Below are 72,089 nucleotides of genomic sequence, written 5' to 3'. Positions count from 1 at the left end.
ATTATTTTTATTTTTTTATTGTAATGGCATGTAATGTAATATTTGTAAATTCTAATACATTTTACTTTATTAATTTGTTTGACTTTTCAACTAGTACCTAATCTAAAATGCTATTTAATTTTGGTACCTAAACTAAAAAATTATTAAAATTTAATAGTTAAAATCAATGGACCTAAACTTTAATTGTTGCCTTATATGGGCAAATTCCTTGCTTATTAAAAAATGCAACATTTGTATAGCGTTGCCTCTCTTACCCGGCAACAACCAATTTTCGTTATAGCGGGAAGCATGCCGCCCAAAATTTCATTTTCTCATCCTAAAAAAAACAAATTAAAATTATTAAACAATGACCATCAAAAATTATATCTCACTCAAATTTTCTGATATATTAATATGGTTATATACTTATATTATTTATATACTCAAAAAAAAATTCAAAAAATAAAAATAAAAATTTCAAAGAAAAAAATCATCGAAAACTAAAAACAAAAATTAAATTATGAGTAATGCTATTTGAACCAGATTAAATGACCAAATGAGAGGGACTAAGTGATGTGTCACTTAAAGATATGTGGAGATGAGGGACCACATGGAAATGAGGACCACCTCCCTAAGTGACATTTCACTTGGTCCCTCCTATTTAGTCATTTAATTTGGTCCAAATAACATTACTCTTAAATTATAGAGCAAAAGATGAATTTTACTTGTGGATTTCAGTGATTTTGACTTGAAGGGTTCCTTGGAAGGGGTACGGGAGAGCCGTATGTTTTGGGTGGAGGTGGCAGTGGCAGAGGTATGTTATACCACACAAACGAATGCTATCAAAACATTCTTTCGTGAGGTTATTAGGTTATGATGAAAAAAATATAAATACATGAGTATTCTTTTTACTAAATAATTGAGTAAAAAAGACACTTTCAGTATTATGTTCATTTAATCATTATACACAATCACAACACTTTAAAATTGAAATTTACGAAACACTCATACATTGGTTTTATTAAAAAATTTATAAATATATATTGCATAGATATTAAGAACTTTATAGAGAATATGTATATATATGTGATCATATATATATATATATAATGCTCTAAAACTAATTGGTTTGTAAGTTAATACAAAGCTAACTACCCTGTTGGGTCCACTGTACAATGTAATCTCAAAATCCGAACCATTTATTTTTTAGGCCTTACTTCAAAGATTATTCCTATAAAAAATCTTCAAAATCGGAAGTCATTAGTCATTTGATTATGATAATAACTATTTTTATGCTTTTATCGAAAATATTGATCGTCTATTTATTTGATTTCAATTAGATGACTACATAATTTTTTATTTTGTTGATTTTTTGAAATGATGATCTTTGAAGTAGGGCCTAAATAATTGATGGTTCGGATTATGAGATTAGTTATGTAGTGGGCCCAAAAACATAGTTAGCTTCGTATTAACTTGCTAACTGGTTAGCTTTAGAGCACTCCTTATATATATATATATATATATATATTAGTAAGGAACTTAGATTGGTGGGGTAAATAGGGGTGGTCATGGATCATGATGGTCATAACGTGGCTCTACCGGCCACTAGTGGCGGAGCCAGCATGGGCTCATAAAGGTTAGCTGACGCTTCTCACCAATTGAAAAACTCTTGTTTCTATTTTGACTGACCTTAATTTTTAGAACATTTGAAAACATGTAGTTTATATATATATATATATATATATATATATACATAGAGCAGTTTTGTTCACCTCCTTTAACTAGGGTGTATACTCATCTCCCCTCTTAAATCATGACATCTGTTTAAAAAATTAATCATGAGTTAACATGTCGTATATTTAATTTTTTTTACACAAAACTCTCTCTCTCACACACATTCTCTCTTTCTCCTCTCTCTCTCTCCCCAACTCACCTCTGTCCTCTCGCCTCTCGCCTCTCATCTCTCTCGATCTTTCCTGCCGCCGCCACCCCCCAAAACCCAGCCCCTCTCACCTCTCTCCTCTCTCATCTCTCGCATCTCTCTTGGTGGTCCACCGTAATGGCCTTCAGATGCCTATTATGGTGGAACGGTGAGTGAAATGGTGTTGCAATACTTGGAGTACAAGATAAAACCAGAGGAGAGTTCACTCATTGATGACTATGGTCTAGATAACCCGGTCATTACTAATCCTATGTCTATATTCGCAAAGGGCTATTGGGCTGTCAGGGCTGTGTATGTTGATGGGCAGAATCTGAAGGTTAACTTGGTAAGGTTCAGGGAAAAGCTTGTTGAAGCCATGAAACTTCTTGGACGCTCCACTCCTTTAAATTGAAGAACCCTTGTAGTACTTGCTAGAATTCTGTTCTTTCCATCTCAATGTCAATAACCATTTATTATAAGTAGCTGCCTGCAACACTAAAGGGAATTAGATAGCACATAATCAACTAGTTGAATGTTGGTTCTTATTCAATGGCCATTTGGATTCCAATTTTGGGTAAAGACAGACACAAAGAAAAGAAGAAATGAGACTAATTGGATACAAGAATCTTTTTTTTTTTTTTTATACAAGAATCAAAGACAAACTTATACAAATATGCAATTATTATTCCAAACAATCATATTCAAATCCTAAGCACCCGTGTGCACGAAGCACAACAACTTCCTAGCTATAATCCATGGTTGTTCTTGCAAGACTATTATTCTGTTACATCTCATGTTACAAGGAGCTTCATCTTTCTTTCTTTATTTCCTCACAAGCTAGGTTACGATGAGCAACCTTCCCTTACAAAGTTACAACTTACTAGGAGCTATCTTACCCCCACTGGTTCCAGTTGCTTAAAGTACTCTCTCACTCTCAAAACTGAAAGGGCAGAGTCTGAAAGTTCCAAACTCATCAAACCCGTAAAAAAATTTTCTGGATTATGGGAAATTGTTGTGTTTCGTACCTATGGGTGTCTCGTATATTATTAGATTCTTGCAAAGCTCGGATCATGAAGGAAGCTACAGAATTCTCTGCCTCTTTTACTCTGGACTTTTCATCTCGTACAACTCACGTGACAAGTTTTTAACGGAAAATTTGATTGAGTTGACGGAATATCCTTGATTGAAACACTTAAAAAATAATAGTCCTTGATTGAAGTAAAGTGAAAACAAGATCCTCAACTGAAAATCGGGGTATAGTTATAGTCATTTTGCTATGATTTTTCCAATATTTAAATGGCCACAATCACTTGCAAACTAACCATGCCAATTTTTAGTGTTTTTGCATCCATTCTTCTTATGTAGACCCAAACCCCCCCCCCCCCGATCTCTTCTTCTTCTTCTTTTATTCTTCTATGCTCTAGTTCAATTTCAATATGAAACCGCAGTACCACATAGAGAAAACTAAAAACTCAATACAAAGAGAAAATCCAATTTCAATTTCTCTTTCTACAAAGTTGAAGTTGGGGTTGGGGTTGGGGCTGGGGCTGGGGCTGGGGCTGGGAAGAAGAAGAGGTGGTGGAAGGTGAGCCTGCACAGGGAAGAAGAAGAAGAGAAAAAAGGTTGGGGTGGTGAGGGGAGGATTTTTGGGTGGGCGATGTGCAAATGGTGGCAGGTAGGTCTAGTGTGGTGAGGAAGAAGAAGAAGAAGGGGATAGGTGGGTCTATATGGTAAATAAGGTTTTTATTTAATTTTATTTATAAAAATAATATTATTTTATTCCATATCATAATTGGATGTCATGTCATTTAATAAGTACACACTAGTTTTATTTTAGACCATTAGATATTCTAAAATGGGTTAAATACAAAAATGGTCCACAAACTTTACAGTGAATCTCAATTTGGTTCACTAACTATAAAAGTATCAATTTGGTCCACAAACTTTTCAAGTTGTACCAAAGCAGTACAAAATGTTAACTTTCATTGAAAAATTTAACGAAAACTGGTCATGTGCACAGCAAGTGACCACATTTTCAAAAACATTTTAGTATGTTCATCACATTTTCATGTGACCAATTCCGTTAATTTTTTGATGAAAATTAACATTTGTACTGGTTTGATACAACTTGGAAAGTTCGTGAACCAAATTAATACTTTTTATAATTAGTGGACTAAATTGAGATTCACTATAAAGTTCGTGGATCATTTTTGTATTTAATCCTTCTAAAATTCAATGACTTAAAAGCATTGTTAAAGTATTGGCATAAATTCAATTTAGACACATAACTATATATGCTATTTCAACGGGGTCCACAAACTTTCAAATATTTCAAATATATACCTGATTTATTATGTAAATTGAAAAATGAAATTTCGTCCATCAATTTATTGAGAGATCAGTTAAATGTTAGCTTGGCTTTTGCTAACGGGGATTAATTGGCGACGTGACACCAACTCATCATACATTTCCCGTCAAATGAGCAACACATATCCACTTGACACGGGCCCACACACCAATCACCTCTTTCCCGCTCGTCGAACGCTTTCCTGACCATTTACTCTCTCAAAAACATCATGTTTTTCCCCAAATTCGAATATAAATCTCTCACTTGTGTTCAACGAGCGAGAAATAGATGATGAGTTTGTGGACCCGTGTCAGGGGTTAGGTGGACTCGTGTCGCTCATTTCCCGCGGGTCCATCTAACCCCTGACACGGGCCCACAAACTCTCTCTCTCTCTATTATTATTAAATTGTGGGCTAGTGTCGCTCATTTGACGGGAAATGTTTGCTGAGATAGCGTCACATCGCCAAGTAATCTCGGTTAGCAAAAGCCAAGCTGTCATTTAACTGATCTCTCAACAAATCAATGTATAGAGATTCATTTTTCAATTTAGATAATAGATCGGGTATATATTTGAAATATTTTAAAGTTCATGGACCCTGTTGAAATAGTTTATATAGTTATATGTCTAAATTGAATTTATGCCCAAAGTATTTATTATCAAACTATTTGTCTCGTGATCCTATCCCATTATTAAAATACCTTATATTTGATAGCCTCCATTCTATTTCATATCACACAACATACAAATCAATATAATAAGAAAAAGTTAAATCTATATGTAATGTGTGCATGAACACATGCAGAAGATGCGCACAAAAATCTGTTTTCTTGTGATTTTCAAAGATCTCGTTTTGCTGAATCATATAATCGAGAATGTGAAGATCATATTATATATAATTTTATATCTATGTAGCGAGCCTTTGTTTCCAACTTGGCAACTCGTAGTTGGGACTCAATTTGTCTGCCAGTGGCGCGTGACCACGTGCCCTTCACTGATTTTTTGCAGATTCAATGGTCCTTGCAAATAATTAACAGTAGTGCTACATATACCACATTTTTATACCATAATTTTATACCACCTTATGCGGCAACTTACATGGCATTCATACATTGGATATTAAAAAATAAAAAGAAAAACTCAAAAAGGAAAAGAAAAACTTTGTCCAATAAAGTAATGACACGTCAGATGGTATAAAAATGTGGTATAAGAATGTGGTAAGTATAGCATTATTCAATAATTAAATAAGCTCTTGGTAATTGGGAGTTTGGGACAGTGAGTCACTTGGTAGGGCCCACCCACAAATTACAAAAATATCCTCCACCCAATGTAAAACAGACGAAGGAAAGATTCAAAGTGGTTCCACATGATTCCATCTTTGTCCTTTTTAGCTGAATATTCATTTCCTTCGTGTATAAGCAAATTCTTAGGGCCCGTTTGTTGTGCAGGATATGGGCTTGGAATAGGATAAGTTATTTGTTTACCATATTTGCTAAAAGTATGACTTTGGATTGGAAAAGGCCTAATCCTACCTAGTTCAGCCTAAGTTATATACTGTAGGATAACTTATCCAATTAAAATGTGAAGGATTAATATTCCAATCGTGCCTGAACCTCTCGCCTCTCTTGCTCTCGTCGATTCGATTTCCAACTACGGTGGTCATCTCCGGCCTCTCATCGCCGGCAAAAGTCATCTCCGGCAAGTCATCTCCGCCAAATGTCATCTTTAGGTCTCACTCCTCTCTTTCTCACTCTCTCTATCTCTATCTCTGTCTCTGTCTCTTGGTCACACTCTCTCAATCTTGTTTAATTCTCTCTAATACCAGCTATTATTCCATTGCTGCTATGTGATCCATCTTCTCACTCTCAGATTTGGGGCTTTGGTTGTGAGCTACGAAAAGGTTGAGGTTTTTCCTTTTTCTGAGCATTTTTCCCCTCTCTCTCTCTCTCACTATCTATCTATGTCTCTGTCTCTCGCTCACTCTCTCTCAATCTGTTACTTAATTTGGTTCTGGGTTTTTAATTTATGGGTTTGTTTGAAATTTTTTTTTGTTGCAGGTTACTAGGATTCTGCATTTTCTCTTGAGATAAACCTGATTTGCTTGAGATTTGTATTTTTTTTATGCAAGTTTTCATGTATATAGGCTTGTTTATTTGAGATTAGTCTGATTTTTTGTTGATTTGGACAAAACTATCATGGTTTTCATCATTTGGGTTTTGATTAATTTTTGAATGTGTATGGGCTAGCAGCTTTGAATGCATATTTGAATGTGTATGGGCAATACGTGTCTAGCTAACTATAGTTTAATTGGGATGAAATTTTGATGGCCAGTGTGGTTCTGGCAACATATGTTAACCATGAAATAGTTTGGTAATGATGACTAGTGATAGGGATAGCAACACAATAGTTTGTTACATACATGAAAGTGCTACATATATATGTAGCTTGGTGTCTTTTCAGTTCTTGTGATAAAGATGAAGATCAGATTAGTAATTAGAGCAGTTTGGTAAACTTTGTAACACTTGGAACCTTCCATCTTTCACTTTGGTGTTGTTTTTCTTCTTAATCCTTGTTGAGCTTTTGTGGTTGCTTTGGCTGTTATTAGCACTTTTTTTTTTTATAATATAAAAAAATGCATATCATTATTTTACTTATTCTCATTGAATATAATCTGACCCATATTTTCTCACAAACAAACATACATTTATTGATATGTTGGATGTCAAGTGTTTCAAACTTTTTGGTTACAACTGAAGTTTAAGATCTACGTTGTAAAAATGTACCTTTAGAAGTTCTTTGGTAAATGTAATACTATATGGTGTGTGTCTACTCTGTTTTTACATTTGTGAATGTGTAATATCTGCCTGGAACATCAATGTTTGATATGCATTTGGGAAATTTCCAGTATATGTGGGCCTGAAGTTGGAAGCTGCACTTGATGTTGTTCATGCTATACCTCTTTGTAGAAGATGTAATAATATCTTTTTATTTATGTGTTTGACTGAATGCATAGTGTGTTGTGGTTTTGTCTCGTCGGAAATTTCTGGAGGAAGCTACAGTTCTGGCCAAGAGCAGTAGGGAGACTGGGCAGTGGGGTAGTTTGTTGTTTTCCTAGTGGGGTACGATTTTGGAAGACAAATAGGACTTGCACAAGACTTTCCTAGTGTGGGAAGGAGTTCTAAAGGGTTTTCCTTGTGTACAAGGGAATAGAATTAGCTAATAGGTAGATTACCTAATTCTATTAGGATTAGGAATCCATATTGTAAGTGGTAAGTCTATGCTCTATAAATAGGCTGCTACAAGTCTCATAAAAAAAAGATATATAGCTAGAGACTTCTAGGGAAGAAACTCAAAGGGAGACTCGGGTTAGAGACTCAAGGGTGAGTGACTTCAAGGGAAGGGTTTTTCAAGAGGGAAAAACACAAGAGAGCTATTTGTGCAAGAGAGAAGAGAGCGGCTGCGAGTTGGGTAGTCTAGGGTTTCAATAAGTTCTTGTACTCTTATTCTATACATAGTGCAGCTGTGATTCTCTAAGGATCACACGGGGACGTAGGCAAAGTTAGCCGAACCTCGATAACAAATCTTGGTGTTCTTTGTGTTTACTTTTGCTGCCATATTGTGTGTTGTTTGCTATATCTGTTTTAACTCTAGAATACATCAAGGACAAGATCACAGGGGTGTTAATTCACTACAATTGGTATCAGAGCAAGGTTGGCTAATAGGTGTCCGCGATGTCTAGAGGAGGTCGAAGCATGGACTTAGGAGATTTAAGGCATGCTTTGAAGCCATATGATGGCAAGGATGATTTCACAGATTGGCAACGGATGATGAAGAACGTGCTGGTGCAGCAGGATCTGGATGATGCACTTCTTGGTGAGAAGCCGACAACCACGTCAGAAGGAACATGGAACAAGGTTCTCAAGAAGGCCAAGAGTTCAATAGAGATCCACCTCACAAGATCCGTGAGGTCTCACATCACAGAGGCGATGACAGCAAAAGAAGCATGAGACAAGTTAGAGAGTGTTTATATGGGCAAGACAGTGTCCAATAAACTCTTCTTGAAGGATGAACTCTTCGGACTTCGACTAGAAGAAGGTGGAGATGTAGCGGATCATGTATGCAAATTTCAGCATTGCATAGCTAATCTCGACAAGGTCGAAGAAGTTTACAAGGATGATGATAAGGCTATCATCTTGCTGAGATCCCTGCCATCTTCTTTCAAGCACTTCCGAACAACTTTGATGTTCGGAAAGGAGACTCTAAAGCTTGATGACGTGGTGCAAGCGCTCCAGTCATATGCAAAGTTAGATGATTTAACTGAAGGCACTCAGTCATCACAAGGCCTTTACGCTAAGGGCAAAGAGAAGAGTCGATGGAAGGAAAGGAGGGGCAGATCTAGCAAAAAGGGGAAGTCCAATGATTCCGATGAAGAAGGTGGTTGCTTCGAGTGCGGTTCACTAGACCACTGGAAAAGGGATTGCCAGATATGGCTGGAGAAGAAGAAGAAAAGGGCTGAAAACTCAAGTAACGTCGTGGTCGACGATGGGGAGCTTTTGGTGGTATCTTCAGGTAATTCTACTCCACATGCTTGGTATTTGGACTCCGGATGTAGTTTTCATATGTGTGCAAACAAGGAGTGGTTTCATACATATGAGGAATCTAGTGAGGGCAAAGTTTTGTTGGGAGATAACTCTGTGTGCAAGGTTCATGGCATTGGCACAGTCAAGGTGAAGATGCAAGATGGAATTGTTAGGTTGCTTGGGAATGTGCGATATATTCCTACATTGAAGAGAAATCTTATCTCTCTTGGAACTCTAGGGAAGAATGGGTATGCATTCAAGTCTAGAGCAGGGAAGCTCCAAGTCTTAAAAGGATCAAGTGTGATCCTAAAGGGAGTTGTGCAATCTAATAATCTCTACAAGCTTTCCGGGGTTACAGTGATAGGTGGAGCAGCTGCGTCTACCAAAGAGAGCTTGGATGTTGAGCTCATGGAGCATTGTAACAAGGGAGAGCAAGGACATCATCTCACAAAGGAAGAGTCTCATCAAATAAGTGTTATGGCTAAGGAAGAAGAAGCAACAAATCATGATTGTTGCTTGGTTAGTTATTCATCAAAGATTTACTTCAAGGATGCAGCAAGGGAAGTCAATAAAGATGAGGAAGGTTTGATTGTTGTTAAGGAAGATGCAACCATAAAGGCAATCAAGGTGGTTATGAAGGTAAATCCAGTTCAAGAGAAGGCCAACTCTGAGCTGGTGGAGCATAACACAAGGGTTGAAGAGTTTGGGCAGCAACAACAATCAACAAAGGTTCAAGAACAGGTGGAGAAAAAGAGCACAAGGCAGTCCAAGCCCAAAAGTACCATCAAGCTAACTCATAAGTTTTGGTGGGAAAATGACAGAGGTTACTATGGTGTTAGTAAGGGAAATCCGGCTACATTCAAGGGGGCTTGTGAGAGCAAGGAATGGGAACGTCGGAGGTGTGCTAGGTTGTCTCTACAAAGGAACTTCAGTTGGAAGTTAGTTCCTAAATCCAAGGAGAACGTTGGCTATGAATGGGTTTATGGAACAAAAGGCGAAGAGAATCTTGAGGCTGCAATTAAGATTCGAAGGTACAAGCTCGGGTTGAGCTTGCTCAATCTTCAAAGTTAGTTGATTAAGGTGGAGCACCTTCTCACTTAAGGTGCATTGAGGCAATAGGTTTTTTTTGCCAATGTGAAGGGGTTCTTGGAGGTTTGTTCGAGGTTACTTCAAGACTAGAGAATATCTCGAAGGTACAACATTCATGGCTTTGGTTCCGACTCGCCAAGGTGGAGATTGTTGTGGTTTTGTCTCGTCGGAAATTTCTGGAGGAAGCTACAGTTCTGGCCAAGAGCAGTAGGGAGACTGGGCAGTGGGGTAGTTTGTTGTTTTCCTAGTGGGGTACGATTTTGGAAGACAAATAGGACTTGCACAAGACTTTCCTAGTGTGGGAAGGAGTTCTAAAGGGTTTTCCTTGTGTACAAGGGAATAGAATTAGCTAATAGGTAGATTACCTAATTCTATTAGGATTAGGAATCCATATTGTAAGTGGTAAGTCTATGCTCTATAAATAGGCTGCTGCAAGTCTCATAAAAAAAAGATATATAGCTAGAGACTTCTAGGGAAGAAACTCAAAGGGAGACTCGGGTTAGAGACTCAAGGGTGAGTGACTTCAAGGGAAGGGTTTTTCAAGAGGGAAAAACACAAGAGAGCTATTTGTGCAAGAGAGAAGAGAGCGGCTGCGAGTTGGGTAGTCTAGGGTTTCAATAAGTTCTTGTACTCTTATTCTATACATAGTGCAGCTGTGATTCTCTAAGGATCACACGGGGACGTAGGCAAAGTTAGCCGAACCTCGATAACAAATCTTGGTGTTCTTTGTGTTTACTTTTGCTGCCATATTGTGTGTTGTTTGCTATATCTGTTTTAACTCTAGAATACATCAAGGACAAGATCACAGGGGTGTTAATTCACTACATAGTGTTCAATTTGATGTCCTCCTTATATAATATATTGTACTTGGAAGGCATCAACTGATATGTATTATATAAGTTGGTAGTTTGGTTTGATGTAATGTCTATTGGGTTTTAGTTAAACTCTAGGAGCTTAATTTTAGTGTACAAATATCAGCATTTTTACTAATATAGCAATTATATATATATAAACTAATATGACAACTCTTATTTCCTTTACTTCTGTTTCAACATGCACAAGTATTGCTCAAACTACTGCCATATGTTGAGTCAACAACAACCAATTTTTAAATTTCTTCTTAGCTCATATTATATGCTGTACAGTTGTTGCATATGTTTTTTAAGTATTAATGAATAGAATCATTAATTCAGTTTAGTGTCTATCTTATTTTAGGAATGGATACTAGTAATACTAGTCAAGTTAGTGGGGCTACTAGTAAAAAAGGGAGTCGACGTGTATGGTCAAGAAATGAGGATGGTCAAGAAATGAGGATGCACTTGTAGACATTCTTGAAGATCTAGTTGCAAAAGGCCAGTCTCGTGATAATGGTCAATTCAAACCTGGTACCAATTCTTTAATAGAAAATGCTTTACTTCAAAAGTTTCCAAGATCATGACTGAAAGCTAATCCACATGTTGACTCAAGAATCAAAGCTTTAAAAAAGCAGTACAGTCTAGTATATGATATGCTCCAGAAGAGTGGGTTTGCATGGAATGATGTAAAGAAATGTGTGGAAGTTGATAGTGATTAGGCATGGAATACCTATGTTCAGGTATGGTACTTATTTAGAAGCAACTAGCAACTAGAACTGAGGGGTTGGTCGTATCTATTATGGTCATGCATTTTTTATTTTTTTTTGGAATTGTAGCATGCAGATTGGTTTCTTGACTTAAATTTAATGTTGCAGTTGATGTTGATCTATTATCTTGCCATTCATGTCTTGCTTATTTGATTGGTTGTTCCCCATATTTCATTTGTTGATGATTCTGTTTGTTTGACATGTAGCATAACAAGGAAGCAGAAACCTATAGAGGCAAACCTTGTCCATATTATGAGAGACTCGTACATATATTTGGAACAGACCGTGCAACTGGAAGCTCTCTTGCACCAGCTGACATTCTTGAGGAGGTCAACCATAATCAAACTAATATAGAGGCTGGTGAAGTATCGGCTACTAAATCTCATTCCACACAAAGGAAAAAGAAAAGACAAGATGAGGTTTTATCTGCTGGGTTAGACAAGTTTGCTGAATCATTCAAGGAAGTTATGCAGACATCAAATGAGCAAATACGCCTCCTAATCCAATCAATGCAATTCAAAGATGACAAAAAGGATAAATAGGAGGAGACTCGGGCTAAAAAAGATGAGGTGCAAGCTGAGCTACTAAGGTTGGGGCTTTCTACTACAAATCGAATTAAAGCTTTAAAAGTGCTTGTGGCTGATTCTGATGCATCTACAGTTGATCTTTTTCTTGCTTTCGATACTGTAGAAGATAAAATGGAGTACGTATTGCAACTCATCTCATAAAGAATGAGTTGTATATTTGAGTAGTATTTGAATGACTAGATTGGTGAATACTAATTTTGGTACTATTATTTTGGTATGGTGGCTAAACTCATTGCATGACTAATGAGTTGAATATTTGAGTAGTTTTTGATTTACTATATTTGATAGATATTAATTTTGGTACATTATTATTTTACTTGTATTGAAAAAAATCATTTCCTTTGAAGTTGAAAAAAAAAAGTTGTTATTTTATTTCATATATTATTATTTTGTTAAATTTTATTATTCAAAATGTGAAAAAAAAAAAAATGGTTACCTTTTTTAAAAACAAGACTAAAATAGCATTATTTAGCAAATCTTGCCTTTTAGTTTTGTTTTGTGCACAACCAAACATGACATTGGATTAGATTTATCTTTTCCAGTCCAATGCTTTCCAATGCAATACAAGGATGACTATCCTTTCCAATCCAATCACGCGCACCAAACGTGTCCTTATAGTCTTATGCCATTGTCGGGCTGGATGAGTATGAAAAATACCGACAAAAGTAGATATTATTCTAATGTTAAAATATTGATTGATGTTATAATCTCATTTAATTATTTATATACAGACTCTTTAAATTAAGTATTTTATTAAATTCTTTAAATTAACTTTGTTTACTTATTGGAGTAACCGTAACGAAGTCATCACATGATATTCTTATGTTTTGCTGACCTTTAAATGTTAGTAGTTTTTTTTTTTTTTTTTTTTTTTTCTTCGAGTACAAATTTTTAGAATTGGATATATTGTATGTCGTACAAAATAAGCACCGACTTATTTGTAACAAAATAAGAAGCTATCATGTCATAATATATGTAACATTCATTTTGTTTTTTTACCATGAAAATATGTAACATTCATTAATAATTTAAAAATTAATCATTAATGTGACATATGATATGTTAATTTTTTATTTCACATGAATAAAGTATAGAGTGAACTCTTACATAAACTATAAAAATACTACCACTAACTAGAATTTTAAAAGAGCGAGAAAATTTTATAGATTTTATGGATTCTTATTAATTTTTATAGAATCCATTAAAATCTAAGGAGAAATGGTTGAAATTCTTATGGCTTTTGTTATGTGAACAAAATTCACCATCCAAATCCACCAAAATTTACTACTTAATAAAATCTATAAGTTCTTAAAGACACTTAAATTTCTAAAGAATTTATAAAAATCTCAGTTGGGTATATCTAGATTTTTATGAATTGCATTAAAATTCTAATTGAGAGCACTTAAATTTTATTGAACTTTTAAAATTCATTAAAATTTGAGTTAAGAACACTTCTAAATAAACAAACCAACTAATTATTGATACTATTAAAACAAATTAATTATTGATTCGGTGATATTTTAATAATATGAATTTTGTTAATCAAATTGTGGAGAATAAGCCTAAATCTGAATAAGGAAAATGTTTAAGACAATATGACATTTTTTGGACAAATTTTATGAATGCAGTAGTGGTCCACAGATGAAATATTATCAAATTAGTAGCAATATAAAAAATTGAGATAATAATTAGCATTACCTGTTGTTATTTTGAATCTTTGACTCATTATTAGATTAGGTGGCAAAATTTGCTTCGATTTATGAAAGGAATCTAAAACTCAATAATATATTAATATTTAAGAGAAAATGAGCTTATAAGTTATAAATAAAAGATTCTAAATAAAAACAAGGCTCACCCAAGGAATAAAATTTCGGGTTTCGAGAAAATTTTGATGGAAATTTTGATGGAAATTTCGACGGAAATTTCGAAGATTTTTAAATTTCGATAAAAATTTGACGGAAATGATGGAAATTGATATCAAAATACAGAAATTTTGAATGAAACTTTACCGTATGCTTATTTATCATATTATCTACTAAATTGATAAAAAATATTGAAGAAACCAAATTATATAATAGGTTTCATGTAATATAAGATAAATATAATACACGCTGGAGACAAATACTGTTAAATAAAATTAGTATAAAATAAAATTAGTATATTATCTATACTCTATAATATATACACTAAACCCTATATATTTTATAATCTATATTCTATATTGTTTAGAATATGATATATGATACTAGAGTTTAAGCCCTTTAGGGTACTTTAAATTATTTTTTATATAAAAATATATTATAGTTTATTAGCTTAGGGTTTAAAAACAACTAAACGAAACTCCAAACTATTTTTTTTCTTCACAATTAACCCAAAGGCCTCAAACCCAATCAACCCTAAACCTTTTAATTTTTTTCTCTTTTTAATTTTATTTTCCTTTTTTTTTTTTTTTTTTTTTTTTTTTCTTCCTTTTTTTTTTTTTTTTTTTTCTTTTTTTTTTTCTTCTTTTTCTTTCCTTCTTTTCCCTTTCCTTTCTTTTCCCCCGAGGCTCCACTGCTCCAGCAACACACCCCTCTGTTTTCTTCATTTCTTCTTCATCCTCTCTCTCTCTCTCTCTCTCTCTCTCTCTCTCTCTCTCTCTCTCTCTCTCTGCATCTCGCCCCGTCGCCCCTCTGCCGTCGCCCCGTCGCCCCGTCGCCCTCTGTCGTCGCCTCTCTCCCTCGATCTCCCCTTCCGTCGCCTCTCTCTCCCTCGATCTCCCCCTGCCGCCGCCCTACCGCCGCCCCTCTTTCTCCCTCGATTCGAAATTTAACACCCTGGGCTCACCTCCCATTTCTTGCCCTTTCCAACTTTCTTTCTCTTCTTTCCCTCTCTGTGAAGTTTCAAGGTTGGATTTTTTGTTTTGGTTTACAACTTGAAACTTGCAAATTTCATGGAGCACGGGAATGGGTTTGTTGGGATGGTCGACATGTTGTCGGAGGATTTCGATCCGACAGCCGTGGTTGCAGAGCCTCTGCCTCCGGTCGTAACCAGCTTCAACGGCGATCTGATGGGGAAGTTATCCGCAAACAAGGGTCAATCGCGAGAGATCGTGCTTGGCCGGAACGTGCACACCACGTGCCTGGCCGTGACTGAGCCTGAAGCCAATGATGAGTTCACCGGCGACAAAGACGCGTACATGGGAAGCGTCCTCGCTCGCTACCGCAAAACCCTCATCGAGAGGACCAAACACCATTTGGGTAGGTATTGGGAACTGGGTCGCTCGATTTTGTGCGAGTTGTGATGAGTTTGCTTCTGGGTCGTCATTGGATTTTGTGATTTTGATTGAAATGAATTGAAATTTGAGCTAGAACATATGAATCTGAATCTTGGGTTGCTTTGGTTGCAAATGCAGGTTATCCTTATAATTTGGACTTCGACTATGGAGCTTTGTCCCAGTTGCAGCATTTCTCCATCAACAATCTTGGTGATCCGTTTATCGAGAGCAACTACGGAGTCCATTCGAGACAGTTCGAAGTGGGGGTTCTGGATTGGTTTGCTCGTCTCTGGGAGATCGAGAAGAGTGACTACTGGGGATACATCACCAATTGTGGTACGGAAGGCAATCTTCATGGCATTTTAGTCGGGTAAGTCAAGTGTTTGAGTAATGTATGTATGATTCTGTTCTTAATTCTTTACCACAATGATGATTAGATTGGTCATGACTAAACTAAACAATCAACAGTTGCATGTAAAATTGGATTCAATTCTTGTAGGAGAGAAGTATTTCCAGATGGGATTTTGTATGCTTCCCGAGAATCGCATTATTCGATATTTAAAGCAGCAAGAATGTATAGAATGGAATGTGTAAAGGTTGATTGTCTGATCTCTGGTGAGATTGATTGCGAGGATTTTAGAACTAAACTTCTTGCTAACAAGGATAAGCCAGCCATTCTCAATGTTAATATTGGTAAGGGAAAGAGTTAAGATACACACATTGACACAATTTGAATTCACTCATATTATGCACAGCACCTCTGTTTGGTTGGTTGATTTACTGAATCAATGCTTGCATTGCAGGAACAACTGTCAAAGGAGCTGTTGATGACCTGGATCTTGTCATACAAACCCTCGAAGAATGTGGATTCAACCAAGATCGATTCTACATTCACTGTGACGGAGCGTTATTTGGACTTATGATGCCTTTTGTCAAACTTGTATGTCATCTCATGAACTCTTATTGTGGATAGGAATCTTTTTCTTATGCCTTTGGCCCATTTAACCCTTTTGGCTCTAAAATTATGTGGATTTCATAAGGAGACTTTTCCCATTGCGATATTGTGGATTTGACTCTTATAACTGAGCATGGCAGTAGTAAGGCCCCATTTGGTATTGCTTTTTTAAGATTAAAATCACTTATTTTCAATATTTTTAGGCCATCGTCCGTTTGGTAAGATAAGTAAAACCAGCTTTTTTTCACAGCAATGGGCCAATGACAGCAGTTTTTAAAAGTTGTCCATAGGCTGCTTTTGAAATTCTCTTTGACGGGAAGCGGAAGAGAACCGGCGTATGGTTAATGAAATTTTATAAAATACCAAGAATGCCCTTGTTGTTTTTTGCAATTTAAATCACATATCCTTTTATTTTTCACGTTCTTCCTTGCAACGTGAGTTCGCCATCGTCTTTCTTCTCTTCTTTTTTTCCTCTTCTTCTTCCCAAGTTCTTCCACTCTGTAGGAGCAGCAAGACCCCAGAAAATCTCTCATCTTTTTCAATTTTTCATGGCTTAATTATCGATTTACCACCCAAAACTGTAACTCATTCCCACTTTACCACCTGAAAGTTTTTTTGTCTCAGATTACCACCTGTAACTTACATCCATGTCCCATTTTACCTTGTTCCGTCAACAATTCCGTTAATGCTGACGTGGCGCGCTAGATGTGCGCCACGTGTCACTTTTTTTTATTATTTTTTTTTTCGCATTTTTTTATTTTTTTATTTTTATAAACTTTGAAAATTCATTAAAAATAGCTCCGAACTCAGAAAAATACACGAAAAATTCCTACGGACTCGTCTTGACTAGCACTAATTTTCTATAAGGTTAAATTACCAATTTTTCCTCTAAAAATTTTCAAAAAAATTAGAAAGTCCAAATTTATTTCTAAAAAATTAAAATATATTTTCCTCTATTAAATAAATTCTAGAAAAAATTCTAGAATTTTCGTAAACTCTTGGACAAATTCTCAAAAATATTTTGAAAAATTACCAAAAGCTTATTTTAGAGAATTATTTCGAGACTTTACAGAAATTTTAGAATTTTTCTAGAATTTATTTTATAGGGAATTTTATTTTTCTCTAAGACCGAGAGGTCTTTTGGGTAGCAAGTGTTCACGAGAAAGGTAATGTTAGTTTTAAAGACTAACGGTGCAGACCTCATATTTTTTGGAGTTCGGGAGATTATTCTATGAATTTTCAAAGAGTCTAGAGTATTTTAATTTTCTAGAAATAAATTTGGACTTTCCAAATTTTTTGAAAATTTTTATAGGGAAAATTGGCATTTTGACCCCATAGTAAATTAGTACTAGTTAAGACAAGTCGGTAGGAATTTTTCGTGTATTTTTCTAAGTTCGGAGCTATTTTTAATTAATTTTCAAAGTTTATAAAAATAGAAAAATCAAAAAAATCAAAAAATACAAAAAAGATGTGACATGTGGCGCACATCCAGCGCGCCACGTCAGCATTAACGGAATTGTTGACGGAACAAGGTAAAATGAGACACAGATGTAAGTTACAGGTGGTAATCTGGGACAAAAAAACTTTCAGGTGGTAAAGTGGGAATGAGTTACAATTTTGGGTGGTAAATCGATAATTAAGTCATTTTTCATTCTTCCCTTTTCTGTTTAATTTAGTGGTTAATATATTGATTTTTTTTTTTTTCTTCTCTTCTACACAGCAGCCACATATCTGTTTTCATGGTAATCTCTCTTATTTATGAATTTGGAACTCCAATGGTTAACTTTTTAATTAATTTTTGAAATTTTAGTTATATATTTCTTTTTCAGTTGTGTTTGTCTCTCAAATCTCCAATTCTAACGAGTTATATATAGTTTATGAGATATTCATCCCATTGTTGATGATCCATAAATATTTTGGGTTATTGATTATCCTTTGTGAATTGGTTATGGGCAATTGTTGTGGGTGTTACAATTTACCCCTATTGTGGTTTGGTTTATGCTGATTTTTATTTAATTGGTTTTCTTCTGCTATGGCCTCCCCATGTATGGCCTTTGCTTTGTGTTTTCCTTGGGTTTTTGGTTGTTTCACTTTTTGCTGCCTTTGAGCTTTTGGTTGTTTTATTCATTTTTATTTTCTGTCTATTATTTAATCTGCATTAGTGTCATTTGATGCCAATGCTTCTGTTTCTATTTTGTTGAAGAGGAATTTGCTTGTAGATAACCAATTTCAATTGGCTTTAGCTTATTATATATATTGTATAGCATTTTCTTTCCAAAAAGGCATATGCACTATTGGGGAGCACATCACGTCCTTGTGTATGCACCACCTGAATGTGTGCCTCTCTTTCGTGTGTGCTAGAGAAATGCAAGATTGAATTTACTTTTAACTTTAAATGGGGTGGCAGACATTTCTTTTTCCATTTTGTATATAGATGTTGATGCTAAAAATGAAAGTCTTGTCCGGAGTCCAATCCAATATTTTAAACTTCACGTTGGGTAGACATTGAAGAAGAAAAAAAAGAAAAAAGAATGGTTTAGATAGACAATATGTTGGGCTTGCTTATGTTTGGATTTTGGAATGTCATTTCACAAAAGTCTTGAGTGATGAGATAATTAATTCGCATTCTTGACAAATAGTTATAGTTAATTTTTTTTTTGTTGAATAAATGTTGAGAAATTTAGTTTTTAGGAAAAAAATTTGCCATGTAAATGTGTTTTTTTTATTGAATATGAGACATTTAGCGTTATGTCCATTTTTGTCATTATACATTATTACATCACCTTTAACAGTAAATTTACCAAACACTCAAACATTATTTTTCATACCAGCAGCACTTTTTAAAACATGATTATTCTCACAACATAACTAAAAGTGATTATTCTCACAGCACAGCAGTACCAAACTAGGCCTAAGTTTATAATTTTTCCTTCATAGTTGGCCTAAATGGATGATACTGATATCTATGATTGGATAGCATAATTAATGAGCATAAAATATTATTCATAAATCGTTTTGTGATTTGTAAAGCAAATAATTGTGGTAAATCTTCGTTCCCATTCTGTTCCTAAAGGATGGGATTAGAGCCAGCCTATATAGTCTGGAATAGCCGTGTTGCTTTCTCATTGTAATCTGCAGTTTTTTGTGTTCTGGATTGATTTCTTCCCTTTGCTCACTATGTTTGGTGGTAAGCAGGCACCAAAAGTTACTTTCAAGAAGCCCATTGGAAGTGTCAGCGTTTCTGGTCACAAGTTTGTAGGATGTCCAATGCCTTGCGGTGTTCAGATAACAAGGCTGGAGCACATTAATGTCCTCTCAAGTAATGTAGAATATCTTGCTTCAAGGGATGCCACAATCATGGGAAGCCGGAATGGCCATGCTCCTATTTTCCTATGGTACACGCTCAACAGAAAAGGTTACAAAGGGTTCCAGAAAGAAGTCCAGAAGTGTCTTAGAAATGCTCACTACTTGAAGGACCGCCTTCGTGATGCTGGGATCAGTGCCATGCTGAATGAGCTAAGTAGCACAGTTGTGTTTGAGCGGCCTCACGATGAGGAGTTTGTTCGTATGTGGCAGTTGGCTTGCCAAGGAAATATTGCACATGTTGTGGTGATGCCAAGTGTCACCGTCGATAAATTGGATGATTTCATAGATGAACTAGTGGCAAAACGCTCAACTTGGTACAAGGATGGAAATGTTCAGCCTCCTTGTATTGCAGCTGATATAGGCACTGAGAATTGTGCTTGTGGGCTGCACAAGTGATTAATTACTAGTTTTTTGTACTGAGCAATATTGTAGTTGCTTTATTTAAACTCCTCATTTTTTTAGATTCTAGTTTTGTTTCAAAGGGTTTTCTCCCTTTACTCTTATGATGCTTTCTTGCTCTTCTGATTTGTGTCCTCTTAGAACACTTATGAAAATTCATGTAACAGGGGATTGTTGTATGGTGGTTCAATTATTACTTGATGCATCATGCAAGATTTTGGTCGGTCTTCCAAGTGTGCTCTTGGTTGATAAATTGATAAGATATTCACTATTTATTAGGACCTAAAATTTAAACACTGATTATGCACTGCTCCAAAACAGACCCATATTAAAGCCTGTCATTGTTTTACATGTGGGAGTTAACGAAGTCATCACATGATATTCTTATGTTTTGCTGACCTTTAAATGTTAGTAGGTTTTTTTTTTGTTTGTTCCGAGTACAAATTTTAAGAATTGGATATATTGTATGTTGTACAAAATAAGCACCGACTTATTTGTAACAAAATAAGAAGCTATCATGTCATAATATATGTAACATTCATTTTGTTTTTTTACCATGGAAATATGTAACATTCATTAATAATTTAAAAGTTGATCATTAATGTGACATATGATATGTTAATTTTTTATTTCACATGAATAAAGTATAGAGTGAACTCTTACATAAAATATAAAAATACTACAACTAACTAGAATTTTAAAAGAGCAAGAAAATTTTATAGATTTTATAGATTCTTATTAATTTTTATAGAATTCATCAAAATCAAAGGAAAAATGGTTGAAATTCTCATGGCTTTTGTTATGTGAACAAAATTCACCATCCAAATCCACCAAAATTTACTACTTAATAAAATCTATAAGTTCTTAAAGACACTTAAATTTTTTAAAAATTTATAAAAATCTCAGTTGAGTACATCTAGATTTTTATGAATTGCATTAAAATTCTAATTGAGAGCACTTAAATTTTATTGAACTTTTAAAATTCATTAAAATTTGAGTTGAGAACACTTCTAAATAAACAAACCAACTAATTATTGATACTATTAAAACAAATTAATTATTGATTTGGTGATATTTTAATAATATGAATTTTGTTAATCAAATTGTGCAGATTAAGCCTAAATCTGAATAAGAAAAATGCTTAAGACAATATGACATTTTTTGGACAAATTTTATGAATGCAGTAGTGGTCCACAGATGAAATATTATCAAATTAGTAGCAATATAAAAAATTGAGATAATAATTAGCATTACCTGTCGTTATTTTGAATCTTTGACTCATTATTAGATTAGGTGGCAAAATCTGCTTCAATTATGAAAGGAATCTAAAACTCAATAATTGTTGTAAATATCATTAATTATGTGGCTGTCCATTATCATGTTCAATATTTATCTCATGTATTATCTAGAGCAATTGTATAGATAATTATGAGGAGTCCAATTCATTGTAAAATAGGAGACCTTAAGGGTCTATCTCAGGTCATCCAAGAGTCTATAAATAGAGGCCTTATGTGAATGAAAAATACACTCTGATTCCTCCCTAATTCTTTCTTATGTTCTCTTTACATTTCTCTTTATTCTATAACACGTTATCAGCACGAAAGTCTCTTATATTCTATTCTTTTATACTAAGAGTCATATGGAGCAACCTAGTTGCTAATGTCCAATACTCTTGTTCTAGAGATTTATTTTATTTCATAAGCTTGCAGTTTGATATGTAGATTCTCTTTCTTATTTGATTATGCAAACCCACCATGATATGCACAACTTGAACGATGTTTAACTTTGATTGTGCGATGTGGGTATTACATTTAAATTCTACTCCAAGATTGATCTCGTGTTCAGTATTACAAATCATATGCACATATATGCTATTCATATATAATACATACTCGACTGAAGTTTTTCAATTCCAATCATATATTGCTCTTCCTTTCATTTAAATGTAAATAATTATAAACCCCCTACTTAGAGAAAAAATCTTTCATAACCTCCACCCAAAATCTACCTCTCCCATAACACCCAATCTTACACTTAATATTTTCCTAAACCCCCTAGTCAACTAATATCCAGCTAAGTTTGACTCCCTATCTTTTAATTTTCCAGTTTTACCCCTTTTATTTACTTTTAATTTTTATAAAATTTTAATTATGTTTTTTTTGGTACCCGCTTCCTTCCCTTGCCCTTCACTTTCCACGAAACCCAACAACAGCAATAGCTTCCTCTGTTGGCGATCCAAGCTCCTCTGTCGGCGATCTCCATTTTCCGGTAGCGTCGCGGTCTAACTCTGGCACCAATAGCTTCCTCTCCTCGCGACGAACACGGTGGTGCCCACCGATCATCCAACCGACCCTCGACGGCGATGGAACGACGCCAAACAGCAGCGAAGCCTCCGCCGGCGATCTCCATTTTCCGGTAGCGTCGCGGTCTAACTCTGGCACCAATAGCTTCCTCTCCTCGCGACGAACACGGTGGTGCCCACCGATCATCCAACCGACCCTAAAAGCTCAATTCGAGGTCCGAGAATATTTTTGGGTGAGTTCTGTAATTTTCTGTGTGTTGATTGGGGCTGGGCAGCCACCGTGTGTGGTGGTCACCGCCCGACTCGGCCGTTGAACGATTAATTTTATGAACCCTGTTTGATTTGTTGAACTGTCTGGTCTTAAACAGGTATCTCGGCGATTAAAAAGTGCAACTGAATTCAACAAATTAGTGTCTAGCTTAATTAGTGTAACTGTGTAAATTCAGTTTCAGTTCTAGAAAATTTAGTTTCACTTTCTGAAAATTCAGTTTCACCCCAAATTCAGTTCTAGCTTAATTATGTTAATCGGATAGAAATGTGAGTTTTTTAATTGATTTATAAGTATATACAAATTTACTTAATTTATTGATTAAACAGTTTCAGTTCGTGAAACAGTTTCAGTTCTTGAAACAGTTTCAGTTCTTGAAACAGTTTCAGTTCGTGAAACATGAGTTTTAAATGAAGTTTGAATGAAATTATGGTTCTGAAATATGATGAATCAAATTTGCAGGTAGAAACAGATCGAGGCAATGGCGACTGTCGTGTACTCGTCGCGTGTGAGGTGATCGGACGACGTTGTATTGTTGGCTACTCCTCTCATCTCAATGACTTGTTGTATTGTTGGTTTTTTTTTTGATAAGGTTGCTGTGTTCTTTTTAGTGAAACGGAATTCAGTAAAGGTGTAACTGTTTTAGTGAAGTGTAATTATTTTAGTAAAGGTGTAATTGTTTTTTAATTAAGGTGTAATTGCATTTTAGTCGAGGTGTAATTGTTTTATCACTTAATTCAGTTTCAGTAAGTGAATTCATAACTGAATTCTTCAATTTAGTGTATCTGAAATTCAGTTTCAGTGTAATTGAATTCTTGAAATTCAGTTTCAGTGTAACTGAATTTTTGAAATTCAGTTTCAGTGTAACTGAATTTTTGAAATTCAGTTTTAGTGTAATGAAATTCAATTTCAGTGTTAGATTTTAGTTTTAGTGAAATATTGAATTTTAGCAAAAACTTCAATTCAAAAAAAAAAAAAAAACAGTTTCACCAAAATACAGTTACAGTGACGTCAGCATGCGTCAGAAGGGTAATTTAGGATTATAAGTTTTAGGGGGTTTTGAAAGAGTTTATAGATGGGTGGGGGTTTAGACAAATTTTTTTGGTGAGTAGGGTGTTTAAAATTAAGCACTATTCATTTAATGCACCGGGGGTTTTAAATGGCATGTGATATAATTATAATCACATACTATATATCCTATATGGTTCTCTATTTGAATGGGATCGATTGACTCGTTTCTCACCCTTGATGAAAGACAATTTATCTTTAATTGGGTCGTATTGTCTAATCTACAAGTTCAAGAATTTTCTTAACTTGTAATACATTTTCTATGCATATCGATCTCTTGGATATATACTATAAAGCTATGATCTATACACGTATATCCTTTATTTGATATTTATCTATATTTCTTTGTTGACTTTTGTATATTCTTAAATTGAGATGATTACAAGTATAGGATGCAGCTAGATGATTACAAGTATAGGATGCAGCTATTTACAAGAGGTATTCTGCAAAGCTTAAAAGCTTTCCTTCATATGTATAATTTCATCGGAAAGTACTAGAAAGCTATGATTGTTAGCTTGTATCATTATTTTATTCATATGTGTACTCTTGTAAATAATATGGGTGCTGTAATTTAATCACTTCCTCCTCGTTAATCAGGATGAGCACTACCTTTTCTATTTGATTAATTGGATACCTTATTATCTTATTATGTTATTTAACAACCATATCAGAATTAATTGTTGCTTGATCCTTAATTATCACAAAAGTGATCAAGACCATAAGTTCTTCGATCATCAAATTAAATTGAGGGCCTGAAGTTCCTCAATTGCATGTTATACAATTAAATAAGATAAAGACCTGAAGTTCCTTATTACTTAACATACAAGGACCTGAAGTTCCTTGATCCATACAAAAGTCTTAAATTTCTAATACCTAGTTTGAGAACCATAGTTCTAATGGGTACCAAAATTTCGAACCCGAAGTTTCGAATATATCAAAACTGATGACCTACAGTTTATGGATCATAATATTATGAACCTGAAGTTTCATAATTAATATGATTATATTATATGAATTTTCTTATGCAATTTTAATGTCAGTATTATTTTAATTATGTTTATATTTCACTACCCATTCTATATTATTATGCACTGAATATATGATTATTCATACATAAATGAGATTAAGATCTGAAGTTCCTTATCATACGATCCAATCGAAACCTGAAGTTTCGTGACTCAATCGAAACCTGAAGTTTCATGATGATTGGTCAAAAGTGGAACAATATGCAATGAAGTACACGTTCGATGATAGTGCAAATATGACATATTTGATCATTGAGGTCTTGATATTGTTGAGCACCCAATTTTGCTTTATATATGATATACACGACGATTATCACATATTATATTAGGACCTGAAGCTCCTTAATTTTGATTAATCATTTTATCATACGAAGATTTGAAGTTCTTCTATTTTTATGAGGACCCTAAATTCTTTGGTTCTTATCATGTGATCAAATCATAATCTTGAAGTGTCTTGTTTTTATTATATATAATAAAGACTCGAAGTTCTTCAATCTTTATCCAATCGTGTAACTAAATGAGAACCTGAAGTTTCTCAATCTCTATATACATATCATGACCCGAAGTTTGTTGATTCATTTTATTGGAACCAGAAGTTTCCATAGCCTATTTTAATGCAATGTTTTACAATTTCTACTTTAATTTAATTGTTCTGTTTATTTCCTTATTTTAATTCTTAGCTATGCAGAATTTCATCATTCTTTTTATATGGACCTGTAGTCCTAAACATCGAACCTGAAGCTTCGAGTATAGATATCATTTTGAACTTGAAATTCTAATTAATGCAGCCTCAACCTGAAGTTTTGAGCAATTTATTTTGGCCTGAAGTTCAAAATATATGAATCTTGTTAAGAACCAGAAGTTCTAACATAGTACATACATAAAGGAAATAAGGACTGGAAGTCTAAATATATATGAACATGAAGCTCAAAACTCAAACATTTTAGACTCAGAAGTTTACAAATTAAATTTAAGTCCATGTTTTAAATCTGAAACCTGAAGTTTCAGAAAATATTAAAATGGACATGATGTTCATGTTATGACTTTTGAGGAGCAAATATTTAGAACCCGAAGTTCTAACTTACTCCAAATTCGAGGTTTTGGGAATACATAGGAACATATTATTGGTATTTTGTCAATATTGATTGAACCAGAAGTTCAATTCTATAAATTTAGATGTTGTCCATAATTATATTTCTTGTGTACACTAATTGACTATGTCATTTTCTTTATATAGAACCTGAAGTTCTAAATCGATCTTTGATCTATACTGTATTTATACCTCCTATCACGGAATGGAGAGATCAAACTTATAAAGAAATTAATATTCTAATGTATACAACGTGAAGTTCCTTATTCCTTAGTTTTACTCAAAACCTGAGACATTTGAAGTTCATGCATTAAACAGTCAAATAAGAACCTGAAGTTCTTTGATTTTTTGTTTCCATATCAGAAGTGGATGAAAATTGGAGATGCGATAGAACTTAATGTTCTTATGATTGATTAAAATTTGTAGTTCAATGTGCATTACTTAATCAAGTCAGAACCTGAAGTTCCTTGATTTTCATGCTCTATGTTATAGAATCAAATTGAACTAGAAGTTCTTTGATTTATCATTCCATGATTTAGAACTCAAATTTTTCATAACTCCATAATTTTTCTTATGAACCTGAAGTTCTTGATTAAGTTTAGATTAAGCAGAAAACCTTTATTCATATGAGCTTGTAGTTCTATACTTTAACAAGATTTATGAACCCGAAGTTCTGCTTATATTTTGTATAGAAACTTGAAGTTTCATGGTTTTTTATGAACTTGAAAGTTTCATAGCTTCAATTTAGAACGTATATGGCGTATATGTTCATAGTTGTTCATAATTAATTTATTGATTCTTATTATAACCTGAAGTTAGATGTTTGAAGCATTATTTGAAACCAGAAGTTTCATATACCTACATGTGCATTGCAAACCTAATTATGTTTCGCCTTTATATAACCTGAAGTTATATAACCATTTGAGTTTGTATAACTACTCACTCTATTGATCTTTATATATGCACTTATGAAAATTTTCCCGCCGTTAGGGGGAGAAATGACCGTTCCTGAAGAACGGCGTGAAAATAGTATAATATGCATATACTAGTCTTTTTCATACCATTCAATATAGGAATGAAATATGAATGATAATGCAAATCTAGTGAATGCATTTATTTGAAAGCTAGATGCATATATATACAACAAAACTGCAAAGTCACATATGGAAGTTTTATATATGTCAACATGGATTGATGTCCTAACATGGTAGTCCATCAATTTGGCGGAAAATGGTTTATTGCACGCCTGAAGCGTGACAAATCTATAGGTTCCAAAGTTTAGCTCTCCAGAAGTGGAGAGTATATGAAATGGTCCACACAAGCCCAATTAATTAAATTTAAAGATCCACATTCTGTACACAAATCATCCTAGAAGAGATGACAGTCCTTGAAGAGACTATAAAAGCCCCTGAAGAGGCATGTGTACCTATTACAAAGATATATATTTATATCTAAAGCATGCAAATGAGAATTGTGAGATCGTTGATATATTGATGATGTGTTTTGTCTATGGTAGCTACTAAAAATCATCATGGGCTATAATAATGTGGAACTACGTTTACTATAAATGTCGACAAAATTAAATGATTGGCCAAACTGGAAAGAGGCAATTCCAATAGAATTGAACATCATTATAAACGTGGAATAATGAGAACTTATAGTTCAGACACCAAAGATGTTAACCCTGAAGGTTATAGAGTGTTTGAAATAAAGTGAGTGAAATCACTATTTATAATGGCACAAGGTTTCTCCAAAGAAATATGGGATTGAGGTTATATATTCTCCTGTTATAGATGCAACCACATTCTAACAAATTTGGTAAATTTAATGTGTTCATTGCATATGGAGAAAACCTTTAGAGATTATGAAATGCCTGAAGCATATTGCCAGAAGCGATTTCCTACAAGATATAGGACAAATTACTAAGTCAAATCCTAAATTGAAAGTGCCATGAAATATTATGTGCTTGAAGCAAGTTCTGGAAGGATTGAAAGAGCCTGAAGCTCAAAGTATGTACTCAACTTTAACACTATGAATATGGTCAAAAATTGCCTTATTGAGTATTTTGATTAGAACCCGAATTCGGAAATTGTTGCAACATTTTCAAACTTTTGAAAGAAGTTATGAATTAATTTAGGCTCCTGAAGAGCTCATAAGATTATTGAATGCTTGAATATTGGATTTGATATAAATAACCTTGGGAAATGAAATAGTGTCTCGAGCTGCAGATCGAGTACTGTACTAGTGAAATTCTTATACCCACGGTTATTCAATCTATTGGCACTAAGAATGATTACTTGCTTCCTAAGGAAGATGTAAGAAAGATCTTTGGTCCAGAAGCACCATATCTTAATGTGCCTTATTCAACTTAAACACAATGCAGTAGACCGAATAAGCATCGGTGATTGTGTCATATAATTTTTCCAATACTCAAAGTATTTTCATAATAATTCATCTCTTTTAGAGATAATTGTTTCTAACCACTTTATTTAGTGGAATTATATTTTGTTTGTATTGCTCAAATCTCAACAGGATTTCAACATATGATGACAAACATATATCCCCTGATAGTATGGAAGCCATGTTCATACAGGCATTGTCAAACTCCACTCTTTAGAAGATGAGATGTGAGATACCATTATTTGCGGGATTATGAGCCAGTCAAATTAAAGCTTGTTGTTATTAGGGGGAGCATCCAACCATTTTGTGTGTTGTACTCTTTTCCCTTCGACTAGGTTTTTGTCCCATCGGGTTTTTCCTAGCAAGGTTTTAATGAGGCAAAGCGCATCCAACATTGTATCAGTGATATTGTAAAAGTTGCACTCTTTTTCCTTCGCTTTGGTTTTGGCCCATTGGGTTTTTCAAAGCAATGTTTTAACGAGACAACATTCACTGATTGGAGAAATATATCAATATCAGGGGGAGCGTGCCATCAAACATTGTACTATTTTTCCTTCGTCCAAGGTTTTTGTCCCATTGGGTTTTCCTGACAAGGTTTTAATGAGGCAGTGTCGTGCGCCCATCATATCTTTCAGAAACACATGAAGATTGTACTCTTTTCCTTAGCTAGTCTTTTTCCCATAGGGTTTTGGCTAGTAAGGTTTTTAATGAGGCAACTATCATATTCAATGGACATCCAAGGGGGAGTGTTGTAAATATCATTAATTATGTGGCTGTCCATTATCATGTTCAATATTTATCTCATGTATTATCTAGAGCAATTGTATAGATAATTATGAGGAGTCCAATTCATTGTAAAATAGGAGACCTTAAGGGTCTATCTCAAGTCATCCAAGAGCCTATAAATAGAGGCCTTATGTGAATGAGAAATACACTCTGATTCCTCTCTAATTCTTTCTTATGTTTTCTCTATATTTCTCTTTATTTTATAACAATAATATATTAATCTATATATATATATAAAGCAAAGAGGGCTGCTAGCTGAAATTTTCAAAATACCAAAAAATGCCCATCCTTATATTCAAATGTCAATCTAAACAAATGTTATCAATAGAGGGTACAATGGTAAAACAAATCAACTAATTAAAAAATTGAAAAACCAAAAAGAAAAGTAAAAAAGAGAACATGCTCCTAAAAAAGAGAAACCATAAATGAACTACATATATATATTTTTTAAATCATGTTTTAACAATTATTAATTAGCTTTATATCTTTTTATTTTATCTTATCTCTCCTAATCAGACGCCTGTTAATGTTAGAAGTGAGCTATTTTACTGCAAGCTGGTGTAACTCATGCGTATATAAGGATGAGTTAGTATTTGGATCAGCATCAAAGAAAATAAACAACGTTATTGTCTCTTGCGGAATAATAAACACCATATTGTGCTTCAGAGTATTAAAACAGAGATTACCTTAATAAACAAGGGTAAAATGGTCAAACAAAAAATTAGTTAAAATTAAAAATTTAAAAGAAAAACCACGTCCAGGCAAGGAATGAAATTTCGAAAATTTCGCCGAAATTTCGCCAAATCTCGGCTGAAATTTCGAATCCAAGCATTTTTTGGTTAAATTTCTTCGAAATTCGCCGAAATTTGGCATACTAGAGAAGGAGGCAAAGACCGAAGAGAGAGACTAGCTGTCGTCGCAGAAGGAAGAGGGAGGAGCTGCCGTTGCAGCAGGGAAAGAGAGGAGCTGCCGTGGCCGAAAGGAGAAGAGATCGGGGAAAGGAGATCCGGGGAGAGAGAGATCGGGGAGGGGAGAAGGAGAGGGAGGAGAGAGAAGAGATCAAGGATGGGAGGGAGGGAGGGAGGGAGGGACTGGGAGAGAGAGAAGGTGCAGAGGAAATAAAAAGGTGAGAAGGAAGATTGGAGGCTGGAGCAGCAGAGGTCACGGGGGAAAAGGAAGAAGGAAAGAAAAAAGAAAAGAAGAGAAAAGAAAAGAAGAAAAAAGAAAAGGAGAGAAAAGAAAAAAAAAAAAGGAAAAAAAAAAGTTACTTTCATGTTTAGTATTATAAATCTATGCGCAATAGAAAGAGCCGCTTCGCACTCGCTTTCACGAGTACGGAGAGGCTAGTGTTTATTAATGTCTTGAGCTTTTTAATTCGTGGTGGGTACCCTCCAGAGTCCAGACACTAAACCCAACAGACCTTCTCTTGGGTTTTCATGTTCGGAATATGTATTTGTCTCTATCTAGCAATTGGCAAGCTACCAGAAGTCTCAAGCAATGACGCTAAAACCTTTTCTGTCTTAGTGATATCGCCATCTGCCAGATAGAGACTGAGCACCAATGCAAGGGCCACAGGGTCAGGCTGGTCAAAGGTCACCAATTTGCCTTCAAGCCGGTCATCTTCCTTGTGTTCACACATAGCCCTACATATTGTTTGACTGAACCTACTACCTTTGAATGATTTACTTGTACCCAACTCTTGGATCAACTGTTGAGTATCTCTAAGCATTCCCTCGCAATATACTCTCATAACTGTCCTGAAAAGCTCCTCATCAAAATCCACCCGGTCTCTTCTTATCTGGGCAATAAAATCCTTGGCCTTTTCCATTAAGTCTAGTCTAACATACAAATTGAGCATATCACTACAAGAGCCTGCATCAGGGAGTCCAGTCTTGGATAGAGCCAGAAATGTTACTTCAGCAGAATTCAGATCTTCCTTCATAACATAACACTGCAATAAGACAATATAAGCAAATCTGGATAACCAAAACTTGCTTCCAGACTTCATCAGTTCAACAACTTCTAAAGCTTTCTCATAATTCCCTGAATTGAGATGGACTTGTGCCATTGATAAATACGTTTTCTCATCACTGAGTAGACCCAGCTGCTGCATCTCTTCAAATGCTTTCTGAGCATCCTCATAAAGACCAAGTTTTCCATATATTCGAATGAGCAAACCATAGATGACTTCATCTGCCGCAATTTTCTTACTTTCCATTTCTGAAAATAGAGAAAGGGCTTTAGAATAATCCTCCTTCTTGTAATACAATGTGAGAAGTGAAGCGCAGGTGTAGTTGCTTGGAACTATTCCCCGAGATCGCATGCCTTCATATAGTCTTAGTGCTTGGTCGTAGTTGCCATTTTTGTTGCTTAAACTGATAAGCATGCTATAAGTTGCCTCCTCAGGATCAAATCCAGCATTCTTCAAGTGATTAAAATTCTTGAGAGCCTCCTCATTGAGGCCTTGTTTGACAAGTGAGGCAATGACTACAGTATAAGTAAATTTATTAGGGATCACTCCTTTATCCACCATCTGCCTCCAAAGCTGTAGGACATTTGGATGGAGTGATTTCTTCTGCAAGGAGGACAACATGAAATTATAAACTGCAACAGAAAGTGTAATCCTTCTTTGTTCGACCGCGGAATAAAAGGCAAGCATAGCCTTGTGACGTCCCCATCTGGCATATGGTACCACAAGCAACTTCATCAGGTTCGCATCCAGCTTAATTCGAGCATCTCCAAGAAGGTCTGCTCAGCAAGCTTGATCATCCCAACTTGGCCATATGAGCGCAAAACGATTGTGTAGACAATAACATTTGGGCGGTAGCTTAACTGTTTAAGCACAATGTGTATCATTACGCTACACAGTATTAATACCCATAGTAAGGAAGAAAGCAACACAATTAGAGTAAAAGCTAGGCAACCTGCAATTTCATCCAAGAAAATAAAGTCCCTGACTTGCCTCCAGCCCTTCTGCTCCTTGAGCACGACACACATTTCTCTGAAGCTGAGCTTGCCAACAAAGGATGCCATGACGGTTCTGATGTCGTAGCCTCCCTCAGGCTTCTCGGAGAGAGCCCTCACTTTCTTAATGGCGGCGACGACGTGGCGTCCGTAGAGGTGGCCGTTCCTGTCATCTTGCAAATAGCGGACCATCTGCTCGGGGCTTCTTGGGGTTCTTGGGACAACACGTTTAAATTGTTTAATGAATTATAAATTTTACATGTTATAATTTGTAACAAATCCAACCATAAATCCAACCATAATGTGTGGTGTTTCACTTGTTCCTCATTTAAGTCCCTTGGATGTGAATATTCCTACTTATTAACAAACCTCGACCATAAAAGGACATGTCCGTCATATGCAATGTGCTCGTGGGTGAAACAAGTTTTGTGAAACAAGATTATACATACTACCAACCAACGCTGATAACTTATAAGTTCATAATACAGAATCTGTCGAATCAATTCTATCATTCTATTTGTAGTTGGACAATCCTCTACAGACTACATATCACTTTGACTTCTAGTACAATGCTGGCCTAAAAGCAGTTAACAAAAATAAACAAAAAACAAAAAGAATGGAAGATTACAATAGCACATAATGGGCATGCAAAGAGCCAACCCTCCAAAGTATCAAAGCAATTAAGACTCATCTGCTTATAACCTAAACTACATCCAACTTAGCACGAAATCTAACGAGGATAATTACGAGGGACCTATTCACTTCCGGAAAACCACTCCACAATATACAGGTGCTCATATTGTTGCCCATGGCCCGATAATTAAGCTTCAAATAGCTTATCAATGCTCATGCTTGACACGTGCTTTTAGTATTCCGGGAATAGGTGGCGAGGTGGGAGGCCTAACTGGTGTGCTTGTCATTGTGGGAACAGGAATCTGCGGCTGATACATGCCTGACATGCTAGAACCTTCGCCTCCATCTGCAGTAAAATTTTGTGTCACATCATCACCCTGCGGCCTTTCACAAAATTTCATTGCCTTCAAAACATAATTATCATCATGGAGCTCAAATGGGGTGCTGCAAAAAGAAGACCAACCAAAATCACAAGATCAGAAAAGATTGATTAAAGAAATCACGACTCAAAAAACTTCTTAGTAAGTTATTACGCAGTGTTGATCCCATTAACATCACTTTGGACTGAAGTACCATAATACTGGTGGCAACTATCTCCACACACGCCCCCAGCAGACAATGGTATATAGATGTTACCACCAACTATCATATCACTCTGTCTGAGATAGTATGAGAACAAGCTCAGAGGGCTTCCTTACCTATTGAAGTCAAAATGCACCAGCTGCATATCTTCTGATATTTCCACCTCAACAGTTGCATGAGGGCGAGTCTATCCACATGTCATGGGTTAAAAAAGATAAAAAAGAAAATAAGAGGCATGAAAAGGCAACTAGACCATCTAGGGGTCACTTCACATATCTCCAGGAAAAAGTTTTAAAAAGGAAAAAGAAAAAGAAAAAAAATACTGATACAACCTTCTAAACATCTAGGAAAATAAGGGTACATTCAATTTCCCAGGTATTAGTTTGATAACTGGAGTTGTGAAAGAAAACATACATCCAATTTCCCAAGAATCTGAAAACAATAAACTTACCAAAAAGGAGTTCTGAAAGAAATTTAGTCAAGTAAAGCTGATCATATGCTTGTTATTATACACAAACAGGTACCGAAAAAAAAAAAATTATATAGAAAGGGGTAGAAATGCAGCTGTTATAGTTTGTACATAATAAAAAAATTAAGCCCAACTCATATCAAGGTATACATGTCTCGTATCACGAATCACACATAATTTATATCAAGTCAAGCTAAGTAACAAGTGTCACCAGGCACCAAACAAATCATACCAAGACTTCAAATAAAAACCATGGTGTTTTTATGCATCATAAAATGTATTGTATTTCTAATCTATTTCTCAGAATGCATAAAGTCATTATACAAAGGAGACATTGAGAAGAAAACTTACCTGCACAAGAATAAAAGGTAAAGACACACCCCCACTAGGAGCATCCCCAGAGCAGTATAATTGCTCATTGCGTTGTATCAGGTTTTGAAGACCTACATACTGATAAAAGAGATAAGAAGTTAGTATGTCCAGACACTGATCATGAACATGATTGAGTAATGGTATCATGCTCGGATATTTTTCCCTTGAGCTAATATCAGTTTAATAATAATAATAAATAATTATAATCCTCAACCAAGCACATGCAAAAACCTAAACTGAGAAAAAAGTTATGAAGCATGAAATAATAGACAATAGCCATTCATACTTGTTCCTCCAGTTCTTGCAGATACAAAGCTTTCTTTTCAATCCTAGTCCTCAGTCCCATACGCTCAGTCTGCATTTAATACATGTAACCAGTCATGCAAGCTCAAATTTGATCTAGGACAGTAAACAGTAACCATCCACTTGATACACAAGACATAAAATATAGACTGCAATCAGACCTTCAATTCTTCAATATCACTCAGGCTTGTACGAGGTAGACCCTTCCATTGTATTTCTTTTTTATCCTTGGATATAATATCCATTGCCATTAGAACATTCAGGGCATCATATACCCTTCGCCTGATGTTTTTCTCATCATATTGTTGCTGCCAAATAAAAATACAACCCAGAGAAAATGGATTACATTAGCAAGTTCCATTCCACTTTAGCCAAGAAGATTGCAGATAGAAATGCACAGATGGAAAACAGGTTTATTGGCCTGGTTATCGAACCTGATCAGGGGACGTAACACCATTGCTAGGGTCAGCAAACTCTGCTACAAGTTCATCTGCAACCTGGAAAGTACTTTAAACTCTTAGATTTAAGACTATGTTTAAAAGAACATTGGTAGACTATCGACACTGCAATAAGAAAAGAGTAATAAATGTGAATCTTGGAAAACATTGTTTTGTGATCTGTTACATTTAAACCACATTGCAACACTCTTAGTGTCAACCCCATAAGTGCTGCCTAATGAGTCCCCTTGCTCCACCAAATTTCTCACCATAATCCCAAAACAGGCATTTGATGAATTACCTTCTCCCACAAAAACAGCATGATAAGTAGTTATTCACTTTAAATGATGGTGACACTTAAAAGTGAGCTGTGACGTTATACCGCCCTCCATAGCAACAAGTCATGCCTTTGAACTCAAGGACTTCAAAATACCGCTCAAAAAGGATGCTGTCACATTTATAACTATGGAGAAAGGACCACCTCAGCAATTAGTGGAGTAACACTAAAAGCAGTGGCCCGTGATTACCCTTCTTTACTACCAAATGTAACATATCATATGGTCACTCAATGACTACAATTGAAATTTGTTCCTTACTGCATGCCTAGATCAACCTACTCAGAAACCTTTAAATCAAGATACAGATGAACTTAATTAATTATCAAGATGAACTAGATGTTTCTAACTTCTAAGTAGTATAAAAGAAACGAATTGTCAAATACCAAGGAAAACCAGCTTTAGTATGCACACATCCACATACAAACAACAAACATTGAGGGCAAACAAATGCACCCTGATATAATAAATAGTTATAGAAAGGAGTAACCGCCTCATAAGATAAACATTAGAACTTGGAATAACATCAATAAAAAAATAATAATAATAATGATTTCAAGAAAGCACCTAACCTCATTATAAGTGGTTCTTCCCTTGCTCTCCACTTTCTCGCACACTGAACACAAAACAACAAAAAATCAACATAAAATCAGAGAGTAAGTAAAGGTGTGAACTAAACTACAGCAATGTTCACACAAGCCAGAAGATAAGTAAGTTGAGCATGTAAAAACTAAAGGTTGAGTGTCTCAGAATCCATAGATTGAATGCAATGTTCACTTAAACACAATTCATAAATTATTAGGATAAACCACCTTTTTGGAAGGCAAAATGCAATGTAAATGGAAATAAGACAGACAGCAATCAATCAAATACCTTTCATGCTAAATTGGCGCAGTCCTCTACCACTCTTATCGCCTCCTACAGCCCGTTGCCCTCTCTTCTTCTTCTTGCTACTGTTTAAAGATTAAACCAACAATCATAAGTGTAGACAATTACGAATAAAAATGTTCAGTGAAACCATAATTTAGTATCATAAAGTAGAGTGTTAACGGTTAACTCAATATATTGGTGAGTAAGACAGAGTAAGAACGTTCAAATCAAACAATGTGGATACATATTAGGTGCATATAGATATGCATATAAACAGAGGACTCAAATCAAGAATTTTCACATCACACATATATAGATATAACCCAAATTGTCACAAACAAGAAAAACTAATTTTATGTGGAAATAATACATGGGTGAATTTGTTTCCGTGCCCTAAGCCCTGAAGCAGAAGAAAGCGAAAATCAAAAGCAGCAAAAGCTAAAGAAGGGAATTAGGGAAGAAAAGACTTACGCAACGGCGCCTTGGGAGCCAGCATCGTCGCCATGAATGTCGGGATGGTTCAATCTGAGAAAATTGTTGTCGCTGGCGGGTGTGGCCATGGTCTGCTCACTGCGGCTAGAGGGCGACCCCACGCTGCCGCTCATCGACACCGACTGACCGGGCACGTCGTCCTCCTCCTCTCCTCGGCTTAGTTGCTGGGACCTTGTCCCCATCAATCCTAAATCTTGCTTCAAATTCTCCTCAACTTGATTCTCGTTGGAAATCACAATTCACAATTCGCCTGCTTGATTCTTCAACCTCTTACAAGTTTACAGCAACACAAACAAAGTGAATTCAATCAGTCCCAGTCTTAGATACCTTCTAGGCTCCCCAAACTTCCAAACCGCATGCCCAAACTTCCAAACCGCATACCTTCTAGGATACCTTCTAGTAACTCATCATTCCTTATTGCCCAACTAGTATAAATAATTTTCCTTTTCCCCCCCTATTATTTTTTTATATTAAAAATTAAAAATAAAAAAAGGTTGAAAATTCAATGCTTAATTTTCAGTAATTTACTCACCAGTCAGTCACTAATCAAAAAAATAATAATAATATTCGTACGAGACTACGAGATACTAGATAAGAAAAGAATATCTAATACTCTCACAAAAAAAAAAAAAAAAAAAGAATATCTAATACTGAAAAGGAAAAAAAAAAAAAAAAAGAGAAAAAGAATAACCGATAATCTGAACTCTGGAGGGTACTCACCGCGAATTAAAGAGCTCAAGACATTAATAAACACTAGCCTTTCCGCACTTGCTCTCGCGAGTGCGAAGCGGCTCTTTCTATTGCGCATACATTTTATTTATTAATGTGCACCTTTAAAGTTTTTTTGTTTCTAGTGTGAGGATGTTTTATTTTTTTTTAGATTGGCATTAAATTTTTTACGCATACACCGTTGATTTGTTACAATAGTTGTTGTTATGAGTCTAAGTAAGTAATACATGCGAGAGGCCGGCTTTTCCCTTCTGACCAAATTGTCTTCTCACTTTATAGTAAATGTTATCACTTTTTGAGGCATGGATTAACTGAGAATGCAATTACTAAATTTATTGAAATAGTTCTCAAAATATATGTGCAAATGAGCAATAAAGTTGTAGGGAAAACCACCCTAATCCATATGATTAGGTTGCTTATGAGAGACACATCATACGTTATCGGGTTGGAGCAAAACTTCTTTGCACACCACATTTCTGGTAAAAATGCTAGTTTCACCGGCTATTGAGCCTTTTTTTACTTAAACTTTAGTTGTTGACCTTGAAACCCCTCTTGATAAAGCCACATATAACTGCCCATGACTGAAAACATGATCTGGAAGATAAATACCTACGTGTGGTATTGTCTGACCTTGAGATTTGTTTATAGTCAATGAGAAACTCAATTTAACTGGAAACTGATTCCTTGTCAATTCGAATGGGAGTCCAGCAGTCTTTGCATTCTTTAGAGGAATTCTTGGTAGAAAAACTCTAGTTCCCGCAAATTGCCCAGTTAGAATTTCAGCGTCAATGAAGTTTTGGTAAGAACCACGGCACAATAATCTGGTACCATTACACAATCCTAATTTCGGATCAATATTCATTAGCAACATGATTGAAGCACCTCTCTTTAACGTCAATTTGTGTGGCGGCAAACCACCAACCGTTATTGCATTTAAAAATTCTAGTTGATACAAATTCCTTGTGTCGTCCTCGACCTTGTCAAATGAATATAAAGTCTCTTCTATACCTGGAAAGATACCAATTATCTTTTCATTCAACATGTCAACAACTTCGTTTGTAGGGGTTATTAAGGCTCTTTCCACCATGTACCTCGCATCATATACATGATCTTCCAAATTAGGGAAAACCTCAGCAATCAGTTGATTAATGGATTGCTCGCTTTCCCACGATACAACCATATTTTCTGGTATTTTAATCATGTCATCCTTGACCACATGTTCTTCCCCATTGCCAACACGAAGTAAAAATTCAGAAAAGTGTTCATCATTTATAGATCTCATATTTTCTTTGAGTTTTAGAATCTTTATTTGCAACCAAAATGATGCTTTACACTGGCTTGAATTAGTTCAGCTTTGGTCCCTTTCGGAACTACGGGAAGAACTTGTTGAAAATCTCCACCAAAGATCATTATCTTCTCCCCAAATGGTAAATTGACATCTAATATATCTCTGAAAGTTCGATCCAATGCTTCAAAGGCATGACGATGCGCCATTGTGGCTACATCCCAAATGATTGTTGTTGTCCTTTGTATCAATTTTGCAAGATCAGATTGTTTACTAATAGAGCACGTTGATGATGCATCAGGGTTTAGTGGAATCTTGAATCTAGAATGGGCTGTCTTCCCACCCGGCAATATCGTAGCCGCTATTCCAGATGTTGCTGTTGCCAATGCTATAAGACCTAATCTCCTTAAGTTTGCCAACAATGCACGATATAAGTAAGTTTTTCCAGTTCCACCTGGACCATCCACAAAGAATATTGAATTTTCATGACGGTCAACTACGTCCATTATTGTGTTGAATGCAAACTTTTGGTCGTCATTTAGACGCTCAATTGCATCGAGGTCCCCTTGTGGAATGCTTATCAACATTTCATCTTGAATACATCTCGGCTCCATTGAGCTTGTTTCGACATCACTTGTCATCTGGGGAAGATCGTATTGTGAAATGTTTTTGTTAAACTGTTCCAGTAGTCCGTTTAAATCACGCAAGAGTTTGTTGACGACGAACACATCATTTGTGTCTCTTGAAGAAGGATAATCTTCAATTAAGAATGGATAAAATTCGTCCCATAATCTCCGTACGCCAGTTGGTTCACAATACACCAAAATTGTGACGAATAATCTTCGTAAAGCTGATGGCATCCTCATAGTAGAGGCCTCATGCAAACATTGTTGAATACTACCATCTAGCTTCTTCTAATAAACATACACACAAAAACCACAACAACATTAAGAAAGTTAAAAAAAAAAAAAAATTTCAAATTCAAATCATTTGAAAATCAAGAAATAAGATTTTTTTGGCTAACCTCGTCTTTCGGCTGCTTGCTTAAACGTGGGACACATTACATCATCAACAGTTCGTAAATCCTCGAATGATCTTGGTCCTTTCACATGATTAAGGAGGATGCGAAGATAAAACTTTTCACCTTCAAAAGGTGAGACTGTGTATATCCTCCCAATAACCCTTTGAAGGCCTACTCGTTTAGTCCATATTTTCTCCTTACTGATCCATCTATAGTGTTCGGGCATCTCTCGATACAAATATCTTCTCGCTTCCACATCCGTACGATTCAGAGTGAAATATTCAGTAAGCATTGTCATTGATAATCCATCATTTGACAAAATATTTGTTATAGTGTCATTAGCCTGATATTGGATTTGTTGCATGTTCGGAAGATGTATTTGTAATCGCCACACCGATGGGCATATCTTATTCATGGTAAATTTGAAAATATGTCATAGTGCTTCCGGTGCACAAACCCATCTTGCATCGACAAATTGCCTTATTTCGTCTCTAATAGGATCTGGCTGTACTTCAAGGGCGACTCTGTCTGGTCTTTTGTAAACATACTTATATAAGTACTTGACACTTTTTATACTACAACATATTTCTACATTGATGTGACAATCATACTTTAAAAGCAACCACGGATTGTATGGAATAACCCAACTGTTATCAACCATTACAGTTCCACGTCGATCTAGAGTGATGGACATGTGATCTCCTCGTCTTCGATAAATTGGATAAGAATCACTCCCTAGAATAGTGACGGGTGCAAAGGATTTAGGGTAACTTCTTTTACATCTGCCATTTTTCATGCATGGAGAATGTTGGTTTTGTACTCCACATGGACCATGTATCATATGTTTTAACACTGCATTATAAAGTTGCGGCTCTCCATCTTCGTTCGGTATTTCAGCTCTAACAATGCGGTCATAATCAGCTGGGTTGTGAACCTTATCATTCATCTAACACAATAAGCATGTGCACATGAGGAAGGCCCCGCTTTTGAAATTCAATGACATAAGCATGTGCAACAACTTTGCCCAATACCCCTTTATCGACAATGTCTTGCTTTAAGTCTGTAAATTTTGCTCGAAAAATTCTGGTGAGTAAGTCAGGACGATCTTGAGGCGTTTGGCCAGGCTGTAATTCACTTTTAATTTCTTCCCAACTTGGGTTGCATGTCATTGTGATGAAAAGATCAGGCTTCTCATATTTTTGAACCAAAGTCATTGCATCTTGGTACCGCTGATACATGTCACGTGGGCTTCCAACAAATGATGATGGCAAAATGGTTCTGCGACCGATGTTACCTAGGACAGTAAAATTTTTGTTTGGTAATTACTTTGCACACTCCTTACATGGTAGATAATATTTAGTTATGATTGTGGAGAGAGATCCATACCCGCATTATTTTCACCTGCATTTAGAGAGTCCTGAAGGCCTTGGTAAAGTTCAGCTCGAAGTGTTGTTTGATGGGAACGTACCCATCTAAGTCTGTGTGATTCAATTTTCACGTAATTATCCACAACGTATTGTTGTAAAAGACGCTCCCCTCGAAGTAGAACTGATGGATCATCCTCGCGTATCTGCAAAATCAAAGTTTGGGTTTACATTTCAAAATTCCTTGAAATTAATTAGGTGGTTTTAATTTCTTTACGCACCTGTAAAATATACGTATAATAGTCGCAAGGCGATAGTTCTCTTCCACGATCGTCACGACTATTAATATCTCATCCATATGATCCATACGACAATAACAACGGATACTGTAAAGGATCATAGAATCCAGCCGTGTCTTGGACATTTATAAGTTGTCCTTGAGCTGTCTGAATGATGAAATTTCTTCCATTTTGATTGGTGGCTTCATCTCCGCTTATTATAATTGCAGCGATTTAAGATGCAGATGGTAAACTATATTGAGGCCGGTTTGCTGATTGCTCCTTTAAGATGAGTTTGCAATTTGGCAACTGTGGGTGTCGGCCTAAGTGTTGTAATGCCTGAGCGAACGGATTATGTTCATTAAGAATCCGTTGTATCTTTTCAACCACACTTCTATCTAGAATATCACTCTCAGCCAACCGATTTTCAATTGCATGCTCAGTATCATATATATAAGCTTGTAGAAATAGCGGTCTATGACCTTCTCTTCGTAGAAGACTACCAATTTTATGATATATAGATCCTTGTGCTTGAAATGTATAAACTCCACGTCCTCCAATATTAATTCTGTCATCAACATGGACACCCATTGAAGTGAAGGCAAATACATGATTGTAGGCTCGAATATTTTGCCTAAAGAGTCTACCCTCCGATGTTTGGTCTATGAAAAGTGTTACCATTTCTGGCGGAGATGGTATCCATGGCAAGACAACTTTTCCGTTGCAACAACACATATTGGAGGTCTCATTATGAAATAATTGCACTGCGCACTTTGAACATATGGTTGGTATAGGTAATTGGCATCCTGGGACTCCCATGCTCTCACAATAATCTCTAGCACAATTATGATTTCTCCTTTCTCTTGGCCTACATTGAACTCGAGGTACGCTATTGTTGCCTGGCCCCGCATTACGATTCGTTGTTTTATTAGGCACTTCTGCTTTTAAATAATTCACTTTTAATTTTGAGCAAAAGAATTGTAATTAAAACTAAAAACAATGTAAAAAATAACCCACTATTAGGAGCATAATTTAGATTATTCTCGTCGGCCATTCGCAACGTACCTGAACGTGCCATTTGTCTGATATGAGTCAAACGTCTTCTAAGAGGTTGCTCAATGTTGTTGCCATAATTGGATAAAACTCTTGTGCTTGGGTCTTCATCCTCCACCTGTTCAAATAAATTGGTTTTCGTATTTGAACGTGGCATCTGCGTTATATGGTTCACACGCATTGTAGAAGCATATTGACCTTCATTCTCATGATTTGACATAACTCTTGAACTTGCGCCTTCATCGCCAACTCGTTCTATCCAATTGATGATTACACTTAAGTATTATATAATTTTAATTTCACTTTTCATGCTTAAAACATTATAATTAAAGAAGAATAATAATAAAAATGCTACTTAATAGTGTAAACAATATATGAACTTATTTTAAATAAGAACCCTAAAAATGTATAAATATTAGTTAAGCGTACAAAAAATACCAGGGGATGACTGATCTCTATTACTGGTGTCCGCCTCAATTCGATCATCACAAACATTATCAACCATTGGTCGCTTTCCTCGAGATGCCTCGCACCATCGAGCCAAATAATTGCGATATTGTGAAGAACTCAATGATTGTCTCCATTCTGTTGAACTCATCCTATAAAAAAAAAATTAAGGATAAAATAAAGACGTGTGAAAAAATTAGGGTTCATTTTATTTTGAAGGAAAATTATCAGTCAAGTTTTTTATATCATGGTGTACTTTAAAATTAGCATAACGACAACCATGTTGATTGACTACAATCCCAAATATTTATGGTTGGCTGCACTCAGAAAAGGTAAAATCACACCATCATCCTCACTCTCTCCCCCTATTTTTCGTATTTATTAATTGTATTCCAATATGTATTCTAGATTATGAAGGTAATATATAAAAAGTGTGTTATGAAATATGAAAGTTTTAAATTCAAATGTGATGTGCATAATTAAGAGTGTGTGAAAGACTTTTTTGGGTGTATCTTAAAAATTGCAATGGATTAGGCAAAAAATTGTATTTGTCTTTTGATTTGTTTCTCAAATATATTTAAAGTTATGAAGGTTTGTGAATTAGTGGACTATGAAGGGTAAAATAGTTAGGCTTATGGTTTTTTTTTTTCTCTTCTTTTGTGAAGAGTTATATTCATCTCTAATATTTGGGTAAAGGTGTCGACATAATATAAAGCAATATACAAGAAAATCTCAACAATCATAAAATACACAAATTGCATACCTATGCAGAACCAAGATCAAATATGTTTCCTGCAAATATTTCCCTAACCAAATTCTTTAAACGCTATGCTTCATTTGCAATAGCATCATTAATTTTGTGTTCGCAAATTGCAATGCAACACCCAAGTGGTAAGTAATTAGATTAAACTAAATTTTGTGCTTACAATGCAATCAGGCGGTCCACCATGACTTTCAAGGTCCTTCTTCAAGTCCTCAAGTATTTCAGCATACCTTTCACAGTAAAAAACAAAAACACATTACAGACATTTCAAAAAATCCACCTCACAAACCTAAATAAAGCGAAGAGCTATTAAAAATCCAAAAATTATAAATATGACATACTGTTCAGATTTCTTTTTTTGCCATTCTTTCAAAATCAACTAACCAAAATGGCTGGTATTCATTTTAATTGAATAGCTAAAACCTGAGGAGAGCAATAAAACATGTCTCTGACATTGCATTTCCTTAATTTATAGTTTTTCTTTACTTTTATTAATGACGTTTGGAGTGGAACTGAAACCTTGAGTATTGCAGAGGCATTTGTATGAATTGACCATGAGTATAGTTAATTGTCATGGACTCATGGGTGTTTATTTGGTGTGATTGCTTTCTTGTCTCTTTTAGTCAACTATCATAGGAATTTTGGTCTACATTTTGTTTGGTTAAAATGTCTGTGATAAAGTGTGTATTTGATTAGTAAATCAAAGTACCCAAACCCTTATTTAAGAACATAAAACCCAATGGGCATTCCCTTGTCTTTCTCTGTATACTAATTGAGATTACATATTTGATGATATTAGTTTAATTTTCTAGCACGATTGGAGAAGATAAATGACATTTATGAAAAGAAGCCTTTATTTTATTGCATAGGAAAAAAACAATTGTCTAAAGCATATAGCATAAATGTAAATTCTGCAACTAATATCCACATGCAGTCATCAAGGCCACGCATGCCAACCATTTCTTTTCACTCGATCCTCCATGTTTTGCTTGTCAATCTATTAATAGACGATACGAAATCAAAATAATCATAATAACCAATTGATGGAATAATTATTTAAAATCATATAACATACCTTTAAATTGGATAGCTTAACCATAGCATCATGCCTACTCCAATTGTTGGAAGAAAACTGTACTAAAAAACAATGTGCATGTCATGTTCATATTGACAGTTTAACATTGTGTCAATGACATTGAAGTAGAGTATTCATTGTTACCTTAATCTTGTGCTTTAACTTCCTCACATAGTGGCGAGTATGATGCTTGTAAAACTAAGTTAACAATAATATAAGTTAATACTTTAAATTAGTTTAAGAAAAATGGGACAGAATGCATAAAAATTGGAATGAATTAATAAACATTTATACCTGATTTAGAAAAACCATATGATTGCAATCTCTCTTCTTCCTAAACTCACGAAATGAAATTGTTACAGATTATTCACAATCTCGCTAGTATGAATATAAGTTTTGTTTTTCATTTACAAAAATACACCTAATTCGCCAAATAGTGTTGTAGGTGTCAATGAGGTGAGGGAGAGGGGCTGTTCTGATCTCTACTAATGCTTGATTTTTGCGCCACATGCATGTTGAGTAGATGTGATTACGTACTCGATATTACAAACTTAGTTATTTGTCATCTAATTATAAATATGACATACTGTTCAGATTTCTTTTTTTGCCATTCTTTCAAAATCAACTAACCAAAATGGCTGGTATTCATTTTAATTGAATAGCTAAAACCTGAGGAGAGCAATGAAATATGTCTCTGACATTGCATTTCATTAATTGTTGTGTTCTACATTTCAGTCCATGTGAGGGGTATATAGGACAATTCACGTCTAATGCAATTTTACAAGCGATTGGGGGTATATGGGACAATTCCCATCTCACACCCCTTCTTTCTCGAGTCTCGACTGAGCTGCATTGTTGGATTATTAATTTATTTTATCATATTAGCACAATCTTCCACAGCACAGCGGCCGGTTGTTTCTCGCTCTCATCAGAAATTTATGTCCGTGAAACAGGTGACAGTCTCCTCTCCTTTCTACTAAACTTAAACAAATTTAGGGTTTTGCTTTCTTTTCTTTTTTATTTTGCAAAGAGAAAGTGAATGGTCTTTCTTTCTCTCTCTAAAACTACCTTGATAAGCATTTTATTATAGTATTAATTTCCTTTTTTCATCTGAAAATGAATGTTAGTTGTAATTCCATTCATGGTGATTGGGTTTGCTCTTGGGTCTGTGTTCATCTTATCTTTTTAGTTCACTTTGTACTTTTGTAGTTTATCTCATGGTAAAAGGAAACATACGAACTGTGCTATTGAACTTAGGATTTCGATTTTTTCTTTTGTTTTTTTATCTTTTTTATTTTATGGGAGAATTTCCCAAATAACAATTAGTTTTAAATGTTTTGGTTAAAATTTAAAAGTCTGTCTCTTTGCTTAAGCTATTCAAGTCTTCGACCAAAAACAAAAGCTATTCAAGTCTGAATTGAACTTTGCTATTGAACTGTATTTAACAATTAGCTCTAAATTGCACTGTGCTTAACAATTATGTCTTCTGGTATACATGAATGGGTGCATATGGTAATATTGCGATTGGACAAGTTGTTTGTTTGCCTTAGGCCTCCATGTGTTTGTGTTCCATGTGTTTAGTTCATTTGTTTGTTAATTTCTAGGAACGAGGTTGTTTGACTGCTGTAGGTTTGGGGTTGTTGCCTTGTGCTTGAGGGGTTTTAGCTTATTATTTTCTATTTTAAAATGGTGACATTAGATCTTACACCCTCTTCATTGTCATTGCGTCATTGTTATCGCTTAATTCATTGTCATCTAATTGTGCAGTCTAAGCTTCTTTATTTTCTTTCCTGCTTAATTTCATTGCCGGGAAGTACACTTACCATACTTGGACGATCATTGTTCTTGCTTCTGCCAAAACTCAGCTCAGCGCCTCAAACCTTTGACCTGAACCCAAGTACCCAATCAGAAGGTTAGCTCTATATATATATATATATATATCTGTAGTGAATTAACACCCTTCCCCGTGACCTTTTTCTTTGATGTATTCTAGGATTAGACAATTAGCAGACACACACAATAACAGCAACAATAAAGCAATAAGAACACCAAGATTTGTTCTCAAGGTTCGGTGAACTTTGCCTACGTCCCCGTGTGATCCTTAGAGAATCGCAGCTGCACTATGTATAGAATAAGATTACAAGAACTTATTGAAACCCTAGACTACCCAACTCGCAGCCGCTCTCTTCTCTCTTTCACAATTAGCCCTCTTGTGTTTCTCCCTCTTGAAACACCTCTCTAGAGTTTTTGCCTTTCTTCAAAACTTATGAAGACTTAAGAAACTCCACACGCATCTATGAGACTTATAGCAGCCTATTTATAATGCATAGGCTGCCAACATAAAGTTTACAAAATTTATAAGGTTACAACCAAACATCAGAACCAACTACAAGTTAAGGTTTAAAGAAAATCCTACATTATACAATGAAAAGAGAAAGCCCGCCTCGACGCGATAATTATGACTGGCTGCCACTTCCACCTGGGGGAACCATTAAAGCACAAAAAGATGACTCACGGTGAGAAAGGCTTAGTGAGTGGATGAACAAGTCAAAAGATAAACAAAGTTAATAAAGTAGAACATTTATTATAATTCTCAATTTCACAAACACAATAGAATTCCCCCCATTTTAAAATACGTTTTGAAATTTTTCCCAAATGATCAAAAGAAAGAAATATATCAATTATTCTTTGTAATGAACTCTTTCACAACTTAACAAAAACCTTACATCATCAACATTAGAAAAGTTCTATATAACAACTTCAACTTTGAAATTCCTTTTGAACATAGAAAATAATGGGAAGTAATAGAAATGTCATATCTTATTAAATTTCTAGCTAAAACCTATTTTTTTGAGTCTTGAACTGATAGGAAATAAATAAATTTTTTTTTTCTTTGTTATCTAATAAAGTTTTTAGTAAAAACGTTGGCTATATAAGCACCCAATTGACGGGCTCCACATTGGTACCGTTACAAAACGATCGCACCAAGCGGACCGTCTACATAACCTTCCACCCGCATCGTCGCAACGCCGTCATACAAGTGGACTTATGGTGGCAGTTGTACCGTCGATTCGCCGTCGTACAACAAGCCAAAGTGTCGTACGTGCACGTAGACTACCCCCAAAGGGCGAGGCATCCCGGCACACGGCCCAAAGCCTATGTGTGTGCCGTGATAGGTCCCAAGGACCTACTTAACTTAATAATCGGTGGGTACTTAGACGGCATTTAAATAATTTGTTTAAACATTTGATAACCTTTAAACTCTAAAAGTTAAAACATTTATAACAAAACTTTTTAATATAACAAAAGTATTCATAATAATTCAAATATAATCCTTTATTTTCCAAATCGATAAGTTTTCGAGATTATTTTACCAAATAAATCCCATAAACCCTTCTTGGTTCCAAATATATATATATATATGGTTTTATACCCAAAAATCAAAATGATAAATAATTCAATCCATCTAAAATTTATTAATGCAAAACAGACTTTACTCAATTCATTATTTCATCATTTAACTCAAAATTTCAAAAGTAATATAAAATAAATTTTGCAAGCAAAAGAAAATCCACTCACAATATTGGAGCCTAGTGTCGGTCTCCGGATGGATCACCTTCGATCTCGGGAGCGTCGCCTAAAACAACCAATAATACGAAACATAAATTAGACTTGGTACAGAACGGAAATTAAAATGTGGGAGTGAACCTAAGTGTTCTTCTCTTGATTTCTTTGGTCTCGTTTCAATTCACCCATCATACGACTCCTTCAACAACTTGGAAACAACTAGAATATCCTTCTATATACTTCTATAACCCAAATCTAATCCTACCAAGTTAAGCAAATTTTTCTCCATTCCCATTTCCTCAAATTTTCTAATTTTTCCTTACTTAATTCACTTATAACAAAAACTAAGAATTCTAAGGGTTAAAAATTGTCCAACAAAGCATTTAGAAACACCTCCTATTGCCAATTTCTCCATTAACCCGATTTGGGCATAACACCTCCAACCCAAATTTTTCAATTTTTTTTTTTCTATATTTCCTTGAAATTTCTCAAAATTTATGATCCTAATCCTAAATTTAAAGTTCCTAGAGTGAAAATCATCTCAAACCCATCAAGAACACTCCTCCAACTTCGAATTTCTTAGGAAACCCGAAATGGTCTCGAATGCTCATAAGTCAAACTCTAATTTCTCAAGTTTTTAAACAGCAATTTAAAGAGAAAGGGAGCTCATTACCTAGAGAGGAAAAACCCCAAAATTTCGTGGAAAATGGGGTAGAAAACTGGCCGGATTTTGAAAGGGTTGACGGCTGCCTTTTTGCTCGTTTCTAGGCTGTTCGCTGCAGCCGGGGCTGGGGGTGGCTGGGCGGTGGTGCTGGCGGCTGGGGAAGGTTGTCAGCTGCTCAACGTCAGCTGGAAGTGGCCGGAATTGGCCGGCTTGTCACTGGTTGCTGGTGGCGCAGAGGAGGAGTGGACGGGAGAGAGAGAGAGAGAAAGAGAGAGAGAGAGAGAGAGAGAGAGAGAGAGAGAGAGAGAGAGAGAGGGGTGTGTTGAGTAAATGGTGGGGATTTCTAGAGAAGTCTGGTTTTAATACTAAAAAAATTCTAGAACTTTCTTATGAAAGGACAAAATTGCCCCTAAAATGTTACGCCCCGTTCTCTCAAACCGTGGCCCCAATTTAAATTCCGTCTTCGGAAATACGTTATGAACTACTACTTTCATTACCCCCGTCTATTGAAATTTTTTTTTTTTTTTTTTTAAGTTTTATCTTTCCTTAATTTCCCGTTTGATTACCCAATTTCTTATTAAAATTTATAAGTCTCTTTCAAATTAAACTTTCCAACTAGATCACCACCGAATGAAATTTAACTTGGTCTTATATAAAAGAACGAAACTTGGGTCGGGTCATTACAATCTTCCCCGTTAGAAAAATTTCATCCTTGAAATTTACCTGTTAAGGAAACAAATGTGGATACTGAGCCTTCATCTGATCCTCGGGTTCCCATGTCGCCTCTTCAACCGTGTGATTCCTCCATAAGACTTTGACCAAAGGAATGGTTTTTGTGCGAAGTACTTGATCTCTGCGATCCAGAATCTCCACATCTTGCTCCTCGTGAGATAAATCTTCTCGTAATTCAATGGGTTGATTTTCCAATATGTGGGAAGGGTCGGGTCTATATTTACGCAACATCGATAAATGGAACACATCATGAATCCGAGATAACTCCATAGGTAGCGCCAATCTATAAGCGACTTGACCAATTCGTTCAGTGATCTCATATGGTCCAATAAATCGAGGACTTAACTTTCCACACTTCCCAAAATGTACCACTCCTTTCCAAGGCGATAATTTCAAAAAGACTTTATCACCGACTTCAAATTCTAAGTCTTTTCTACGATTGTCTGCATAGCTCTTTTGCTGATCTTGTGCCGCCTTCAGTCTGTTCTTTATAATTTGAATCTTGTCGGTGGTCATTTGAATGTACTCGGGCCCCACTAACTTCCTTTCACCAACCTCATTCTAACAAATTGGTGTTCTGTACATTGTCGACCAAATAACGCTTCATAAGGAGCCATACCAATACTTGAATGATAGCTATTATTATAGGCAAATTCTATTAATGGTAAATGAGTATCTCAATTGCCTTTAAATTGTAGAGCACAAGTCCTCAACATATCTTCTAGAGTCTGTATAGCCCTTTCTGACTGCCCATCAGTTTGTGGATGAAATGCAGTGCTAAACTTTAACTTAGTACCCATTGCCCTTTATAGGCTTTCCTAGAATTTAGAAGTAAATCTTGAATCTCTATCTGACACAATGGATACTGGTGCACCATGCAAGCTTACTATTTCATCCACAAAGAGTTTCGCCAGCTTATCCAAAGTATAATTCTCACGAATGGGTAAAAAGTGAGCTGACTTTGTGAGTCTATCCACCACGACCCAAATTCCATCATGCCCGCTTTGTGTTCGAGGGAGCTTGAACAGAAAATCCATAGTTATGTGCTCCCACTTCCATTCAAGAATAGGAAGCGGTTGCATAAGTCCCGAAGGCTTCTGTCACTCTGCTTTAACTTGTTGACAAATCAAACACCTTGCCACAAATTCTGCTATTTCACTTTTCATGCCTGGCCACCAATGATGTTCTCGCAAAGTGCGATACATTTTGGTGCTCCATGGGTGCATTGCATAGGCTGAACTATGTGCTTCCTCCAAAATATTTTTTTCGAAGAGCTTCATTTGCTGGAACACACAATCTAGTGCCCATTACCAGGGCTCCATCATCCCTTATCGAGAAATCTGCTCTTAATCCTTTCTCAACTTCGTTTTTGAGTTTCATCAACAAGGAATCCTGTAGTTGGGCTTCACGAACTTTATCGAGTAAGGTTGGTCTAACTCGAAAGCTAGCCAACAATGCTCCTGTTTCAGTTATTGTTAAATTGGCTCCTATTGCCCTCAATTCGATTACCAAGGGTAGGTGCACCGTTCTTAAGTATGCTAGTGATCCGGATGCTTTTCTACTCAATGCATCTGCCACTACATTGGCCTTCCCAGGATGATATTCAATAGTGCAATCATAGTCCTTTATTAATTCCAACCATCTCCTCTATCTCAAATTCAATTCCTTTTGAGTGAATAGATACTTAAGGCTCTTGTGATCGGTGAATATCTGACAAGACGCTCCATATAGGTAATGTCTCCAAATTTTCAAGGCAAAGACTATACCTGCAAGTTCTAAATCATGGGTTGGGTAATTCAACTCATGCTTCTTGAGTTGTCTAGAAGCATAAGCAACCACCTTATCATTCTGCATCAACACACAACCTATACCCTGTCTTGAAGCATCACTATAAATCACGAACCCACTATCGCCATCGGGTCATGTCAACACTGGGGCAGAAGTTAATCTATCCTTAAATTCTTGTAAACTTTTCACACATTCATCAGACCATTCATACTTGACTCTTTTTCTGGTTAGCCGAGTAAGTGGTGCTGATAATTTGGAGAAGCCTTCCACGAATCAGCGATAATATCCTGCTAGGCCCAGAAAACTCCTCACTTTTGACACACTAGTAAGCCGTTCCCAATTCTTTATTGCCTCTACCTTTTGTGGATCTACCATGATGCCTTCGGCTGAAATTACATGCCCCAAAAATCCCACTCTATCTAGCCAAAATTGGCATTTACTAAACTTAGCGTATAGCCGATTCTCTCTCAATATTTTTAACATCGTTCTTAAATGTTCCTCATGATCCTTGTCGCTCCGTGAATACACCAATATGTCATCAATGAATACCACCACAAACTGATCCAAATAGGCGTGGAAAACTCGATTCATAAGATCCATAAAAACTGCTGAAGCATTTGTTAATCCAAAAGGCGTCACTAAGAACTCATAATGGCCATATCGAGTTCTAAAAGCAGTCTTGGGTATATCAGCTTCCTTAATCCTCAACTGATGATACCCTGATCTCAAATCAATCTTGGAGAACACTTTTGCGCCTTGCAATTGGTCAAATAAATCATCGATACGAGGCAAAGGATACCGATTCCGCACAGTAACCTTATTAAGTTGCCTATAATCGATGCATAATCTCATCGTCCCATCTTTCTTCTTCACGAACAAGATCGGTGCGCCCCAAGGAGAAACACTTGGTTGGATAAATCCTTTCTCCACTAATTCCTGTAATTGAATTTTCAACTCCTTCAACTCAACTGGCCGGGGCCATTCTATAAGGTGCCTGAGATATAGGTGCTGCTCCCGGAATTAAATCAATAGCAAAACCTATCTCTTTTTCCGGAGGTAAACCCGGAAGATCTTTGGGAAATACGTCCGGAAAATCTCGCACAACAGATAACTCCTCTAGTTTCTTTTCACTAGCCCGGGTATCAATTATGTGAGCCAAGTACCCCGTACAACCTTTACGAAGCAATCGTCTAGCCGATAATGCCGAAATCATACAGGATGGAAAAACTTTACGCTCCTCATAAAATACTACCTCGGTTTGTTCTGGTCGATTAAAAGTTACTTTCTTATGGAAACAATCGATGGAAGCATGATGGGTAGTAAGCCAATCCATACCCAAGATGACATCCACATCGAAAATATCTAATGGAATTAAATCGGCCTTAAAGTCCTGACCATCAATCCTTATCGAACAATCTCTAAGGACTTCACGAGCCATAAGTGAAGTTCCAGCGGGTGTAGCTATAACTAACTCATAATCTAGTGGTGTAGGCATTCGATCAGCACATAAAATAAGTCTACGTGATATAATTGAGTGTGTGGCCGCAAGGTCTATTAAAACACGAGCATTTTGTCCAAAGATAAGTAACGTACCCATTATGACATCTGGTGATGCTTGAGCCTCCTGTGAGGTCATAGCAAACACTCAGCCTTGAGCTCTGGGATGTCTTCTTTGACCTCTTTGCTGTTCTCCAGCTCTACTAGCATGACTGGACTGAGCCCCACTACCGGATGCATTACCTCCACTCTGAACTGCTCCTTGGCCCTGTTTTTGAGTCCCTGAAGTTTGTCCCGATCCAAAAGTGGATCCCGAAGTCCCACTATCTCCATGATACAACAGTGGACAATCTTTCCTGAAATATCCCTGCTGGCCACAATGGAAGCAACTACTACTTCCCTCAAACAAACTCCATCATAGCGCCTCCCACACGTGTTACATGGTGGTTGGCTAGGTCCGTGGGGTCGACTTCCTTGCGACCCACTCTCTGGTACGATGCTCCGAGCTGAACTGCCCACAGACTGATGGCTGGTGCTATGACTCTGCCCTGATCCTCTACTACCACCAGAACCACTTCTGTAACCTCTGAATCCACCACTTCCGGATGAACGAGAGCTGAAACTTCCTCTTTTCGTTGGTCCCTGATCAGTCCGCCAGACACAACACTCTGAGGATGATGGCGTCTCGTACCACCCTGGTTCCTCTCTGAGAGAGACCTCTCCACCTTCATAGCGGCCTCCCTCAAGTTGGGAAAGCTAGTATGGATGGCTGCAGCAACCACTGTACGTTTCTCCTCCCATAAGCCATCCTCAAATCGAGAGCACTTATCTCTCTCATCCGCCACAAGTTGAGGACAAAATCGAGACAACTCAGTAAACCACCTCTCATACTCTGCTACCGTCATAGATCCTTGCCTCAACCTCTGAAATTCTGCTCTCTTTTCATCACAGTAGACCCGAGGATAATACTGCTCGTAAAAAGCTCTCCTAAACTGATCCCAAGTACATTCCTCGGCAGTGAATCCCACCTTTTCGGACTCCCACCAATGATATGCATCGCCTTCTAGCAAAAAAATAGCTAGAACCATCTTCTGATCCTCTGGGCATCTCATAACATCAAAGATTCTCTTAAACCTCACGATCCAGTCATTGGCAAGCTAGGATCGGTAGTGCCCCTAAAATCAGTGGCCCTAAGCTTACGAGCTCGTTCAATACTATAATTTTCTTCAGCTGGGCCACGAGTGCGCACGACATTAGTCACAGCCTCAACTAAACGGTCTACGGTCTGCTCAAATCCAGGTGCAGCCTCATCTGCACCATGGGCGACTCTATGGTGGTTTCCCCGCAGACGGCCACGTCGAGGAGGCATAGTACCTATATAAAAACCAAAATTTTATCAATTTACAGAAGGGACACTGGTACAACAATATGAAACCTAGGCTCTGATACCAAATTGACAGGACCGACCTCGGAGCTCTCAATTAAATTCTGAGGCAGTCCTGTGGGATCCCATATCACTCGGATATAAGGCCTGCTTTCTTATTTTAACTTATTTTTAGAGATCCTATCATAACTTAGGAAGTAATCTATATAAATTTCGACAGCATCTCCCCTAAAAATAGCACTTATCCAATTTCATAAACCTGTCAAAACACACTTCTAAGTTTCCAACTTCCCTACCACAACCAAATTGGGTCTCCGTCCCAACATAAAGTTTACAAAATTTTTAAGGTTACAACCAAACATCAGAACCAACTACAAGTTAAGGTTTAAAGGAAATCCTACACTATACAATGAAAAGACAAAGCCCGTCTCGACGCGATAATTATAACTGGATGCCGCTTCCACTTGGGGGAACCATTAAAACACAAAAAAATGACTCACGGTGAGAAAGGCTTAGTGAGTGGATGAACAAGTCAAAAGATAAACAAAGTTAATAAAGTAGAACATTTATTATAATTCTCAATTTCACAAACACAATAGAATTCCCCCCATTTTAAAATACGTTTTGAAACTTTTCCCAAATGATCAAAAGAAAGAAATATATCAATTATTCTTTGTAATGAACTCTTTCACAACTTAACAAAAACCTTACATCATCAACATTAGAAAAGTTCTATATAACAACTTCAACTTTGAAATTCCTTTTGAACATAGAAAATAATGGGAAGTAATAGAAATGTCATATCTTATTAAATTTCTAGCTAAAACCTATTTTTTTGAGTCTTGAACTGATAGGAAATAACTAAAATTTTTTTTTCTTTGTTATCTAATAAAGTTTTTAGTAAAAACGTTGGCTATATAAGTACCTAATTGACGGGCTCCACATTGGTACCGTTACAAAACGATCGCACCAAGCGGACCGTCTACATAACCTTCCACCCGCATCGTCGCAACGCCGTCATACAAGTGGACTTAAGGTGGCAGTTGTACCGTCGATTCGCCGTCGTACAATAAGCCAAAGTGTCGTACGTGCACGTAGACTACCCCCAAATGGCGAGGCATCCCGACACACGGCCCAAAGCCTATGTGTGTGCCGTGATAAGTCCCAAGGACCTACTTAACTTAATAATCGGTGGGTACTTAGACGGCATTTAAATAATTTGTTTAAACATTTGATAACCTTTAAACTCTAAAAGTTAAAACATTTATAACAAAACTTTTTAATATAACAAAAGTATTCATAATAATTCAAATATAATCCTTTATTTTCCAAATCGATAAGTTTTTGAGATTATATTACCGAATAAATCCCATAAACCCTTCTTGGTTCCAAATATATATATATATATATATGATTTTATACCCAAAGATCAAAATGACAAATAATTCAATCCATCTAAAATTTATTAATGCAAAACAGACTTTACTCAATTCATTATTTCATTATATATTTAACTCAAAATTTCAAAAGTAATATAAAAACCATAAAACCCATTAATTTTGCAAGCAAAAGAAAATCCACTCACAATATTGGAGCCTAGTGTCGGTCTCCGGATGGATCACCTCCGATCTCGGGAGCATCGCCTAGAACAACCAATAATACGAAACATAAATTAGACTTGGTACAGAACGGAAATTAAAGTGTGGGAGTGAACCTAAGTGTTCTTCTCTTGATTTCTTTGGTCTCGTTTCAATTCACCCATCATACGACGCCTTCAACAACTTGGAAACAACTAGAATATCCTTCTATATACTTCTATAACCCAAATCTAATCCTACCAAGTTAAGCAAATTTTTCTCTATTTTCATTTCCTCAAATTTTCTAATTTTTCCTTACTTAATTCACTTATAACAGAAACTAAGAATCCTAAGGGTTTAAAATTGTCCAACAAAGCATTTAGAAACACCTCATATTGCCAATTTCTCCATTAACCCGATTTGGGCATAACACCAACCCAAATTTTTAAATTTTTTTTTTCTATATTTCCTTGAAATTTCTCAAAATTTATGATCCTAATCCTAAATTTAAAGTTTCTAGAGTGAAAATCATCTCAAACCCATCAAGAACACTCCTCCAACTTCGAATTTCTTAGGAAACCCGAAATGGTCTCGAATGCTCAAAAATCAAACTCTAATTTCTCAAGTTTTTAAACAGCAATTTAAAGAGAAAGGGAACCCATTACCTAGAGAGGAAAAAGCCCTAAAATTTCGTGGAAAATGGGTAGAAAACTGGCCGAATTTTGAAAGGGTTGCTAGCTGCCTTTTCGCTCGTTTCTGAGTTGTTCGTTGCAGCCGGGGCTGGGGGTGGCTGAGCTAATGGTGCTGGTGGCTGGGGAAGGTTGTCAGCTGCTCAACGTCGGCTAGAAGTGGCCGGAACAGGCCGGCTTGTCACTGGTTGCTGGTGGCACAGAGGAGGAGTGGACGGGAGAAAGTGAGAGAGAGAAAGAGAGAGAGATAGGGGGTGTGTTGAGTAAGTGGTAGGGGTTTCTAGAGAAGTCCGGTTTTAATAGTAAAAAAAAATTCTAGAACTTTCTTGTGAAAGGACAAAATTGCCCCTAAAGTGTTACGCCCCACTCTCTCAAACCGTGGCCCCAATTTAAATTCCGTCTTCGGAAATACGTTATGATCGAACTACTACTTTCATTATCCCCGTCTATTGAAATTTTTTTTTTTTAAGTTTTATCTTTCCTTAATTTTCCGTTTGATTACCCAATTTCTTATTAAAATTTATAAGTCTCTTTCAAATTAAACTTTCCAACTGGATCATCACCGAATGAAATTTAACTTGGTCTTATATAAAAGAACGAAACTTGGGTCGGGTCATTACATGCTTTTTCCTACCACTCTCTCTCTTCTCTCTCTTTCCTTCCTCTCTCTTCGCATAGCCTCTGCCGAATGGAAAGGAAGGCCGGCGATATATGATACAGGCAAAAATCTTCTCTATTTTTCGTTTCCTGATATATAGATTTGTCAATTTTCACTCCTCATACCTCTTTCTTAAGGTCATTTCTGCTAAAGATTCTCTCGTTGCTTCTCTTCATTTTTTTTTATGTATAATGTTAACCTATCTACAAGATTACAACACATTGTCCTAGAAAATTGTTTAAATTAATGTTGGTTCCGTTAAATTACTCCAAACCCTAAGTCCGCCGCTGCCTTTGCCATTCCTGTGTTTTCGACGACGGGCCAGGTTGTTAGTTACCACGTTTTATTCTTCTCTTCGTACCTTATTACTATTCTAATTGGTTGGGCTTGATTTCATTGAGAATAGTTTGTCCAGGTACTCTGCCACCATGAGCTCCGCCAATTGTGGTGGCGGTTTGGGTGTTGTTGCCCTGTGTTCTGTCTTATTGACACCATAGAAGTAAATTCCCAGCCTTGTTGTTGTTGTTGTTGTTGTTATGTTTTGGGTATTGAAACAAGTTGGGCAGCCAGCCCCTATTGTGGTGGTTGCCGCTCGTTTAGGCCATTTAACAGCCTTGTGGTTACCAATTATAAAACCTGGTTTTATTGTCGGTAAATTGTTGGTCTTGAACATGTTATGTTAGCTCGAAAACTTTCGTTTTGATGTCGTCTCGGTTACCGAACCCGAAACTCAAAACTTGACCTTATCCATTTGTTAAACCCAAACAATTTATCATTTAGATTGTTTTCGATTAAGAAAGTAACCTAGTTTCCTTTTTACTAGAAAGGGTGTTTTGGTCTTTTACACGAACCTCGTAGTGTTCGTTTCATACCAAGGTCGGTCATGTTCATTCGTTAAACCTAATCCATTTGTATTGGGATTAGAATTGGGTAAAAGTAATCCTAGAATACAACCTTGGACTCTCGGTTCAGTCAAAGGGCATTTTGGTCATTTAATTGTTATTACTAAAACCTGTGTTATCGGTTTCTCTCCAAGTTTGACTTTTAACGACTCTAGCTAAAGGTAGGGTTTATTTTTGTAATTTGGTGAAGGTACTTGAATTCTAGTAATTTTGATTTATCTTAAAATAGTTGATTTTATATTGGAATTAGGATTTTGGATCAATCACGTAAACCGATAATGATGGTGCTGTAAGAACAACTTAGGAATTTCTCGAATAGACATGTTGGATCAGGCTAAGGTGTGGAATTCAGGTAGGGGGATTTGGAGAACCTTTTACTGCAAATTTGATTGTATTGAATCTTTGTTGAAAAATGCGATGTGTGTGCTAATATGTGACTTATATGAATTATCTGAATTACTTGAGCAGTTCATGAATCAGTTAATTATTATATATAATTATGTGCATTTATTTGAATGTGAAGCATAATTCATTGAGAATTGAAGTTACGATGATGAGAAGAGATTGAGGATTTAAATTCTGTTATTTAAATTTCATAGTGTGCGCGAGGAGTGAAGCCCCTTTAGCAGAGACTGATAAAACGATCTAAACCCTAAGGCGCATTGGGACCTTCGGTTGCGGTCGAAGTTAGGATATCTTGCAGTTTAGCTGCAGTTAAAGTGAAGATGTGCATTGCAATTTATATTTCAATATGCATCGAGTGTTAATTCGTATAATAGGGCACTCGAGGCCACAGTGGTAAAATGCATGGTATGGGACGTGCAAGCCTGTTTGTTCTGTTATATGGATGAACCCTTTATCAATATTATAAGGCTTAAATCGAGGAAGTGCAGCACAACATTCATGCACTAATAAGATTATTATATTATATATTATCTGCTTCATGTTGTATGTTTTATTAATCTTTAGTATAATTAATTTTGCATGATAAGGTTGATTATCCCTACTGAGCCGTTGGTTAGAGCTGATCTCTTCATAAACTTTGCAAGTACTATAGCGAGAGATAGTGCGAAGTCGACCGGGAGTAGTTATTGTGAGTAGACTTGAAATGAGTCAGAAGTTAAGTTTGATTTTGAAACTGTGAAGGTTGTAAAGTACAGCAGTATGACTTATGATGTAAATTATGCTTGAATTCAGTTTATGGTATAATAATAGCACGAAGTTTATCTCCATTTATTTTCTTTTCCTCCGTCACATTCTAGTTATAGAAATTAATTCTATAATTAGAGTGTGATTTACACCTTAATCCGAGATTAATTCTTAATCCCAGATTGGGGCGTGACAGAAGCCATCCATAGTGGTCTGGCACCTCATCATCATCTGAATCGGCGGATCTCTAGCAAAGGAGCTCAGGTCTGCCTGGGATCGATCCAGTGTAGTCGTTGGCTTTCATGGCGAGTGAAAATATAGGAGAGGAAGAAGGAGGGGAGATGAGAAGATCGGGATCTATCTCGTCGACAACCGTCACCAAACGACAGAGCACAAAATCCAATTCACGACATTGATAGCAGGCACGACAATTCTGCCATATTCCTAAGCATCACTTTGCTATTTCCACCTCGGTATTGACACCTACATATATCTGTTAACAGCATTAGCTTTTTAAAGCTCAGTAGGAACTTTTAGTTTCTCATGGACAATTATTAAATTTAATCACTATTTAATAAAATAGTAACATAGTCAGATGGCATGCGTGTAAAGATGAACAATGAATGTACTCATATATAGGACAATTAGACCTACAAGTCTCATACCATGTATCTTATCACTGTGGTCCCAAATATGTTGACCCCTTTGTTTTGGGCCTTTCCATTTGATATTTTTGTCCTTGAACATCTTATATTGTCTTGGAAGTTGGCTAATATAGTCTAATTGTACTTGTGAGCATTAAATTGCAACGTTACCCTTAATTTAGTTTAGGTTATAGAAATGTGATGTAGGGTATAAAAATAGGGTGCGGGGTATATGAATAAGGTTTAGGGTTTAGCATTAGGGTTCCAGAGCTTATCGCTTAGGGTTTAGGTCTCTGCCCCAAAATTCTGGAGTTAAACTCTTAGCCATTTTGCTACGTAGTAGTCAAACACAAACCTAATATTTGTTTTATTGATTTATTTGTAATTGCCCATATTTTTTTGTTGTAGTAGCATATGATGTAATATTTGTGAATTACAGTACCTTTTATTATATTATTATGTTTGACATTTCAACTAGTACCTAATCTAAAATGCTATTAAATTTTAGTATCTAAACTAAAAAATTATTGAAATTTAGTATCTAAAGTCAATGAACCTTATTTTAAATGTCAAACATAAATAAATAGGGAAAAAATTTTGTGCCCTAATAGGGAAAAAGATCTACGTGCCCAAATCTAATGTGACAAAATTATTTTGCACACGTCATTTTAATTTGCCACATCATATTAATATAATTTTTATTAAAGGACTATCTTGCCCAAGCCAAATCTAAGGTTTAAAATTACTACTTAATTAATCCAAATATCTCATATTGAGGTGTGAATCACATCTTGATCGAAGTAAATAAAATTTCTTCAACCACGATGTGATAAACTATTGGCAAAATGTGATACCCAAAAATTTTGCAAATTTATTTTGGGATTTTTCCTTAAATTCTAGAATTTTTTCTAAAATTTATTTGGCAGAAAATCTTATTGTTTCACCTTGAGCTTTAATAGTTTGACCAAATTTGACTAGGGTTTTGACCCAAGTTAGACGTTGGAAAGGTATTTCTTTTACCCACGGACACAATGGTGCAAGTCTCGTATTGTTCTGAGTTCGGGAGATTATTTTATGAATTTCTCAAGTTTCTTTTTTCTTTAAGGTATTTTATCTTAGTTTTTGGAGCTTGAATTTTCTGAAATTTGACTTCATAGTTAATTAGTACTAGTCGATACGAGTTGTAGTATTTTTTGGGGTATTCTTCCAAGTCTCGAGCTATTTTTAATTAATTTTTGAAGTTGAAAAAAATAGGAAAAATAAATAAAATAGGAAATCAGCAGATTGTGCCACGTGGCACGATCTGGAGCATCCGTTGCTGCATGGCCCATTTGATCAAACAGATGGGCTTTCTCCAGCACACTAGCCAGGGACATGTGGCGGCTTCCAGCCCACCCACGTTGTGACGATTAGGTCGGGTCAGCCCAGTCAACTCGGTCAACTCGAATCGAGTTGGACTGAGTCAACCCAACGCCAACCTTTATAAATACCCAGCCCGTGCAGCCCCTTTAACTCACTCATACCATAGCACGCATACCGAGACACTCTTTCTCTCTCTACTTCTAAATTTGTTTTCAATTTATCTTGAGTCCTAGAGCTCTGATCGACGATCTGATTTCGCTTACACGATCGCGGCAACGAGCTCTTTGATACTAGTCGTGTGAAGGTTAGGTTTTGGTAAAGTTTTAAGAAAGTCATTTCTGAGCTCCATATGTAATTTCTTGATCCATGTCGAAGTTCTGCTGAAATTTTGTTAGATTAATCTCTTGTTAATTAGACTCTTTTAATCTTGTTACTTAGCAAGTCTAGTAGTACCGAGACTTTACCCGTGGGAGGTCTTCCACAGGTTTACCCTTAACCCAGTTTATTTAATCTGTTGTTATTTAAGTTGTGGTTATAAACGAAACGCTGCTTAACTGTTGTTATAAAATGAACTTAATAAATATTGAGGCCATATCAGTGGTAACCAAACAACGTTATGACTAAGGTCAATCCATGAGCATAGAGACGTTGGGTATTGAGTCAGAGCTCCCTCAGTTTCCCCATACACTGACCTAGTTATGTTGTAAGGTTCATATCTAATCAACCTTCTCGACAATAAATTAAAATGAACCTAGAAACCATACGGTCTGACATGATTGTCTACCTCGGGAAGCAGGTTCATGCCAGATCAAGAATTCATAGAAGACTAGCAATTACGCTAGTGTCAAACCTCTGAATTTTACCTAGTCTTAACAAACAAGGTCGAGAGTACATTTAGTACGTTCTTAATAGCTATTGTTGGATTCAGATCTCCAGTGTCTTAGCAGGAACAAGTGGGATCCAGACACAGGAAAGGGATCAGGCAAGGGACACACTTTTGTAAAATAGGTAGGGGAAGGCACCATATCTCGGTTATTGAATTTCATGCCTATTTTCGTACTATATATATATGGAAATGTCTTTCACAGAGAATGTGCATGATTTTTATATGGCATATTTGTGTGATACCTTAGACGACCTGAGAGTAAGGGGCACGTGTTGTGAGTTGTGACCTTGAGTTTCAATCCCCTAAACTTCCAGAGGGGTAAGTATGGACTGGTTAGTCGAATGTCCTTCTGGGAAGGCTAACCAATGTGGTATTACCAGGTAAATAGATATTCACATCACAATATCGAGGTGGTGGTTGAATTTCTGATACTGATGGTTGGCCTATATGTGATCGGTCGCAGGTATGTTTCTGAACTATATACGTGACATTAAGGATTTGCACTGAAAAGCTGTATGAGCATACAAAGGTAGAAAACTCACTGATTATTGGCTTTATTATTATCATTATATTATTGGCATTTGACATTATTACTATTTTCCGATGTGCATGATTTCAACTGCTTTCCTCAAAATCCTATATATATGTACATTCACGAATTTTGTTTTCAAACCTAACCAGGATTTCTCCCGATGAGAAGCGATGAACGTATGTGACGCTTACCTCTTACTGTACTCTTGTGAGTGTAGATAATCCAGTTGTTGGCGACCAGGACTGAGGTCGTGGGTGTGACACTTGCAGCTTGTCAGTTTTAGCCTTGTTATCTAGTTTAGATCCTTTCTTTGGATCCGTGGTGATGTTTCTCTTTCATCATCGTAGGTGGCATATCCAATTGGCTACTCATGAGTCCAATTTGTTGCACTACTTTATTGATGAATGAATCACTCTTGTGTGGGTTGGACTATCCTGGCATATATGTTTATCTACTATTTTTCTTTATCTACTGCTTTATTATATAGCACTAGGGTTAATATATTTAAAACATATAACCCTTACGGGTTGGTACTCTTTATTATTAATTATAGGCTTTTTAGCAAAATACTCACCTGAACTTTGACTCGATTTGCATGTTACCACATAAATTAAAAATTGAAGCAAATTACCTCCTGAATTAAATTTTATTTGCAAGTTACCACCTCCATCCAAATCCTCATAGGCTTTTTAGTCTTTGAACTTGGGTGAGGAAGTATTTCTCACGTCAACATGCTTAGTGGCAAGCCCCAACCAATTACAAGTGGCCACATATAGAATCATTTTTCTATTTTTACAAACTTTGAAAATTAATTAAAAATAGCTTCGAACTCAGAAAAATATACGAAAAATTTTTACGGACTCATCTTGACTAATACTAATTTACTATGGAGTCAAATTATCAATTTTCCCTCCAAGAGTTTCTAGAAAATTTGGGAAGTCCAAATTTATTTCTTAAAAATTAAAATACTCTAGACTCTTTGAAAATTCGTAGGATAATTTTCCCAACTCCAAAAAATACAAGGTCTACACCATTGGTCTTCTAAAAACTAACACTACCTTTCTCGTGAACACTTGCTATCCAAAAGACTTCTCAGTCTTAGAGGAAAATAAATTCAAGAAAAATTCTAGAATTTTCATAAAATCTAGAAAGAATTCTCTAAAACAGGTTTTTGGTAATTTTCAAAATATTTTTTAGAATTCTTCTGAGACTTTACAGAAATTCTATAATTTTTATAGAATTTATTTTATGGCAAGAAATTTATTTTAATTTTTTTAAAAAGAAATTTGGCCTTCCCAAATTTTTTGGAAACTCTCATAGGGTAAATTGGTAATTGGACTCTATAGTAAATTAATATTAGTCAAGATGAGTCTGTAAGAATTTTTTGTGTATTTTTCTGAGTCCGAAGCTATTTTTAATTAATTTTTAAAGTTTATAAAAATAGGAAAATAGAAATAGAAAAATAGTTGTACATGTGGCCACTTGTAACTGGTTGGGCCTTGCCACTCAGCATGCTAAGGTGGCAAAAGCTTCCCCACCCAATTTCAAAGACCAAAAAACCCCTAAAGATTTGGATGAAGGTGGTAACTTGCAAAAAAAATTTAATTCAGGAGGCAACTTGCTTCAATTTTTAATTTAAGTGGTAACATGCAAATCGAGTTAAAGTTCAGGTGGGTATTTTGCTTAAAAACCTTAATTATAATATGAGGTACATTCAGTAATTTGTTCTGTCCTCATCCTCAACTTATTGGTATTATGGGATCAAAATTGTTATTGTAATTGTTAGAGTGAGATGTGATTGAAATCTTATTAGATATGCTCTGATTAGATTTAGCATTACTTGGTGTGGGTCTGAGACCCTTATTGGATTGTGGTTATGGTTGGTTGTTGAATTAGAAGTGCTATTTGATTTTTGGACAGGTGAGATTGTTCAATTTACAGAGGAAGTGTTGCCAAATTTTCAGAAGGATTTTCCACTTAGATTGACATCCCTATAAATATCATAAGGATGATTGAGGTTAGCGGGCTGACACTCTATCGGTGTTGGATCCCACAGGATCACTTCGGGTACAGGGGTAATCTAGGGACGGTTCTATCAACTTGGTATATGAACATAGAAAATGGGCTAATAATAAATACTTATGATTGAGAAACAAATACTTCCTTGATTAATACTCAGATCTCAAAGGAGCAATACATTAATTATCAAAGTAAATACAAGGAAGAGTAAATAAAAGTAGTAAATGAACAAAGAACAAATACTTGTAATAAAAGAAATTAAACAAAAATAGCACGCAAATGATAGGCTCTTTGAGCAGACAAATCAGAAAAAATGACTCAAGCCATTGACAGAGAAGAATATGCAATTTGTAGGATTTTTTGGGTGTGTGTGTAGAGATCTGGAATTCTTCTTCCAAAATTGTATTTATAGTGGGACAAGCCTCCGAAACCCTAGCTGATTATCCTTCAGATTGTTGACGCATGTTTGACTCTGAAAAAGCTTAAGAATCTCGGTACCCGTGACTTGATAGCTGTAATCAGCTTTTTGACAGTTCCAAGTACGATCTTACTTGGTGGCATGCCTTACGCTCAAATTAATCAATGATATGGATCAAATCTCAGCCTTACACGTGACCGAGACATTTTTGACCATAATAGCAGCAAAACGACTTAAGGTTTAGGTCTTGGGTTTTGGGCTCTCTGATCTCCATTTATATACCATGCACTTCATTTATATACCATAAACTAAATCAAGGGCAACATTGTAATTTTATGCCCATGAGTAATGAAAAAGAATGATGGGCAAATTGATATTTTTCAATGCACCAAAATACATGACATCATCAAGTGGATTGAGCTTAGTGACTAAAGCGCGATATAATTTCAAAAGTTGTTGACCTTTATAGGAAAAGAAAATTTACATTAACCATTATGTAATATTGAATAAATGTAATTTGCTATAAAATATAGAATTAATTACTCTAGGATACATGAAAAGCATTTTATTTAACCTCTACTATACCTATTGTTCAAATTTAACAATAAGGTCACATTTGTAAGTTAATATTAAAAAAATATGTTTAAGATTACTACCAAAGGTGAAAGAGAGTCCTGTTTGAGATTACTACCAGAGCTGTGAAACTGCTTCACACCATGGCTGGTCTCTATAATTTCATCCTTCAAATTGGAGTCAAAATCGATAATCTGATCGACAATTGGGGATTGACCACTGACCTCTCTGTCTTGAACATCGTTCTTCCTGGGCTTGAAGGAGCGATTACTGAGGTAGACGGCGGAGAAGGCGACGACGGAGACGACAACGACGAGTATCGAATGCGAGTCGAGAGAGGCTTTGATAAGAAAGCGCGAAGGGGGAGAATAGTGGCTTAGCTTTCGGTGTTTTGGGAGAGAACGGAGACCACCGGAGAGGGGTCTACTGAGGCTGTGAGCGCAGCCGAGGAAGTCTCTGCGGATCGATCGGAGAGAGGAAGAAGATGAATAAGAGAGAGGTGTGCATGAGATGAGAATGAGGGGTTGAGGTTTGGCAGAGAAGCTCATCGATCTCCTTTGGAGAGCGAGAGGAGCAGAGGAGCAGAGGAGCAGAGGAAGCTCTCTGTCTATGACTTTCTCTCTCTCTCTCTCTCTCTCTCTCTCTCTCTCTCTCTCTCTCTCTCTCTCTCGCGATCCACACTGCTCCACACCGAAGCTTCTTGCTCCGACCTTCCCCTAACGAATGGCGACCACCGGTGTGCTCCCTACACCGGCGCCTACTCAACCCACCCTCCCCGAAGCTACTAACTGCAGTTTCTGAAACTGCAAATGAACTGAAACTACAGTTTATTTGAGTTGCAACTGCAGTTTCAGAAACTACAAATGAACTGAAACTGCAGTTTTTTTGAGTTGCAAGCTTGTAGTTGCAGTGTAAGTGAAATTGCAGTTTCTGAAACTATAAGTGAACTGAAACTGCAGTTTATTGGAACTACAGGCTTGCAGTTGCAGTTACTAACTGCAAGTGAAACTGCAGTTTCTGAAACTGCAAAATGAACTGAAACTGCAGTTTCTGAAACTGCAAAATGAACTGAAACTGCAGTTTTTTTGGAGTTGCAGGCTTGCAGTTGCAAAACGATGCTTGTGAGTGAAGATGAACAATTGTCGATTTGGTAAAATTGAAGAAAGAAATCAATTTGGCAAAAAAAATAAGAAGATCAGTTTTGGGCTGTTGTGTAGTTAGTTTGGTTGTGATGTGTTTCTTTTGGAAAGTGTCTGCATGTTATATTTTGGGGGGCTGGTAGATAGTGTCCGCAAGTTAATAACAATAGATTGAGTAGTTTTGGTTAATATTTTGCTTTGTTAGTACCTTATAATTAATGGACTCTAAAATATATATACCTACTTATTTACTTTGAATATAACTATTGGTAATTAGGATCCATGCTAATATGAATAAAAAAAATATTATATATATATAATTATCAATTAATTTTCGAAGGAAAGTAATAATAAATTCCTACTTCAGTGTCTGCAGCCTCTGGTGGCTCATCCTCGTATCTGCGTCAAGACTTCTTAATTCACTTTTAAGAAAGATGCATATATACAGCAATATGAGGGAGAGAGTGAGAGAGAGAAAACACTATATCCATGTCAATGAAATCTCCGTCCGCCATTGTTAATTGGAGAAGATGAAGCTTTTTCTATTTTGGTTAGGGTTTCTTTCTTCACCTTTGGATCTTAGAGATTTTGATCTAACGGTTGTAATGCTCATAGGGAGGAAAAATTATTGGGTGTAACAGAAACATAGCCACGTGGTGTAACAAATCTAACGTGTAAATGTATTATTAGACTTTATATTTATAGGGTATAATATTAATTAATAACATCTACTCATATTATAACACATAAGTTGGTTATATACCACGTATCTGTATATCGGTTGTACACAATATTTCTCCACAGTGAGGTCCTGGTCAAGGCTAAAAACATGTGGCCCTTTATCAATTCAATAACTATAACTAATTGGGCAAAAAAAAAATCAATAAGAAACAAATTTTTGAGATGATAACTATAAAACTTGAGAAAGAAATAGAACAACAAGGCTTATTTTCATTAATTGAGGCCAACCGTTAGGAGGCCCATTTTTTTGTGGTAAGTAGAGGGACAAAAATCTAAAATTACTAAACACTGATTTTTTTTTTTTTTTTTTTTTTTTATAAATTGAACTAGTGGGCCAAATAACTTATAACAGGCTCACTTTGTTCAGACATAAACGCCAGGTATTCAAAGCTTTGCACCAGGCCATCACAATAAGATTATGGGCCTCTCCACTATTATTAATTTGTATTTAGTTGGATTCTTTAATTTTTCACATTGTATGAGAGCCATCACTCCACTTGTTAAAGCCAACATGTCTTGCTACATATGAGGGGCCGTAATTGAGAGTATAAAATTCACATGATTATTAGAGTCTTGCACCAAAATATATGACACCTCGGAAATTTCAAAATTTCTATTTGAATTTTATTTGAGGAAAATGAATTTTTGGGAATTATTTCCACTATTTATCTCCCTTATAAAATTGAAATTTAGATTTTCAAAAAATGTCCGTTATTTAAAAACGTTTGCGTTTCAATGATTGATTTAAAAGGGTTCATGCACACATTACATACATCAGTATGTTCTTATTATATTGATTGGTATCAATATGCATCAAAATGGGGTAATGGACCTAAGGCAATCCTGGTCACCAAAGCTTGAAGTTTCATGATTGTATCAAGCTTAAATATTTAAAGGAAAATCTTAGTAAAAGGACTATAACTATACCCCGATTTTCAGTTGAGAATTTCGTTTTCACTTTTCTTCAATTAAGGACTATTATTTTTCAAGTGTTTCAATCAAGGATATTCTGTCAACTCCGTCAAAAATTCTGTTAAAATTGATTACATGAGGGTCACGTGACCAATTCATAAGGACAAAAAAGTAATTTCTCCTAAAAAAATATTAAAAAATAAAACTAATGAATTTTAAAAAATAAAAATAAAAACATCTCCCACCACCACCACTCCCTGCAACATGCTGACCCGGCCCTCCCCTTCCCCTACCCAACCCTGCCCTTCTCCCTCACCACCTAGCCCGATCCTCCCCCTTCCCCCTCCCAGCCCTGCCCCTCCCCCACCACCTAGCTTGGCCCCGTCCAGATTGAAGAGAGAGAAAGTGAGACAAATAGAGATAAAAAGAGAGAGAGAGAGAGAGAGAGAGAGAGAGAGAGAGGCGGCAGAGGGATGGGGCGAGGTCGGGGCCAGGGTTGGGTGGGGGGTGTGACGAGGATGGGTTGGGAAAGGGGAAGGGCCGGGAGAGAGAGAGAGAGAGAGAGAGAGAGAGAGAGAGAGAGAGAGAGAGAGAGAGAGAGAGAGAGAGAGAGAAAGGGTTGGGCTAGGTGGTGGGGGGAGGGGCGAGGCTGGGTGGGGGAAGAGGGAGGGTTGGTCCAGCATGGTGCAAGGGCTGGGTGCGAGAAAGAGAGGAGAGGCAGAGAGAGATTGATGAGAGAGAAATAGAGGAAATGCAGAGAGAGATGAGAGAGAAAGTGAGTCTGAGAGAGAGGAAATGGGCGGGGTTGGGTTGATGGGGAAGAAAGATGGTCAGTGGAGGGGGAGTCGTCGGTGGAGGGAGAGTCACCGGTGATGGAGGAGGAGTCAACGGTGGTGGCTGGGGAGTGAAGGTGGGTCGGTGGTGGCTGAGGGTGAGGTCGGTGTGGCTGGGTTTCAATTCCCAACTTTTTTTTTCATATTTTATAATTATTTTTTAAATGCACAAAAAAAACATAAATGCCCCTGTAAACTAGTCATGTACAACTCACGTGACAAGTTTTTAACGGAAAATTTGACGGAGTTGACGAAATATTCTTGATTGAAACACTTAAAAAAATAATAGTCCTTGATTGAAGCAAAGTGAAAACGAGATCCTCAACTGAAAATCGGGGTATAGTTATAGTCATTTTGCTAAGATTTTCCCAATATTTAAATGGCCACAATCGCTTGCAAACTAACCATGCCAATTTTTAGTGTTTTTGCATCCATTCTTCTTATGTAAACCCAATCCCCCCCCCCCTAGATCTCTTCATCTTCTTCTTTTATTCTTCTATGCTCTAGTTCAATTTCAATATGAAACCGCAGTACCACATAGAGAAAACTAAAAACTCAATACAAAGAGAAAATCCAATTTCAATTTCTCTTTCTACAAAGTTGAAGTTGGGGTTGGGGTTGGGGTTGGGGGTGGGGGTGGGGGTGGGAAGAAGAAGAGGTGGTGGAATGTGAGCCTGCGCAGGGAAGAAGAAGAAGAGAAAAAAGGTTGGGGTGGTGAGGGGAGGATTTTTGGGTGGGCGATGTGCAGATGGTGGCAGGTAGGTCTGGTGTGGTGAGGAAGAAAAAGAAGAAGAAGAAGGAGATAGGTGGGTCTATATGGTAAATGAGGTTTTTATTTAATTTTATTTATAAAAATAATATTATTTTATCCATATCATAATTGGATGTCATGTCATTTAATAAGTACACACTAGTTTTATTTTAGACCATTAGATATTCTAAAATGGGTTAAATAGAAAAATAGTCTACGAACTTTACAGTGAATTTCAATTTGATCCACTAACTATAAAAAGTGTCAATTTGGTCTACGAACTTTTTAAGTTGTATCAAAGCAGTACCAATGTTAACTTTCATTGAAAAATTTAACGAAAACTGGTCATGTGCACAGCAAGTGATCACATTTTCAAAGGCATTTTAGTCCGCTCATCACATTTTCATGTAACCAATTTCGTTAATTTTTTGATGAAAATTAACATTTGTACTGGTTTAATACAACTTGGAAAGTTCGTGGACCAAATTGACATTTTTTAAATTAATGGACTAAATTGAGATTCACTGTAAAGTTCATGGACCATTTTTGTATTTATCCCTTCTAAAATTCAAAGACTTAAAAGCATTGTTAAAGTATTTATCAAACTATTTGTCTCGTGATCCAATCCCATTATTAAAATACCTTATATTTGATAGCCTCCATTCTATTTCATATCACACAACATACCAATCAATATAATAAGAAAAAGTTAAATCTATATGTAATGTGTGCATGAACGCATGCAGAAGATGCGCACAAAAATATGTTTTCTTATGTTTTTCAAAGATCTCGTTTTGCTGAATCATATAATCGAGAATGGAATGTGAAGATCATATTATATATAATTTTATATCTATGTAGGGAGCCTTTGTTTCCAACTTGGCAACTCGTAGTTGGGACTCAATTTGTCTGCCAGTGGCGCGTGACCACGTGCCCTTCACTGATTTTTTTGCAGATTCAATGGTCCTTGCAAATAATTAAATAAGCTCTTGGTAATTGGGAGTTTGGGACAGTGAGTCACTTGGTAGGGCCCACCCACAAATTACAAAAATATCCTCCACCCAATGTAAAACAGACGAAGGAAAGATTCAAAGTGGTTCCACGTGATTCCATCTTTGTCCTTTTTAGCTGAATATTCATTTCCTTCGTGTATAAGCAAACTCTTATCCCATTGTCGAGTTGAATGAGTATGAAAAATACCGACAAAAGTAGATATTATTCTAATGTTAAAATATTGATTGATGTGATAATCTCATTTAATTATTTATATACAGACTCTTTAAATTAAGTATTTTATTAAATTCTTTAAATTAACTTTGTTTACTTATTGGAGTAACAGTAACGAAGTCATCACATGATATTCTTATGTTTTGCTGACCTTTAAATGTTAGTAGTTTTTTTTTTTTTTTCTTCGAGTACAAATTTTTAGAATTGGATATATTGTATGTCGTACAAAATAAGCACCGACTTATTTGTAACAAAATAAGAAGCTATCATGTCATAATATATGTAACATTCATTTTGTTTTTTTACCATGGAAATATGTAACATTCATTAATAATTTAAAAGTTGATCATTAATGTGACATATGATATGTTAATTTTTTATTTCACATGAATAAAGTATAGAGTGAACTCTTACATAAACTATAAAAATACTACCACTAACTAGAATTTTAAAAGAGCGAGAAAATTTTATAGATTTTATGGATTCTTATTAATTTTTATAGAATTTATCAAAATCTAAGGAAAAATGGTTAAAATTCTCATGGCTTTTATTATGTGAACAAAATTCACCATCCAAATCCACCAAAATTTACTACTTAATAAAATTTATAAGTTCTTAAAGACACCTAAATTTTTAAAGAATTTATAAAAAGCTCAGTTAGGTACATATAGATTTTTATGAATTGCATTAAAGTTTTAATTGAGAGCACTTAAATTTTATTAAACTTTTAAAATTCATTAAAATTTGAGTTGAGAACACTTCTAAATAAATAAACCAACTAATTATTGATACTATTAAAACAAATTAATTATTGATTCGGTGATATTTTTATAATATGAATTTTGTTAATCAAAATTGTGCCGAATAAGCCTAAATCTGAATAAGGAAAATACTTAAGACAATATGACATTTTTTAGACAAATTTTATGAATGCAG

At 35.9% G+C, this 72,089-nt stretch overlaps 4 protein-coding genes and 2 pseudogenes across 4 annotated transcripts; 2 read left to right on the top strand and 4 right to left on the bottom strand.

Moving 5' to 3' along the window:
• The first annotated feature begins 3,565 nt into the window (after window positions 1-3,565).
• On the top strand, window positions 3,566-12,433 carry LOC147277766 (uncharacterized). Its single transcript, XM_086255714.1, has 4 exons — window positions 3,566-3,617; window positions 5,833-5,974; window positions 6,115-6,145; window positions 11,742-12,433. The coding sequence occupies exons 1-4, from the start codon at window positions 3,566-3,568 to the stop codon at window positions 12,075-12,077; spliced, it is 561 nt and encodes a 186-aa protein (XP_086111840.1). The 3' UTR covers window positions 12,078-12,433.
• Window positions 12,434-14,700: 2,267 nt separating this feature from the next.
• Window positions 14,701-20,294, top strand: LOC147277765 (serine decarboxylase-like). The gene is made up of 5 exons (XM_086254146.1): window positions 14,701-15,361; window positions 15,517-15,748; window positions 15,878-16,071; window positions 16,182-16,318; window positions 19,529-20,294. The coding sequence occupies exons 1-5, from the start codon at window positions 15,055-15,057 to the stop codon at window positions 20,093-20,095; spliced, it is 1,437 nt and encodes a 478-aa protein (XP_086110272.1). The 5' UTR covers window positions 14,701-15,054; the 3' UTR covers window positions 20,096-20,294.
• A 10,202-nt stretch (window positions 20,295-30,496) lies between these two features.
• LOC147277764 (pentatricopeptide repeat-containing protein At5g27270-like) lies at window positions 30,497-32,811 on the bottom strand. The gene is given in 6 exon segments (XM_086255713.1): window positions 30,497-31,724; window positions 31,726-31,760; window positions 31,762-31,869; window positions 31,962-31,982; window positions 31,984-32,215; window positions 32,756-32,811. Coding segments are annotated over 6 exon segments (1,680 nt in total).
• Window positions 32,485-36,899, bottom strand: LOC147277763 (transcription factor-like protein DPB). Its single transcript, XM_086253935.1, has 9 exons — window positions 36,474-36,899; window positions 36,006-36,085; window positions 35,705-35,748; window positions 34,795-34,857; window positions 34,522-34,668; window positions 34,344-34,412; window positions 34,037-34,135; window positions 33,333-33,403; window positions 32,485-33,078 (listed from the first exon to the last, which is right to left on the bottom strand). The coding sequence occupies exons 1-9, from the start codon at window positions 36,674-36,676 to the stop codon at window positions 32,841-32,843; spliced, it is 1,014 nt and encodes a 337-aa protein (XP_086110061.1). The 5' UTR covers window positions 36,677-36,899; the 3' UTR covers window positions 32,485-32,840.
• A 754-nt stretch (window positions 36,900-37,653) lies between these two features.
• On the bottom strand, window positions 37,654-38,505 carry LOC147277762 (uncharacterized; annotated as a pseudogene).
• A 1,962-nt stretch (window positions 38,506-40,467) lies between these two features.
• On the bottom strand, window positions 40,468-42,729 carry LOC147277761 (uncharacterized; annotated as a pseudogene).
• Window positions 42,730-72,089: the final 29,360 nt, after the last annotated feature.

Source organism: Dryas octopetala, chromosome 8 (genome assembly GCF_963921425.1).
Source record: "Dryas octopetala chromosome 8, drDryOcto1.1, whole genome shotgun sequence".
NCBI classification, from domain to species: Eukaryota; Viridiplantae; Streptophyta; class Magnoliopsida; order Rosales; family Rosaceae; genus Dryas; species Dryas octopetala.
Note: the sequence above shows the minus strand (reverse complement) of the source record. Positions and strands in the feature narration are given on the sequence as shown.

Bases quoted from the DNA above. Each gene is read 5' to 3' on its own strand.
- LOC147277765 (XM_086254146.1), top strand. From the start codon at position 15,055: ATGGAGCACGGGAATGGGTTTGTTGGGATGGTCGACATGTTGTCGGAG. The intron at 15,362-15,516 runs GTAGGTATTGGG...TTGCAAATGCAG, and splicing joins GAGGACCAAACACCATTTGG to GTTATCCTTATAATTTGGAC. The intron at 15,749-15,877 runs GTAAGTCAAGTG...CAATTCTTGTAG, and splicing joins CTTCATGGCATTTTAGTCGG to GAGAGAAGTATTTCCAGATG.
- LOC147277763 (XM_086253935.1), bottom strand. From the start codon at position 36,676: ATGGGGACAAGGTCCCAGCAACTAAGCCGAGGAGAGGAGGAGGACGAC. The intron at 35,749-36,005 runs GTATTTGATTGA...TTTTGTGTTCAG, and splicing joins GCGCCAATTTAGCATGAAAG to TGTGCGAGAAAGTGGAGAGC. The intron at 33,404-34,036 runs GTAAGTTTTCTT...ACATGTGGATAG, and splicing joins TACCTTTTATTCTTGTGCAG to ACTCGCCCTCATGCAACTGT.
- LOC147277766 (XM_086255714.1), top strand. From the start codon at position 3,566: ATGGTGGCAGGTAGGTCTAGTGTGGTGAGGAAGAAGAAGAAGAAGGGG. The intron at 5,975-6,114 runs GTCTCACTCCTC...TCTCACTCTCAG, and splicing joins CCGCCAAATGTCATCTTTAG to ATTTGGGGCTTTGGTTGTGA. The intron at 6,146-11,741 runs GTTGAGGTTTTT...TTTGACATGTAG, and splicing joins TGGTTGTGAGCTACGAAAAG to CATAACAAGGAAGCAGAAAC.